This window comes from Amphibalanus amphitrite, unplaced genomic scaffold (assembly GCF_019059575.1).
Source record: "Amphibalanus amphitrite isolate SeventyFive unplaced genomic scaffold, NRLGWU_Aamphi_draft 000383F_arrow, whole genome shotgun sequence".
NCBI classification, from domain to species: Eukaryota; Metazoa; Arthropoda; class Thecostraca; order Balanomorpha; family Balanidae; genus Amphibalanus; species Amphibalanus amphitrite.
In genome coordinates, this window is record NW_024881877.1 from 397,976 (window position 1) to 469,243 (window position 71,268).

At 49.7% G+C, this 71,268-nt stretch overlaps 3 protein-coding genes across 4 annotated transcripts; 2 read left to right on the top strand and 1 right to left on the bottom strand.

Annotated features, from left to right (window-relative positions):
- The first annotated feature begins 7,719 nt into the window (after positions 1-7,719).
- LOC122390116 (intraflagellar transport protein 46 homolog) lies at positions 7,720-20,810 on the top strand. 2 transcript variants are annotated; one of them, XM_043382776.1, is made up of 11 exons: positions 7,842-8,261; positions 13,338-13,514; positions 13,883-14,008; positions 15,331-15,407; positions 15,751-16,146; positions 16,467-16,647; positions 17,016-17,131; positions 17,475-17,677; positions 18,119-18,332; positions 18,701-18,828; positions 19,939-20,810. In XM_043382776.1, exons 2-11 carry the CDS (start codon positions 13,482-13,484, stop codon positions 20,076-20,078), a joined length of 1,614 nt encoding a protein of 537 aa, XP_043238711.1. In that variant the 5' UTR covers positions 7,842-8,261; positions 13,338-13,481; the 3' UTR covers positions 20,079-20,810. The 2 variants fall into 2 exon arrangements, with proteins under 2 accessions (XP_043238712.1, XP_043238711.1); XM_043382777.1 differs by lacking the exon at positions 13,883-14,008 and having other exon boundaries at positions 7,720-8,261.
- A 3,345-nt stretch (positions 20,811-24,155) lies between these two features.
- LOC122390140 (sushi, nidogen and EGF-like domain-containing protein 1) lies at positions 24,156-31,232 on the top strand. The gene is made up of 4 exons (XM_043382817.1): positions 24,156-24,421; positions 29,029-29,138; positions 30,304-30,519; positions 30,824-31,232. Exons 2-4 carry the CDS (start codon positions 29,093-29,095, stop codon positions 31,033-31,035), a joined length of 474 nt encoding a protein of 157 aa, XP_043238752.1. The 5' UTR covers positions 24,156-24,421; positions 29,029-29,092; the 3' UTR covers positions 31,036-31,232.
- Positions 31,233-38,565: 7,333 nt separating this feature from the next.
- On the bottom strand, positions 38,566-57,109 carry LOC122390127 (beta-1,3-galactosyltransferase 5-like). The gene is made up of 2 exons (XM_043382798.1): positions 56,861-57,109; positions 38,566-40,763 (listed from the first exon to the last, which is right to left on the bottom strand). The coding sequence occupies exons 1-2, from the start codon at positions 56,906-56,908 to the stop codon at positions 39,525-39,527; spliced, it is 1,287 nt and encodes a 428-aa protein (XP_043238733.1). The 5' UTR covers positions 56,909-57,109; the 3' UTR covers positions 38,566-39,524.
- Between the last annotated feature and the right edge of the window lie 14,159 nt (positions 57,110-71,268).

Sequence of the window (71,268 nt, forward strand, 5' to 3'; positions counted from 1 at the left end):
CCATGGGGTAAGACGGTCACATGGGTAGGGCAAGACGGCCAGCTTCTTTCACCGACCAGCACAGCTCGCAGCAAATGCCCGAGATTAGCCGCATTGATACAGTCGCTCGTTGGTCTCAAGTGCTTCGGAAATGGCAGTATACGAGATTCGTGCAGAAGGCGTATACTCGTATATAGGCCCTAGTTCAGAAGCCATGTAGAGCCGTTTTTCACATTCATTATTCGAGAATAAACTGTGCCGAAGGAATATTGCTAACATGTCTGTGAGTATCGGAATCGAACATATTCTTATCAGAAATGCTTCTTTTTTCCTACAGCAACAAAAATATTTTTACCATTACAGACCCATCGGATTCATAGTTGCCCGTCTTACCCCAAACTCAATGTCAGAAGTTCAGCACGATTTTTCTCTGTGGACAATTTGATGCAGACAAAGCAAATCCGCGGTGAATGAACACTGGAGGCATATGAGTGTGCCACAAGTGATTGCCAGTTTTTAACTCTATAGTGCTGCACACAAAAGCTTGCACAATACATTATGAATGTTTTCAATGAAATGAGTGTTTTAAAGAAATCAAAATAAAAGATTATTGACCGAACACAAATTCACCAGACTTCAATGGCGGTGTGTAGTGGGAAAGGCTATTCTGGTCCTAATTTTTCTCGCTCGTAGCGCTATTGGTTTGGTCTGCAGAGGGGGTGCCCGTCTTACCTACCTTGACCGTCTTACCCCACTTTCCCCTAATGTGCAAACTTTCGTGTGCAGCACAATACAGTTAAAAACTTTAAATCACTCGTGGTACACTCATATACCACCAGTGCTCATCAGGGCCTCCTCTAAGGAATTTTCACTGGGGGGGGGGGGGGGGGGGCCAGAGGCTCAGAAGTCAAACCTAGGGTACCCCCAAATCCAGTTTTCTCATCGGATTTAGGCCACTTATTTTTCGTCACAGCCCTGATACCATGATTTTCATTTTTAATTTGAAAAAAAAAATCAAGAAATGGTAGGCTACGTCACCCTACTGGTGGATCCAGGCGGCAGGGTCACATTTTAGGTACCTAACGATCCCGGCAACGTCCGAAATCGACGAAAATTTCTGGCTTTTCGACTTTCGAGGATAAAACAAAATCCCTATATTATAGAAAAATTGTATTAAACGGCACGCAGTGCGTCAGAAATCTAACCAACCGCTAAAAGTGTGAGGGTCAATCTTTCCCACTAACACTGGAATCCATTAACCAACAGCTACCTGCCTGAAAACAGCTCACTATCCTAAAAAGCTACCTGCCTGAAAATGACTTAAGATTAGAAACAGGCCACAGGTCAATAGTAATGAAGGCTAGGGACCAGGGTCATTTCAGGAAATGTGCAGCCAATTGATAATCACAAGAATACTAAAAGTTTTGCCACGCTGGGCCACTTTTTACGTGAGTTATTTACGAAAACCCTAGGGGTGGGTCTATCTAACGGCTAACCCCTCAATAAGTGTGAGGGCTTATTGCTTCCAGTCCCAAACACCGGAAAATAAAAACTTTTCCCGTGCTCCGCCGCGTTCTCATTTGACCGTAGCAAGATTTCCTCTTCAAGAATGAACCCGTCTCCCGAATAAAATAGTCCTTCTCCGTGTAGAAGCGTGAGCGTTTGACTGATTGAGAGGGCGACCTTCCGGGACGCTTCCTTCTCAAAGGAATTCATCAATGGCCATGCCCCGTTCGGGCTTCAGTCGGTGTTCGATTATAAAAACTGCATTGTCTGACCTCATTCCGTGGCTCATCTTAGGCAACATGCGGATGTGAAATGTTCTTTGTAGATAAAAAACAACGGTAGGTATAAGAAAACTAAAATTAGTAACGTGGTGATCGTGGAGATAGTCTGGAATCTGGATTGTTTGTGTGGTACGCTTTAAGTGAAATTGCCTCATTTTTCTACATTATTGGTTTAACTGTGTGGCCCCCCCAGTGACGCGATTTCAGCTCCACTGAGGGGGCCAGCGGCATCACTGGGGGGGGGGCGCGGCCCCCCCCCCCAGTTAACATGTTAGAGGAGGCCCTGGTGCTCATTTAGGTACTGCGGATATGCTCTGCCTGCATCAAATTATCCAGTATCCACAGAAAAAAAATCGTGCTAAACTTCTGACATTGTGTTTGGGGTAAGACGGACGGGCAAGTATGGATCCAACGGGTCATGACCCGTTGGATCTATTCTTGCCCGTACTTGGATACTTGGATCCATACAGGCCGCCAGATGGTGTCCAACGGTGCCGCCATGTTGCGCAGACCAGGAAGCGGCCGCCGCCTGTGTTGGGGAATAGGGAATTCGGGACCTCGATTTACGTTTGCGGCCGCTGCATCCGTTACGTTCAAGCTATGTAGACACGGAAACCGGCATCCTACGCAGAATTGAGTGGAGAACAAGATGACATCTTTAAAAATCCTCAAATACAGGGAGCTTATACGTTTAACCCTTATAAAGTTATAAGTCAATGGGGAAATATGGAAGTTTTCCTGACCCCTGCAAAAGGCGCATTTAGGCACAGCATGCCCTAATTGCGGCACGTGAAATAATGCATTAAAGAACCATGCAAAGTTAGCCCTTTTACTGGCAAGGGCGATAATGTTCCCCTGAATGACTTAATCGGTCAGTAGGTACGACTACGGACCCCTCAGACCTTCAGGGGTCAAACTCCGGCTTCTAACACCAATTATTGAAAGACCACTTTTTATAACATTATGCGATAACATTGAAAGCCTCCATGTCTTGACATAGCCCTATAAAATATGTCCATGCCATGGCGCACCGTTGGATATCAAGTGCGCTGCTTATCATATACCGATGACGATGCCGTTTTCTGGTGCCAAGCCAGCTAGAACCTCTTTGTCACACTACCCGACCAGGTTTTTGCTGCTGAGGTCATTTCAGGTCAAGTTAGGTCAAGGTCAATTATATGTGTTTGTATGTCTGTGTGTGTCTGTGTGTATACTGATGTGTGCGCCGATTGTTTATGTGTCCATATTACATGAAATCATGATCTGAGCAGCTTTTACCAAAAATGCAGTCAAAAAACTTCACAAAAAGTAAATTCCGCTTGCCTAAAACGCAATTATCTTAGATGACCTAGGTTGACCTTGACCCTGACCTTGACATCTGTACATCGTCGAACAACATGTTCCATGATAGGTGGGAGGTAAGACTGGCAAAAAAGGCCGAAATCAAGGTGTCAAAAGCTCACAAGGCCCATAGCCAACGCAATATGTTGAAAATTGGCCATTTGGGTCATGACATGTCCTGAAAAACAAGGTCATATCTCCGAAACCAAAAATCACAGAAACTTGAAATTTTCAGTGGACATCAAGAAAGGATAGAGGAGCAGCTATACCAAAAATCAGCGTTGTAGCTCTAAAAATGTTGAGTGCAGAGCAGAAAGACTACCTGGGGGGTGGCAACCCCCCCCCCCTCCATGTACGGGCGAGGGTTAACCCTCGCCGGCACAAGGGGGGGGGGGTGATGCAATCCCCTATGGTTTTTCGCAAATGACTCGCGTAAAAAGCGGCCGATCGCGACGAAACTTTCAGTACCCTCGCATTGATCAATTTTACACCTACCCTGAAAATTTTATGACCCTGACCCCAATGACCTTTGACCTGTGACCTCTTTTCCGAGACCATGTTTGGCCGGAATCGCGATTCGGCGTATGTCGGTTCGCATTAGCCGCGCGTTTGCAAGCTTTCAGTGGTTTCAAACGTTCAAATATGTGATTTGATGTTGCTCCCATGCATTAGGGTGGGTGTCAAGGTCACCTGAAGGTCAGGTCAGGTCATTGACCTTTGGTGACCCCGGTTCTCTTTTTCGAGTTTTACATGTAGGTACCTAGGCTAGTTTTTGGAGCTGAATTCGAATATAGCACCCATTTGAACATTTACGAAGCAGTTTTGGTGCCTTCGTAACATGTTACGAAGCTGTCAGAGGCGGATGACAGGTAGGTACTACGAATACCCGTCACGACCCCTACCGGTTGACCTGACCTGACCTGACCCGACCGGGTCTAAACGCTTAACGACATCTGCCGCGCGTGGCACTGACGGTATATGCATCCGCATGTTAAAAGTATGCTTCCAAACTATTGGCGACATCATTTTACACATCATTAATGTCTCAATCACCCGTTCCGACATTCCTGACCCCTGGAAACACTCTATCGTTCAACCGATCTTCAAGTCTGGCAACCCATCTGACCCCAGCAATTTCAGACCGATCTCCCTAGTTCCCGTAATCATGAAAATCATCGAGCGTGTAATCCATCAGCAGCTCTATCACTATCTCACCCATAACCACCTTCTTTCGTCTACCCAACACGGATTCCGCCCCCGACACTCCACTGAGACTGCACTGCTGTCAGTCACAGATAGCATCCTTGCCGCCACCGATAGGGGTGAGATCTCAATGCTATGCCTCATAGACCTTAGCAAATGTTTTGACGTCATTGACCATGAACTCCTTGTCAAAAAGCTCCAAATCTACGGTATTGAGACCTCCTGGTTTTCCGCTTATCTTCAGGGACACACGCAGAGTGTATCCCTGAAAGACAAAACCGGCCGTAAGATAACCTCTCGACCGCTCCCAAACACCGTAGGAGTTTTCCAGGGTTCGGCTTTGGGTCCCCTCCTCTTCACTATATATTCTCCAACGACCTCTCACTATTTGCCGGAGACGCCACCGCTTATCAGTACGCAGACGACACCCAGATATTTGTGAGCGGCCCACGCAACGACATCAGTAGTCTCATCTCGCGCATGGAGGCATCGCTAGAGTCACTTAACGCATGGTTCTGCGCACACGCCCTGAAAGTCAACGCTTCTAAAACTCAACTGATGGTATTCGGTAGCCGACAAAACCTACGTAACCTGCCTCGCTTCAAAATCTCTTTCCGTGACGCTGAGCTCCTGCCGTGCGCGCAGGTGGGAAACCTGGGTGTTGTATTCGACGGCGCACTCACCTGGGAAGCACACGTGGCCGAGCTGAGCCGTCGCTGCATGGGCGTACTGATCGGCCTCTCCCACGCACGACACTGCCTCCCAGACGGTATCCTCAAAACGATCGTGACTGCACTCGTCATCTCGCGCGTCCAGTACTGCCTCACTGTATATGGAAATGGCTCCCAGAAAAACTTCGACCGACTCCAAAAAAATTCTAAACTTTGCAGCACGGGTCATATTCGGCCGCCGGAAATTCGATCACGTCTCCGGCCTCCGCGATTCACTCGGATGGATGCCTCCGAAAGCTATGGCCGATGTTAAAACCATGGTAACTGCGCAGAAAATAACAAGCAACGGCGAGCCCGAAGCACTAGCTGCCATCTTCACGAATAACAGTGACGCGCGAGAGAGATCCACTCGACAGGACCACCTTTTCCACCTTCCACGCTCGCGGCTCGAGACTGGCAAGCGACGATTCGGCTACCGGGCCGCGGCGCTACTCAACAGTCTGCCTCCCGGTGTCATCGAACAGCGCCCCGCCCAATTCGCCCGTGCGGCCAAGGCTGCAGCCTGTCCGTCGATGGCGACCGCCCGACGATGACCCGTGTCAGGGGAAGGAGGTGCGACATCCGTGTGCGGTGTGCTGTCTTGAATCGTCCGTTTGTATATAGAGAGAGCGAATGTCCAGCGATTGAATCTGTATGCCTGTGTTTCTTGTCCCCGCATGTTTTTGTTTGTGCCCGACTCAGACTCTGGACTGTAATCGCCACGCCCCGCGTGGATTGTCCATGAAGGTAATACAATACAATACAATACAATACAATACAATACATCTGTGATCAAAACTAATATGATATTCGTGATCAGCACCCCGAAAACCCCTAGCCACACTTTACGACGTTCTAACAGGTCCCGATTTCCCCGACTTTTGGGTCATTGACCTAACCTGGAAGGTCAACCGATGACCTAGGACCTTAAAATTGGGTATCATCGGCTTTGTCTTGTGACGGGCAATACGCTCGTTTTTTCTGCGAAGCTCTAGCTCGATCAGGGGCGAAACGCGAGGGGGGTCGTACTCGTAGGTACCAACCTACGTGCAGGGGCGCGGGAACTACTTTCCGACTGGGGGGGCACACCATAATAGAGATCAACCTAGGGTACCCCCAAATCTAGTTTTCTCACCGGTTTTAGGCCACTTGTTTTTCATCCCTCGGCTTTTTCAACAAAAAAGAAAACATTTGCAAAAAAAGTGTGGTATTCCGTCTCAAAGCTGTGGGGGCACCGCCCCCACGGCCCCAGAGTTGGGGGGCAAGCTGCCCCCACTGCCCCCCCGGCTCCCGCGCCTATGCCTACGTGCCCTTTGTGCCGTCGAAGGACGCGAAATGGCCTGTGCCAGCGAGGGTTAACGGTGCAAACTACCACCCCAAAGAGGTACATCTTCGGAATCAGCGCATTGAGGAGGCCCTATATATAGGTACCGATTTTGAGCCAAATCGAAAGACCCCGCCGTTTCCCCTTAAAATGTTAATTGGCCGTTAACTCGTTAACCCGCGCGGGGCTGGGGGGGGGGGGTAAATTTTACCCCCCCTCGCGAATTTTTGCGATATCTCAAAAACGGCGGCGCGCAGCGCCGCCAAACTTTCAGTACCTTTTCTTACATCAATTTGACACGTTCCCTGAAAATTTGAGCGAAATCCGTCGGAAATTTTTTTGAGAAATTGACGTTTTAGTGACGTCATGTTCGCCATTTTCGCCTCAAAAACGGCAAAAGTTCAAACGCCGCTAACATCTTCATTTTTAAAGGAATCAAGACGTAACAAAAAAGGTTATACGTAATTTTACTTTGTCTATCAAATGGCTATCTCGGTTTTTTGAAAATTTTGGATTTTGGCCTAAATTTTTTTCAAAAAACTGACTTTTTTGGGAAAATCATTATAAAATCCAAAATTTTGAGTCTATCGAAAAAACCGGAATATATGTCAGAGAAGTGGTCTATGTGCACCTACATACCAAATTTTAGAAGAATCGGTTCAAAAATGTGGGAGTTATTCAAAATTTTATGACGTCACGACACACAAATTTTTTGAAAAATGACTTTTTTGGAAGTTCTAGACCTCGTACGGAAACAAAAATAGCACCATTCGATTCGCCGTGAAAAACTGCATCAGATAGACACCTTTTTAGGCCTTAACAACCAACTTCAAAATTTGACCTCACTTGACCTGACCTTGACCTGACCTCGACCTGAAATTCATCCAGAGATGGTCCATATCACTTATTGAGTGTGCTTATTGAATTCTATGAGTAAAATGACCCATAAAACATGAGTCGCACATGCCCTTTTCTATATTTTGTTTTTTGGTGACCTGACCTGACCTGACCTGACCTTGACCTTGACCTCTGAATGATATTGTATGCAACGAATATTGTCTTGGTAGCCTAAGAACACGTTTTGGGCGATCAGTCTCAGTCCATGACTCCATTCTTCGGCAACTACGGTGCAAGGCCGATATAGAAACTTGCAATTTGTACCCTTGACCTGACCTTGACCTTGACCTCAAACTTTAAATTAAGTACATGTTTTTAGTAGTTCGTGATGAGAGCTTTCGATTGGCGTTTGAATTTTCCAAATCGGACCATTAGTTCGGGAGATAACAGGGGGGGTAAAATTTACCCCCCCAGCCCCGCGCGTTCGGCTGGAGACCCCAGCCCCGCGCGGGTTAACAGTGGAAAATACCACCTCAAAGAAGTACATTTTCGGAATCAGCGCATCGAGGAGGCCCTACATACCAATTTTGAGCGAAATTGAAACACCCCGAAATATGCTGCTGTGAGGTTGATATTCGTTGCTGCTGAATTGACAGACGTCATTTTGGTACACTTTGCTAGTCCTGCTTTTGAACAGAAATTGTCGGAAGTGCTTCATAATTGCAAACATTCCCTTGTTGTCTGCTGCGTCACCAACAACAGTATATACCCTGACTTATACGGCCTTGCAACAGTGGCCACCAAGCTCATCGACTTGTGAAAAGATTTCGGGATTTATGCGAATTGCAAGGCCCTATATAACGATTTATCACCGATTTTTGCGCTGAGTTTATTGGTCCATGCTCCAACTGGTATGCTTCGTTTTTCTCATTGTAAAATAAGAGGAAATTGAACTGGAATTGGAAGAGCGAAAGCCAAGGTCAAGGCGGATGTTGAGAGCTGACTTGGTTGAGACCAATAGTATAAATGAGCAATTGACATAATACATTGATCCTACTCCAAACTTCAACTTCAAGGAAGGTATGTACCAAGGCTATAGAACTCTATGTACCTTATTGCTATCATACACGGAAGTGTGACGCCTGCTTTACGACTACCTTGATGTCTTAGTAATTCAATCTGTAGAAAAAATGCTCCTTGGCCCTGTTTCAGGTTTCTTGTCCCAATGCTATAGTGCCCTATGCTGTGCTACTGTCTTGGTGCAGCAGCCAGCATTTGAGACAAAGTCACCTTGGCGCTCTGGCATTGTGAGCATCCGAGTTTGTTGATGTTTCCATGAAAACCCTATATGGGTGTCTATGCGCATAGCTCTCAGTAGCATTGTGCTGTGAAACAGGGCCCTTAATTGTGCAATGCAACCTGCTGCTAAGTGCTAGGTACCCAGTACCAGTAGTCAGTAGTTCGGTACCAGTGCAAGCTAATCAATTTGCTTGGAATCATATTTCATAAATAACTTGGCAAGTATGTGCATGTAGATCCAGGCAGTCTCAGATGCTGCTGATAGCATACTCCGCAAGGCGCAAGGACTTTCTCCAATAAAAATAAAAAACTCAGATTTAAATTTTAACTTCCTCACAGACTCCTGCGACCTGCACAGTACCTACAAAACTAACTTTTCCCAATAAAAGTTGATTTGTTTTCTTTCTATTCTTGATAAACTGTAAATTTTCATAGATGATGGGTGCCATGGGGGGGGGCAATTGCCCCAAACTCCGATCCCTGGATCTGCCAGTGAACTGAAGCACTAACACCTACTTGGTGCCAGCAAGAGGCATCGTACTGTTAGCAGTGCCAGGCTGCCACCCATCCTTCTTGAAATTGAAGTGCCTTTATTAGTTTATTCTGCCAGTAGGTACAGTTCAGATAGTAATGCATGACTGTGTGCCACAGCCTATAAGTGTAGTGTGTATATAGCTCAAAATAATGAATTAGATACTACTAATGAGAGTATACTCAGTTCCGAAATGTAATAAACGTAAACCTTATTCCAGACTTGAAAAAATTGATGTTAGGTACCGTTGACAATTGACATGTCCAGTGTAAAGGGCGGATTGCGTCGAAATTTCAGCACAGCGTTCAGCGTAACTCCGTTCACCGAAATTTCGAAATTTCGCCCGGGTGGATGGACGAGTTTTAACCTCAGCCAACTTCAATCGCTGCACCTTACATTCGAATCATACACCCGATTCGATGACGAGTATGTAATGTTTATCCAAGGCCACCCGGTCCCGAGCCCACTGGGCTGACTTTTGTGACAACACTCTGGACGATTGGGATGCGGACTAAGATGCGGACTGGGCTGGTTGATCTTCGGGCTCCTAACCGCTGAAGTTGTGTAGGTATGGAGTGGAACGTGCCCGAGTGAGGCGACTGGCGTTGCAGCCAGTCTTTAAATGGGGTTTCGAAGGACTCGAGAAGACTGATTAGACTGCTAGGCCTGAGAGTCTTGATCATGCCCTGTAATGTAGCGTGATCTAGCTAGTTTGTTCGCCGAGTCTTGTGAAGAGAAATACAGAAATTGTGCATGCAGCTCAGTATGATCAATGATCGAAGTTCAGTGCTCCAGAATCCTGGATGATTATCCAGTCCAATTGTCTAACAACCGGTGCTGACGCTATGTTGAGCGTTATTCCCGATATTGATATGCCCTTGAATTGAGTGGCGTAATGCCTAGGAATGCCCTCCCGCGCCTAGGATTGCAACATTCAGTCAAAACACTTTGATATTGAACTATGCTGCTGAGAAATACAGGAACTTTTGGTCAAGAAATTCGTAAAACTGTTTTGTGGAATGTTGTCGAGAAACACGTGGAATGCCGCCCATCGAACGCACCTTGTAACTAGTTACAATGACTGACCTATTGCATCGTCCTGTGTCTTGCTCTCCACACATTTAGTGTAAGGCGATGCGGCGACATACGCACTGAAAAGTACCTACCATATTTGTACATTAGCTCGTAGCTGGCTATGCTTATTATTATAACTCTCTTATTGACTTCTATTCGTTTTTACACCGCTGATGATTTGTTTTCTGTACAGGCCTGTAAAGATGTTTGCGGCAAAGCTGTTTAAACGTGGTTCAAAAAAGGTTTAGTATATAACCCGTCTTCTCTCAAAACTGCATGTCATGTTTGTGTTAGTACCTGTGTATAAACGCATCATATTTGTTGAAGATTGAATCATTGAATCGGCTGATCATTTAGTCAACGCTTACCCCTTCATCGTGTCCCGCAGCTAGAATCATAGATAAGCATAACAACTGAGGATTTGAAAACATACGGGCCTCTAGTTCGAGCTGTTGTAACTTTGTAAATAACCTTGTTATGGTCGAAATTTTACCTAATTAAACATTTTTTTTCAATGCAAGGTAAGGTTGCATAAGAATACTTTGAAGTAAGCCTTACGTAGTTCGCCGTGATGTGTCCCCGTTACTCGTTAGTGGACAGTCACTCGACTCTAAGCTGGAGCCCTGCCGGAGAACAGTCAATGGCCCCAAATACGTGAGAAAGGTAAATGCGTATTACAAACGGACTATGATGCTGAGCGAATAGGAAGACCCGTTTGTGATACACATTGACTTAATGATGTATTCGGGGTCAGTGATAGGAATCGTACTGAGCCGAATATCTCTCCGTCCACACCGTTCTCCGGTCACCATGCTGTCCATTCGCTGATTCAATCTTCATTGTGACAACTTTGGGGGTTTTTACATTGACGATTTTTTCTTTGATGATTGATGTTTTTTTTCGATAATTGATATTTTGCCTACTGATCTGATGAAATAGTAGCTGTTTTGACACGCATCATTGACGCTTCATTGAACATTTAACAGCATGCGCAAAATGTCATGATTGTTGCTATCGCTTTTTACAATAGGCTGTCCTTTCGTTATTTCCTTTCCCAACAAAGGTAGCAAAAGTGCGACGACATTGGCCACTGTATCGTTAGTAGGTAAGCTGTCAGCAAGGCGCGGATCAGAACGGAACTTACAAACACAAAAGCCAGTGTTGATTAACCCGCGCCCCACTGGGGTCTGCGTATAACACGCCCTACTGGGGGGGGGGGGGCTATTCATAGCCCCCCTCCTAACTCCGAAACTACTGGGCCGATCGTCAAAATTCAAACGGTGTCTGATAGCCCCGGAAAAACTGTCGAGCGAAACCTAATTTCATTGACCTCGAGGTCACCGATGACGTCACAGGTCAGGTCAAAGTAAAAATTATTAGCATTTTGGCTTCTTCACGTTTTGGGCTCTGGCCGCCGTCTTACAAGTCAGATCAGGCTCATTTTTGCTTCACACACTCGTGAACAGATGCCCTAGAATCTAGATACTCTGAGGGTACCAAACTTGTACTTTGATTTTCAGGTCAAGGTCAGGTCATCACAGGTCACGAAAATATTATATCATCCGTCGGTCACGTGACACATGTTTTATGGTCCATTTAGGCCAAACATTTCGAATTTGATGTCGTCTGTGTCATTCGAGGTCATTTTGAGTCAAATTTAGCTTAGGTCAGGTCACTTTCAGGTCAAAAAAGGTCAAATTTTGAAGTTAAAATTTTTCAACAAAAAAGGTGTCTATTGGATGCAGTTTGAGCTCAGGAACACGATGGTGCTATTTATATTGGCGTACGATGTCGAATTCGTGCTGAAAAATTGATTTGAAAAAATTAATAATTGTTAATTTTTTGCAATAATGCGTATAACTTGGCGATTTTTTAAGATATTTAGCTAAAACTTGCTAGGGTTAGTCATAATAATGCGTTCTATCACATATATTCCGGTTTTTTTCGAAAGGTCAAAACATTTTTGAAAAAAAAAATGTAAAAATATAAATTTTGAATATTATTATATAAAATTTTCGAAATTTTCAAAATTTCGAAAATCCGAGATAGCAGTTTGGTAGCGCAGTCTATTTTGAGTCCTCTCATGCAAAGAAATTGGATCTAGCTTAAAAACTGAGCTCTTGGGAGCGATTGCCGTGGTTCAATGTTTTGCGTCGAAATCGGCCGAACATGACGTCACTCTGACGTCATTTCCGGCCGACCTATGGTAGGTACGAAGTTCAAATTTTGACACAAGGTGTCAAATTGATGCAGCCGAAGGTACTGAAATTTTGGCGTCGATACGTCAAGCGGTTTGGAAGTTATTGCAGAAAAACGGGAGGGGGGCTATAAATAGCCCCCCCCCGTGGGGCGCGGGTTAAGCTTTTTTAAATGAACTTTGTATTAAATGAACTTGCATCTATTTTTAAACTCAATTGTTGGTCTATCCACAGTATCCAGTAAACATTCCTTGTTGTACTACACAATTAGGAATGCTTATTTTTGAGCGCTGACAACACCCTTCAATCTCAAATTTTAAGTCAATTAGGTAGGATTTGAAAGTATTTACGCCAGATTATACTTAGTGGTTGGTTGGTAGGAAAGGGATGCTTGCCGCAGATGGTGATGTTCCAAGGATAGGGAAAAACTTCAATAATATCAATTGGCTTGTACCTAATTGTTTTGGGGTGAAGATAATTGATTGGCTGCCCTACCAACCTAATCTCGCCAATATTTGATACTTTTCACTGTCTCCAGCAGACTCCTCTTTCTCTGGGTCTTATCTTTCCTATCTAGCTGTATCATGATTCCTTGATTGACTATCTGTGAAATCCTCGCCAAATTTGGCGCTCATTCTGTACGATTTATTTTATCCACAATAGCCGCTGAAGTAGACATTGCACGCTGCCTTCGCTGCACGCTTCAAAGTCAGTGGCGCTCGGCCCCGCACCAGAGCCTGCGCACGGGCTCGATTGTTGTATGTACATCCCGGCTTCAGTGCCGGCCCTCTTGTGTCATACTTTCTCAAGAACAAACTTTTATCTCTCTGCTGACCTTTCGCTATGCCTTTCAATCGACCGAATCGTTTAAGACAAAAGTCGGCGCTAAGCTGCATTGATGAAGCCAGTCTTCTTGCTGCCCTAGTTTTCCTGTCTCCAACGTAACCCACTGTTAACAATTGACTCCCCATTTCGCGTGGTGACTGATCATCGGCCGGCCGCTAGACCGCGCCGGTAAGACGGGCTCGTCCGGTGACACTTTTCTGTCATCAGGCGGACGATAAGGGCTCCCCGGAGCCGGAGGAGCAGCAGGATCAGGAGCAGGAACAGGAGCAGGATCAGGAGCCCGAGGAGGTAGAGCAGCCGCTGGGGGCGGAGGGACCTGCGCCAATTGAGCACGAGGCGGCCGCTGACATCATGTCAGACGAGGAGGCTGTCATGGAGGGAAAGGTACGGTGACGGGGCACGGCCACGGCGGCTGTGGGGCTGAAAACATTAACGGGAGCTGCTGTGTGTTACTGTTTACTCTGTACCCAATGGCAGGAGTAGCTGTGTGCTTGCTCTGCAGTTTTGTACCCATTGACTATTCTGTCTTATCTGCTGTTGTGACTGTATGTACCTGGTAACTGTACCTCTTGATCTGATTGTGCCTGTACAATTTACATACATATATTATGTTGTGTCTGTGCGTAATGACTGTGGTATCTGTCACCCACTTTGTACCATCTTTGTACCCGCTGTCTTCTGTGTCTGTATTCTGTTCGTGTCTATACTCAGTGACTCTTTATCGGTACTCTGTACCCACCCACTGACGACAGCTTCTGGCCGGCTCTGGGCCGACGGCCGAGGACGATGGTGCCGGTCGCGCCGACAGCAGCGGTGCTGAGGACACAGAGGAGGCGGCTAACGCGCCGCTGCGCCTCGACCAGCGCTCTGATACTGAGGTGGCTGGTTTGACGGCGCCGCCCGCTAGGCTCTCACTGCCAACTGGCCGTGGCGAACTGCCGTGTGCGGTCCACGTGTGATGCCTGTGTGCTGCCTGTGTGCGCTACCCTAGTGTGCTGCCTGTGTGTGCTGCCCCTTGCTGCTGACCAACCTCTGTAGATGTGTGCAGTAGTTGACCCTGCCGATCCGATTGGTGAAACAGCGCTTATTTCTTCTCGAATAACGCTGCTGTTAGCGTTGGTTTCGAGGTGGCCCTCTGATTGACTTGCCAACTGGTAAAGCTAAATAAGTATGGATTTGTGTGATTATAAATTCATGCCTGATCTGCATTGCGTGACTGCTATACCGCTTGCTTTGGTTTGTAAACATGGCGTTTTGAACTATGACCGTTAAGTATTTTACCGTGAAGTGTCATATGATATTTACACCCTTAGTCCTTACATTTCAATTTACTCCTGTAGAAGAGTTATAGATACAGCCGAAAAGTCATCTGTCATCTGTCATCTGTACATAACGCAATGATGTTTGTACTTAGCTGTAGCCTGGATTGCGGTGTGTGTGTGCCCCAGTTCCCTTTTGTACGTGTAACCCTTTGCCTGCATGCAGTGCGCGCCTGGTTACCTTCGCGGGCGTCGACTTTTATGTTGGTAGCTCCATGACCATACCTTTCTCAAACGCCCGCAAAATACGTGTTACCTGTAGAACTACATTGGTAATGTTCGTTGTTCATATTATCTATGAATCTATCTATTTAAAACCCATATTATTTATCCGTGAATGTGCGTCATTGGCGTCAAACCACGCATTCGTAAGATGATTTCATGTTAACTTTATTCTTACCGTGTAAAAAAAGATAAATTAGTCTAAAGGCTGAAACAGACTCTTTCCGCATTCAGAGAATCGCATGCGAGAGCCTATTCAAATTCATTATAATTCTGCCCGCATCAATTGCATGCGGGAGATGCGTGCGATTGCTGCGAACGTGCCTCCATGCATTTGAATAGGCTCTCGCATGCGATTTCCTGACTGCGGAAAGAGTCTGTTTCAGGCTTAAGTTTAGCTTTCAATTTTGCTTGGGGCGTATATCGGATGTGCTGCGTTATCCGATGTACTGTACTCCGTTGTACTGCACTGTTTGGTTCATACAATTTACGTGTATACGATTACCTGTGGCTCTCTCACCTGCACGACTGTCCTCTACCCGGACCCCAAGCTACCCCGTCGCTCTCCCCGGCTACCTCTGACACCCACCAACCTCTCGCTGACCCCCACCGACCCCCCGCTGACCCCACCGACCCCCCCCCCCCCCCGCTGACCCCAGGAGATGCCCGCTGATGAGGGGCCTCCGGCCGACGAAGACGAAGACGAGGATGACGTCCAGAGCGCGCGCATTGAGGGGTGAGATGGGCGATAGTTCGGTGAATCGGTCACAGAGGGGTGAGCGGGGTGATAGTTAGGTGAATCGGTCAAAGAAGGGTACGGGAGGTGGCGCTACGGTCAGTTCTCCTCGGAGGGTCAGAATTTCCCAGGAGAGTGAGCGACCATTCTTTCACCCAGTACCCATTACTCCAACAGCTATCTCATGTATCCTGTACTGTACTTCACCTTGTGTCCCCTACTCGGTTACGTGTCCTGTATCCCCGTATTCCTTATCATGTCATACCTACCTATGCCCTGTATCCGACACCAGATTGTCTGTCCTGACTCCTGTCTCCTCCCTTTTCTTCCCCTGCAACTAAAGAGCCGATGAAGTGGACACAATGACTCTCGAGGGCACCGCCGAGGTCCGGATGCCGCCAGCGTCCAGCGGGTCGCTCAAGCAGCCCTTCGACTCTGAGCGCACACGCGGCGCGCGCAGCATGACTCTAGCCCGGGACTCGGGCGCCGAGGTACTCGACGAAAACGGCACGCCAGCTCCGGAGGCGGTTCCCGAGGAGCTGCGAGACAACGTTTACGGCACGCTCAAGATCGCCGATGATGGAAATATGACGCTGGAGGCCTACGACCGGCCGGCTTCTGAGACCGAGACGGCTGAGGGAACTCCCAGTCAGCTGCGCGTGCAGGCCATGATGCGTGCCGAGGCGCCGCCGCAGGCCACACCGTCCTCGCTGCGGCCGCGCGGCATGTCCATTGAGAGGTGGGAGCGGCCTACGAGCTACCACTTGGCATTCCCAGTTTTGAATGCCAATTAATGTTTAATTGGAATGGACCGTCTGCAACCTTTGGTTTATTGATAATTTGGACAATTTATTTTAATCGAGCCTGATTTTTTTTTTTGTACATTTTACGTTTGCTCCATATCTCAATCAGTTTCCTTTATTATGCAATTGCCCTTGTCCTCACCTGTCCCAGTTTCATGTTATCATTGTCTGTTCTGTGTCGGAATCCGTCAGGCTCTATCCTACCCGTTCCCATGCCGTATCCCCTGACTGTGTTCGACACCGGCGGATTCATCAGGTCGCCAGAAATGGAGGTGAACATGCGCCAGCACCTGCCGCCCGGGCCGACCATCTCGCCCGACCAGCAAAAGCTGCTCGACGAGCTCGGCATGCAGGCGGGTCCCACCGGCTTCAGCAAGACCAAGGAGGTCCACATGCTGGCCTCGGACGTCATGATGGAGACGATGGAGGCCAAACTGGTGCGTGCCTTTCGGTTCTGGAGTCGTGGAGAAGGTCGTTCTCGCTGCCGATAGCAGCAGTCGGGTGGTTGTGTTGTCGACACTGGGCTCCCTGAGTCATTTTACTGGGAAGACGTGGAGGCGGCGTTTCGACTTGTTAAGCCTCGCTTGATATGTTATGTCCTGTTCTGTCAGATCTGAATCACTTAACACTGTTCTGGTAATTGACTCGTTCCCTTTCCTTGTCGTGCAATGTCATGTCTTGCAATGTCCTGTCCCGTCTTAACCCTGCCTTACCCTGCGGTGTGGAGCCCTGACCAACAGTTTTTATACAATATTGAACCTTGTCCTGAACCCCTTCCCGAATCCTCTCCCCTTCCTATCCCCAGGGTATCTCCTGGCGTCGTGACATGGACCGGGAGGAGGCCATCGACGAGGCTCGCGCCCAGTACTACGAGCATTTCGCCGGCCAGGCCATCTTCAAAGAAGTCGGCCTCAACGAGCCGTAATCATCCCCCTTCCCGTTTACCTGTTATCATAGACCTCTGTATACAGAGGTATATGCTGTTACCTAATGACATTTGGGTTACGCTGGTGGTGTGTCATACTGTCTAATCTGTGTTGTTGTCAGTGTCTATCTAATTCCATGCTTTTGACCAGGCCTTCCGTCTAATCGCTCTCTGTAAGCACCTGCCAAGTCTTTTTCTCACCTGATCATTTGCTGTGACTTATGCCTCTCTCACCAGAGCGTGCGTTCCAACAGACTACCAAGTGCGAGCACCATGTTTCATCTCTTTCTCCTTCCACTGTCTCTAGCATATTTGCCCCCCCCCCCCTTCTCCGATCAGGGCGTACGACCCGGCCGACTACGAGCACCTCACGGTTCCACCGGAGATCGCCCAGATGTTCCAGTTCATCACTAGCTACACGCCACAGACCATCGACCTTGAGCACAGACTGAAGCCGTTCATTCCCGACTTCATCCCGGCCATCGGAGACATCGACGCGTTCATCAAAGTGGAACGGCCCGACGGCAAGGCGGACTCGATTGGTGAGTAGTGGGATGGTGATGGGCTGAGACGGAGCAGGCTGCTCAGATGAAGTGCACTATGTGGGCTCGGTTGATCATGTTCTTTTTTATGCGGGACGTGACTGTGACGGTTTTTAGTTTTTTTATTGCGTCGGTTGTGTTTAACTTAGTAGCAGACTCTGCAAATTGTTTTGTATTGCCACTGAGCATGACAGAATGGCCAGAGCCAGCTATGGTAAAATTTTTATTATTTCACGATGTTCAGTTGCGTCACCCAGCCTCCCCCGCCTCTCGTCCCGTCTCCCGCCGTATCGACTACCTCTCTAATCTCAGTATCGGTCGATGAGCTCCGATCGGCTCGGCCCACGCCGGGAGATATCCTGTTCTCCGGGCGGACCGGACCCGTGAGTCGCCCCGGGACCAGTCTGTCGGACGATCTGACCCTCCCGCCCGCCATGCCAGGTCTGTCCGTGCTGGACGAGCCGCGCGCTCAGCAGAGCGATAAGAATGTGTTGGATCTCCAGCTGCGTGCTGTCGCCAAAACCACCACGCATAAACAGACGACTGTGGCCAGCGTGCCCAACGCCGACCGTAACCACAAGGCCGTGGAAAAGTGGATCAAAGACATCGGCGACCTGCACAGGTCCAAACCGGCTCCGTCCGTCCACTACAACAAGTGAGTTGGCTTCTTTGTATAAAAAACGACTTAGTAAGATTTAAGTCGTTTTTTCCCTCGAAATAGCATTTAGTTGTCTTGAAGCGACGTGAGCCATAATGCTTCTGAATGTTTCACATTGAAGGATAGTTGGCTAGTGTGTGTAGTCGTATCGCGTCTGCATGTCATAATTGCCATAATCGCCGCGTCTGCCTGTTTTGACACCTGCGCTTTACACTGCCTGTAAACGACAAGCTGAGATGTCCTCAGATCCTACGCAATCCTCCGTTTTTTTTTTTGTCATTTTCCTTTAATAGTTATTTTCTCGAAAATTTCCCAAACGACTGGCGAGTCTTGAATGAACAATTATTGTCTGTGTTTTGCCCCAGGCCGATGCCGGACATCGACTACCTGATGCAGGAGTGGCCGGCCGAGTTTGAGGAGGTCCTCTCCAGCACACATCTGCCGACAGCCGACCTCGACTGTGACCTGGCTACATATGTGGATATCATTTGCAGTGAGTTGGGGCAGAGGGGGTGTACTCGACTGTGACCTGGCCACCTATGTGGACATCATCTGCAGTGAGTTTCGGAGGGGGGGGGGGATAGGGAGGTGTTCTCGACTGTGACCTGGCTACCTAGGTGGACATCATCTGCAGTGAGTGTCGGGGGAGGGGTGTCGGTTCATCTAGTGTTTGTGTCTTGTCAATGATAATTCATGTTCCAGGCAAAAGTAAAACACCAATTATTGGGATTCTGTATTGTGCGAAATTACGATGCTTTGCTTTTTAGCTCCGGCTCTTTTGTCTAGCGAGACCATTGCAGAACCAAAAGGATGATAGGAGTTATGGTGAGACGCTGGTTTGGGCGGACAGCCTGATGCGCTGCCGAGGCTGAGCCCGTCACGAGGGAAAGGTCACTCATCCTTGCAAATGCCGGTCCCGTAGCTCACTCAGTCTGTAGAGCGTTGGACTCCGCGTGGTGAGAGCACGCGTTCCCGGTTACAACTGTCCGGGTTCGAAGGGCGACGGGCGCTTGACATTTATGGGCCTACTGACATGTATGGTTGCGGTTGGTGGCAGGCCGTAGCCAGACGAAGTCAGTGAGGGAACCGGCCGTGCGCGGCTATGTGCGCACGTTAAACTTTGTACTCTAAATTTTGCCATAGAGCCGGAATTGCGCAATCTGAGGGTAGAGGGTAGGCTCAACGCAACAAGCTTCGCTTAGCGCGGCTCTGTCCTTGTGAATCCTTCCATTCAAAATGTTAGGACTAAATTCAAAATAGTAAAGAAAATTGTCACCCCGCCGCACAGGAACATATTATGATGGGAACTACTGTAGTAGGATGAGCCTGACCGTCCATCCCGAGACAGGGCTGCGAGGCGTGAAGGAGCTGGATTTTACCGTGATAGTGGCTAAGAAGGATCGTGTATTTTCCTCTCCCTGCTTTAGCTTTCGTTGACCTGATCATTTTCAAATATGATGTAATGGTCGCCGATGACCATGACTGCAGTCTGGGTATTTTAAACCCCCAATAAGTTAAGTCATCAGTATCAATGTGTCTTCAAGACAGTCTTCAGTTGTCTGTTTTTCTTTGCTCAGTAGGTGACAATCCGCGTGTGTTGCAGGCATCATGGACATCCCGGTGTACAAGTCCAAGGTGCAGTCCCTGCACGTGCTGTTCACGCTCTACAGCGCCTTCAAGCAGTCGGGTCACTTCGGTCAGCAGCCGGAGGCCAACCCCAATTACCAGCAGATGACCCTGTGAGGTGCCCGACTACGCCGGCGGTAGGGAGCGCTGCTGATCAGCCGCCCGCGCGCTGCCGTCGCGGCCTGGCGAGGCACGCGCCTTGGGGTGTCTGTGCTCCACTGTATAATCCGTCCAACGCTGAGTCTGAGTTCGTTCTCGCGCTCAGACTTTTCACTGGCCGTATATCAATCACTACAGTACCAGTACCACTACTGTACCACTATTTCACTGGCCACCATATCAGTACAGGCCGTGTTTGCTGTTTACTGGTCTAGTCACCGTCCAAAGGAAGATACCATGTGATAGGAAGTGAAGCACTTTGATGCTGCTGTGGAAATGGCCAGATCTCGATGCGGGCTCAAGTGAACACAAACTCGTCATTCCGTCCGCTGTGTTCTACTATGCCGTTGCCCGTTTGTTTTGTTGCGACAGAGGTAGCTGTTTGCTTGCGTCAACTGTCTAGTCAATTCGCGACGAATTTTGTCAGTGCTAATGGAAAATCAATCGTATTTTATGCACCATTTATGACCATATTTGTTCACTGTGAGACTCTAACTCGTGTTCATCTTTGTTTTTGCGCTGCATTGTGCTCATCGCTTCAGTTCACCATTCGAGTAGCTTACTTGAACACTGCATTGTTGCACTGTGCATCCGTGGCTCGGGTGTACCGCCGGCGGTCAATCTGTGGTTGATCTCTCACTCTGACCGCATGTGTGTTCTCGGCCTCAATACAAGATGGTCAGTCGGTTATTAAAGGTCTTTGAATGGCGGTAGACCGTATCTCTGCACCGGTATAACTACATATGCCGGATGAAAACCACTGACCTGAACATCATGCAATGAGCGTTAGTTTTAATTGGTAAAGCGCCTACAATCGGCGAATAAGAATGGATGGTGGTATTATCTCATCCATGGAAATACAGTTTTATGGTATATTTATTAGCGGGTTTCATAATCCATTCTATTTATTCTTTTTGAATAAACGAATCTGTCTTTAATGCGTCTTGCATATCATTAATATCAATGCCTAAACAGACACAGTTTTTCTTTTTGCCATCATTGGCTGGATGATGAAGTACCGAGTATTGCTGGTCCATAGACCAAACCCTTTTTATAAACGACCGACATCATTTGTCACGGAGGGTCCCCGTGATATAATCACGCCTTGTGCGCGTTTTTCGCCCCACTTCCGACTGACAATTGGGACGCTGTCGTGACGCCGGCTGCGTCGTCAAATGCCACCGTGCCTGGCCTGCCAATTGCGTCTCGGAGGCAAAAAGTGGTTTGTCGGTGGGCGCGTGTCGCCGTGTCGTGTGGCGTGGCGTGGCTAACGGGTGTCGGTGGTGACAGGTGCTACCGGGCGGTGTGACCCGACCCGGTAGGCAGCTGACCTAGACAACGGCTGACGGTGTGACCCCAACCGGCAGGGTGACCCGACTCTGGCCGTTAGTTGTTATCTTACTGCGTGACCCGATCGGGTAGACCGCTCACCGGATAACGCTAATGCCGGCGACCACGCGGATAGCTGGTCCCGACCACAGCAGGCAGCTGCTGACCACGCTACATGACCAAAACCACATACGGCAGCTTGTAGACGGAAGCGTGACCCCGACACCGGCGGGCGACTATGGCGGCAGAGATAACGTGATCCCGAGTCTGACCGCAGACGCCAGCGTGACCCGATCACACACAGGGTCTGACCACGAGTACAGCCGTTAGCTCCGACTTTTGACACCGCATCTGACCCCAACACCGCACCGGTCGACATCTGGCGCCGCGGGTTTGAGAGTTCGTGGGTTCGCGGGGTTGCGGCGGCGACTCGACGTGCAGTTTTGGGAGTCATGGTAACGGCTTGACACCGGCTGCAGCAGAGCCTGACTGAGTCTTCAGTTAGGTGAGCAGGGTGCCGGGCAGTTGCCAGTTGTGTTTCTGGTTTATCATAGCAAAATAAACGCTAAATTCGCGTGACAATGGCGTCAGCGGATCAACGTCCTAGGATAGCCACGACAGAAAACGGCTCTCAGTGTAGCAAATAAATCTGTCGGTCAGTTAGGACCGTGACTACCTCACTCACGCTTGTGCCGATTCCGATTGTTGTTTGACAGTGCTTATCCCGACTTCGTCTTATCAGTTCCAAAGCTCTCGACAGGGTCGGGTTTATAGGCACAGTCGCAACACCACTCAACACATCGGCTATTGATCGATAAGGCGGGACACGTCGACACTTTTCTACGGTCCTGTCGCTAGAGGGAGGAATTGGGGAAATTGGCCATACTTGGGAACCTGAATCGAGCGCTACTCTCACGGTTTCCACGGATTTACAATACACACTTCATAGTTCATAGCTAGGTTATTCGGAAAACCGTTGGCGTTGCCGAGAAAACCGGCATTTGAAACTATAGTGACTGGCGTTTTTTTTTTCTTTCAGTACCTAAGTAAAGCTAACTTTGCGAAAAGTAATGACCTCATAACGTATCTTATGTAGGTCATTCGAAAGGATGACGATGACGTGTATATTCGAAAGGAATTGTACCGTTTATCTGCTAATTTCGTGCTATAAGGATCTGTACCTGTTAAGAATAAATGAAAGGTTAAAAAGATTAAAAAAATTGCTCTGAATTACACTAATATCCGTTTAACGGAATTAAATTCCTACCTTTACTTACGAGCGACGACACCTACGAGCAGGTTATGCCTGCGATGGAAAAAAGGATGAATTAGATGACACCTGAGAGAGATAATAACAGGAGTAACATCAGCATGCATGAATATTTTCGCGCGGTAGTTATGTTTGCATGAGCTGGTTAGTTATGTATAAGTAAGTTGTGATGTGTTCATGTTCGCCTGCGTTTGTTCCAGCCGGCTAACTCTCCATGGTCCATAATGTTCGACGCCACGCTCCGGCGCCCCGTGCGTAAGCGCCGTCACCGCCTCAGTGGCGATGGCCCACTGACCCCCACTGGATCGGACAAAACTGTACTGTTGCCCGGTACAATTGGGAGCTCACGCGCAGTGACGCCCGACGTAGTGGCTGCCGGAACAGCGGCCCCGCGTCACACCTCGAATAGACGGACTGTCAGGGTAGCAAACACCCTGAACATACGGAGTGCCGAAAGTAGGTAACACACTAAACTTATGGGTTTTCTTCTTATGGATATAGACTGTGACAGACGTATCTCGCAAGTCGCACTGTTGAGCTGGCAGAAGGAGAGCTCCTTGATAGCTCTATCAATGATCTAATGATGGTAAAGCTCTAGGCATGCATTAGTTCACATCCCATCATCTATCCATTGCAGCACCACGAACGTCGAGTGAATCCCAAAGTATGCAGAAACTAAGTTGTTTTGATTTAGCCTCTTCCTAGAAGTGAGCCATTTTCCTCGTCAGTACAACTACCCACGAGTACCTTTCAGATGGATGCTGTACGACGTCCAACCTTACCAAATGTTTGGTCTGTGGCGGGCCTGAAACCGAGTACATCGCTCACCTATCGATTCGTTGTCTACCTGCATAGGTATGCTATTAGTGAGTAGTCACCAATCCAATCACCATGACACTATTTATCCAGACCACTATACCATTAGCCCATCCCTTATAAATTAAAAACTGCGATGTCAAAAAGAAATCCGAACAAACAAGCTCCGTAAATCATAGGCGGCGGAACGGGGAGGGCACTGGGGCACCGTGCCCGCCTTTGATTTCGGCATTTTAACATTAGCGCTATGGACATTGCATGGAAAGAATGGGATCAAAAGACGGCAGTGCCCCCCCCCCCTTAATTGAAGGTTTTCCGCCGCTACTGCCGTAAATAAAATACAAAAACGAACTAAAGTGGTTAAATGCCTCAAGCTCGATCAAACTCGAGATCTCCCAAAGGAGCCAGTTATAGCCAGTTGCTGTCCGAGGCCCTTCGAGCTGGATCGGGACTCGGCCATCCCCACTTCGGTGAGAGGGCGGGAGAGGCCGTCTACCCACCCTCTCTCCCGGTGAACGAGGGTGACCTGACCTCGCCAGCTGATGGGTCATGTAGTGGTGGGCTAAGCATTGCGAGTACCTACTCAATACTCGTTTAGAGCATGCTTCTCAGCTTTGGCTACTCTTTGTTGCGACTTTTAAACGCTTGTGCAACTTTTTTACACCGTCATTTGCTAAGGTTCGACAGCAGACCGTGTTTTGAAATCATAATGTTTTTAATGTCATAGCCCTTCGATACTCAAATGTCAGTCACTCGGTGTACTTGTCAAAGGCAGAGCAGCTCTGACAGCTGAGCCGGACGAGGCGCTTTTATTCCGCGGCTGGCGGCGGCTGAGTGTACTGCGGGCTGCTACAGGCGACGCTTCTGGGACTAGGCAAACTAGGCGGTAAGAATTATGTTAACCCTCGCATGTGGGGCGTTCCACGACAAATCGACAAGTGCCCTGCACCCTCATATTTTATTTTTTGCTTAAAATTGGTCTAATGGGTTGTGATGGGCGGGGAAGCCAGCTGTGGCAAGGATTTTTTTCTTCGAACAACGGTTTCCGAGATATAGCCTAGGGCAATTCTTGGAGTTCGCGCTGCAGCCCTATGTTTGGCGGCCTATAACTCAGAAACTATTGGTTTTTTGCGATAAAAACTTCATATGGTTCAACTCACAATCAACCAACAAACATTTTGGCTATCTTGGATTTTCAATTTTTGAAAATTTTGATCACGTGACCTTTTGTCCTATTTTTCGAAGAGTGACCTTGATATTTTCCCCACTGAAAGTTGCAATTTAGTCTGATGACGATTAAAGCCTTATCAATGGTCATTCATATACGATAATAAAAAAAAGTGGTTATCGCCCTGCGTTGACCTCAGGTCAGGTCATTTTTATGACCTGTCCATTTTTACGAGCGGGAGCGACAGCGAGATTTCGAGAATAAAGCAAGATAGCGACAAGCGGTAAACGGTAAAGGGTACACACGGATAAGGTCTATAATTTTTACTGAGGTCATTTTCAGGTCAGGTCAAAGATGACGTCACAGGAGCTAAAAGGAAGTCAAAATAGCGGCACTATACATATATATGAAGTTTTTCTCGAATAACTTTCAAGGTATCCCAGCTAGGAACAAACTAATAGCACCATCGTGATCCTCTCGTCGATCCGCATCGAAACATATGTATGTTGACCTCGAAAGGTCGAAAGGTCAAAAGTTGACCTTAGGTCACGTGATCTAAGGTAAACTTTTGACCTTTCGACCTTTCGAGGTCAACATACATATGTTTCGATGCGGATCGACGAGAGGAGCACGATGGTGCTATTAGTTTGTTCCTAGCTGGGATACCTTGAAAGTTATTCGAGAAAAACTTCATATATATGTATAGTGCCGCTATTTTGACTTCCTTTTAGCTCCTGTGACGTCATCTTTGACCTGACCTGAAAATGACCTCAGTAAAAATTATAGACCTTATCCGTGTGTACCCTTTAACGTTTACCGCTTGTCGCTATCTTGCTTTATTCTCGAGATCTCGCTGTCGCTCCCGCTCGTAATAATGGACAGGTCATAAAAATGACCTTACCTGAGGTCAACGCAGGGCGATAACCACTTTTTTTATTATCGCATATGAATGACAATTGATAAGGCTTTAATCGTCATCAGACAAAATTGCAACTTTCAGTGGGGAAAATATCAAGGTCACTCTTCAAAAAATAGGACAAAAGGTTAGGTGATCAAAATTTTCAAAAATTGAAAATCCGAGATAGCCAAAATGTTTGTTGGTTGATTGTGAGTTGAACCATATAAAGTTTTTATCGTAAAAAACCAATAGTTTCTGAGTTATAGGCCGCCAAACATAGGGCTGCAGCGCGAACTCCAGGAATTGCCCGAGGCTATATCTCGGAAACCGTTGTTCGAAGAAAAAAATCCTTGCCACAGCTGGCTTCCCCGCCCATCACAACCCCTTACACCAGTTTTCAACGATGAATAAAATATGAGGGTGCAAATTTAATTTTTTATTTGTCGATTTGTCGTGGAACGCCCCATGTGTAGGGGGGTCGGATGGACCCCCCCATGGTTTTTCGCGAATAACTCGCGTAAAAAGTGGCCGATGGCGACGAAACTTTCAGTACCCTCGCATTGATCAATTTTACACCTACCCTGAAAATTTCATGACCCTGACCCAAATGACCTTTGACCTGTGACCTCTTTTCCGAGACCATGTTTGGCCGGAATCGCGATTTCGCGTATGTCGGCTCGCACTAGCCGCGTGTTTGCAAGCTTTTCGTGGTTTCAAACGTTCAAACATGTGATTTGATGTTACTCCCGTGTGTGTCAAGGTCACCTGAAGGTCAGGTCAGGCTGAGCTCCTGGTCGGCCACATGGGGTCTGTCTCTAAACCCAGCCAAATGTAAAGCATTCAGTGTGACTCTGCGGCGCGCTCCCGTTCGGACCACCTACCGTATTGGCAGCGCTGTTCTGGAGAGCGTAGACGAGATCAAAGATCTTGGCGTCACAATTGACAGCAAGCTGTCATTTTCGGCGCACGTGTCCCGGATTGTATGCCAGGCAAACAGGGCCCTAGGCCTGATGATCAGAACCTTTCAGGCCGGGACTAAGAGATCGAAATTTAACAAACATACGTTACTCGTTACTTACTATGCCAATGTTCGTTCAATTTTGGAATACGGTTGCGTGGTCTGGGCGGGAGCGGCCAAATCCCGCACAGAGCGGGTTGATCGTGTGCAGCACAAATTCTTGTTGTGGTTGAATAGCCGCACATCCTCGCCATGTTCCTCTCTGTCCTATCCTTCTCTTCTGCATCATTTTGGTATTACATCACTGTCTGTCCGTAGAAACCAACACGACCTGCTCTTCCTGAGGAATATCCTGGCCGGTAAAATCCGTTCTTCTAACCTCCTTGGTAGATTTCCGCTCCATGTGCCGCCGCGATCAACCCGCTCACAGCGGCTCTTCGCCGAGCTTCCCTGGCGCGTACGGACCGTCGGGGATGGTTTTCTGCGCCGACTACCGAGGGCCATGAACGTGTTTTTAACTAGAAGTCCCGCTGATGTTTTTAGCGATAGTTTCTACACTTTTAGAGGACACGTTTTAAACTATGTGAAAGGGCTGGAAGCGGCGTGATCGCATCCGCTGTGCTTTTAGTGTTTCTTGTTTACTAGGCTTTTTAGGCTATTATTTATTTATTTACATCTCCTGTGTTTATAACCCTACGTGTTTTTATCTTCAGTGTGTGTGTGTGTATGTAGGTGTGTGTGTGTTGTGTGTGTGGGTGTGTGTTGTTTTACTGTCTCTTTGACTTCGCCTTTTAAGTGGACTTATTGTCTGTTGGCGATTTTAAATATACAAATACAAATACAAATACAAATACAAATTGACCTTTGGTGACCTCGGGTGACCTCGGTTCACTTTTTCGAGTTTTACATGTTTCTAGGCTAGTTTTTGGAGCTGAATTCGAATTTAGCAACCATTTGAACATTTACGAAGCAGTTTTGGTGACTTCGTAACATGTTACGAAGCTGTCAGAGGCGGTTGACACGTACTACGAATACCCGTCACGACGCCTACTGGTTGACCTGACCTGACCTGACCCGACCTGGTCTAAATGCTTCAAGACATCATCTGTGATCAAAACTAACACGATATTCGTGATCAGCACCCCGAAAAACCCCTCAGCAGCCACACTTTACGACTTTCTAACAGGTCCCGATTTTCCCGACTTTGGGTCATTGACCTGACCTGGAAGGTCAACCAATGACCTAGGACCTTAAAATTGGGTATCATCGGCTTCCTCTCGTCACGGGCAACACGCTCGTTTTTTTTCGCGAAGCTCTAGCTCAATCAGGGGCCAAACGGCAAGGGGGGGTCCAACCGACCCCCCCCCCCTACACATTAGAAGCTGGCAAACGCCGCACACATGCGAGGGTTAAAAGATTCCATTTGTATAACCATTCAGTCAATTGTGAGCCTTTATGTTGTGTATTGGACAAAAACATTCGGCAAAGTACGAGGTCCATTGGATAACATTAATTAAACCTCATTCAGTTACAATTTTATTCGACCACAAAAGCCTGACATACCTACCTCTAAAACACTTTTTGTGAAATCTTTCGAGTGCTTATGATGTATTTAGCTGATAGGAAATGCGAAAACTTCCCCTTACCTAATTGTTTTTTATTGTTGTTTTTTATAGTCCCTTTGACATAGCACTGAAAATAGCTCAGTTGGTAGAGTGTTGGGCTCCGCGTGGTGAGAGCACGCGTTCGCGGTTATGACAGTCCGGGTTCAAAGCGCGACGGACGCTTGACATTTATGGGCCTCCTGACTGGTATGGTGGCGGTTGGTAATGGTGGCAGGCCGTAGCCAGGCGAAGTCAGTGAGGGGACCGGCCGTGCGCGGCTATGTGCGCACATTAAAATTTGGACTCTAAATTCTGCCATAGAACTGGAGTTGCGCGATCGGAGGGTAGAGGACAGGGTCACCGCAACAAGCTTAGCTTAGCGGTGGCTCTGTCCTTGTGAATCCTTCCCATCAAAAGGTTCGGACTAAATTTACAATAAAAAAACGTAATAAGGAATACAATATCAATTATTGAATATCAACGTTGTCCTTTTTTCCTTTCCTAGAAAGCTACCTATAACATTATTTGAATTTCCCATAAACAAACGGCTGATATTCCACTGCTATGGCACAGCCGGACACCATATGCTACGAACGTTCGTTTCCTTTCATTCATAATTTACAAAGTGCGGATGTTTGCACCGTCAGATTTTTACATTTTTGCTAATCCTTTGTCTCTCGTTTCGATGTTCTGCACGATTCTCAAAAGCATTAGGTAATATGTCACGGTTGCAACGGTGACCTTTAAATCAGGGTACGGCTTAAAACTGCGCAAAACTAGTGCGTCACCGGCTGCAGCGTGTCGGTCGGACGGACGGCTGCGGTGGGGGCGTGACAGCCCCCCCCCCCCTCCCCCTGCTGCACAGGTTATAAAGCGCCTGTCTGCTGCGAACAGGACAGACAGCCGATAGCCAGAGCACAGTGATAACCATGCTGCTGTGGACCGTACTGGGTGTCTTTGCTGCCTGCGGATTATGTAAGTCAACGTTTTCATTGCTGCAGCGTATTATCCATGCCGGACTATTATGATAGCATAGTTTAACCCTCGCCCATATAGGGGGGGGTTGGTGCAACCCCCCCCCCCCTGAGGCTTTTCGGAAATAGTGCAAAAACGGCGGCGCGCAGCGCCGCCAAATTTTGGGTACCTTATGGGGCAAATCTTGCGCATCTTTTGATAAAAAAAAAATTGACCGGGTCATGTCAGGTCACGGAGTTATGACGTCACAAAGGGAACAGCCTCCGGCCGGATTTTCACAAACTGAGTGCCAACGCCCGAGGTTTCCTGCCGGTGGTACGGACATCGGTTGATGGATCGTGATGAAACTTCCCATGCATGTTGGGGCAAGTATTGGCTATCATATGGTATAAGAAACTTGACCGGGTCAGGTCAGGTCACGGAGCTATGACGTCACAAGAGGAACAGCGTCCGGTACTATTTTTGAAAAGCGCCCGAACCACTATTTTGCTAATTCTTGTCACCTCAATGGGAATATGCAGCAATATTAGCTTCTATAGGGAGCAAATGGACCTCCCAAATCCAAAAATACAATCAGATTTCAAAAATTTAAATTTTGATTTTTCGAATTTCTGCCGCCGACTGTGACCTTGCCGACTTCCGGCGCTCCCAACGCGCCATTTTTAGAGCTAGGGAAACGAAATACATACCAAACGATAGAAAATTGATCAAGGAACACGATAGTGAAGGTTTAAAGTCGATATCTTCCACCGTTTTGCCGCAATCGCCGCGGAAAGTTGAAGAAAGTCTATTTCTCCGAAAAATTTGACCTTTGACCGGTCAAAAGTAGGTCAAATGTTGACCTAGGACCAAAAAATATACCACCAATCGCGAGATCTCGGCGAGAGCAATCCGTTGGTCTTTTCCGCTAAGCTCTACGACGTTCCGTTTTCAAACGCCAAAGGGGGGTCGCACCAACCCCCCCCCCCCTGCATGGGCGAAGGTGGCAGATCGCCGTTTACGGGCGAGGGTTAACTTAGTAATGATGAAATGGTAAAGTCTCTGCTGACGATGTAATCCAGCTGTATCTTGCACTGCTCCCCGCCCCTGTGCCCCGCACACTGGTCACTGACTGTGTCACTGACACTGACTCCGTGCCACTGACCCCTCCCCGCCGCCCCGGCAGCCGCGGCACGCTCTCCGGCGCTGTGCGTGAACCAGCCGTGCCACCCGCCAAACCGCTGCGAGGACCGAGGGCAGGGAGTGTCCGTGTGTGTGCTGCCCAGCCCGCCCACCTGCGCCGCCACGTCGTGTTTCGTCGGCTTCGATTGTGTTCTTCAGCAGCAGACGTGTCGGTTCCGGCCCTGCAAGCCGCAGCCGACCTGTATAAAACAGGGCACCAGTAAGCTTAACCTGTAAAGCTGACTAAGATACGAGCGAGGTGTGGCTAAAAAGAAACCGATACGAATATTCGTATATTTGTCAATTTATCATTTGAATTATTGTGCTATATTTTATCTGACTGATATTTTTTGCTTTCCTTTTGGAGCACAATTATTCGGAAAACCGGCGTAAAACCTGTTTTGTTATACTTATGCAGAAGTAATCATTTGGTCAATCTAATTAATCCCTCCACCATTCCGCCGAGTCCGCCTGAAGTCGCTTTGTGTGCTGCACTCAGTGACGCTGATATGCTCCGATTGCAGACCCGTGCGGCCTATGCATCGCTCCTAACGAGTTTTGCGAGCTGCAGCCGGCCGACGGCTCGCCTCCCACCTGCCGATTTGTGGTGGAGCCTCGCTGCGACAACAAGCGCTGTCGCTACGGCGAACAGTGCGAGGAGGAGCCGCTGGTTTGTATCCGCGCTCCGTGCGCGCTGGACCTCCAGTGTCGCCGCCCGTGCGGTCAGCGCGGTTAGGGCGGGACGGTACTGCCAGCGGCAGCAGAGGAGGGCCACGGTGGCAGCGGATTTTAGTAGACGGGAGGGAGATGGGAAAATGTAGGCGATAAGAATCGGCGATGATGAGGCATGCTGCCACGAACTATGGCTGTTGCTGGGCATACTGATGTAACGGCGCTTTTATGAATGCGAATGAATAAAGTTGTTTCATCTAACGCGTTTTCATCAAAATAGTGCATTCAAACTGGTAGCTCGTGGGCAGATACGAAGTCTGGTATGTGTAAAAAAGCCCAGCGGCAGCGTTGTGATGAGTGTAAATCACTAGCATTGCCGCCGGTCCTCTATCCCTCCAGGTCAATCAAACCGAGTGCACCTATCACTGAAAACGTTACTCCCCAGCCCGCCCGTGGCTACCGCCCCGCTCCGATGCAGAGCCGCGCCGTCGGCTGCGTCCGTGTGCCATTTTCAGGTGCGCCGTTTGCGACGCACCAGTGACGCCGGTGACGCGCGCGCTGCTCCCACAACTGGGCCGTGACCATACCGTGGAGCGGTGCTCACGGTTACATCGCCACCGCCCGAGGAGCAAGGAGGTCGTTCGGGAAGGGCGGGCGCCGATGACGGTATGCTATCGGCGAGGGCAAGTTTAGGTACAGCCCACCGCTAAAGTAATGCGCGGTTTTACCAATCTCAACGGATGACTTTGACTGACGCTTTTTAAATACGAAATGGTCCAGGAGTGGACAGAAAAAGATAAACGTGCAGCTGCAAGGATGACTTCACATGCAAGCCACATTCCAAGTTGCATTGTAGTCTGGCAAGTCGTTCCTAAAATACAGATGCAAATTTCATGCATGAAAGCATAACCGAAACTGAAACTTCTGCGGTGAACTGTACATATAGATAGTGGCGCTACTCAGGCTGCCGCTGCTGTCAAACACTTACACTTCAATGAAGATCGACTGATTGTGCATCCTCCCCAAAGCTCTGGTGTCGATTTGAATAATAGAACCGATAAGGTCAGCTGCTCAGTTATGGGTCATGATAACCAAGTAAAGACATTACTTGCATTTACTGGCTGCTTATTTCCTGAGAGATTTGAGCTACAACTATGCAACTGCAGCTTTGCAAACAAGCTGCCTATACATGTACTTGATGGTCGCAAGCATTGAAAAACGGCCTGAATTTATAGTCCGGAATGAGACGCTGCATGCACTGAAGGTTCCATACGAGGTCAGATGCATTGCATTGCTCACTGCCGTGTAGATCACTGACCCCGGTCACGTCACAGGTCGCGTCGCTTGGTGACCCGCCGGTGTTTGAGGTGTTACACCGCAGGTGTTACACCATTATATCAAGTTCAATGTCTGTATCGCACCACGTCCCGTAATTAACCCGCGCCCCGTTGGGCCCTGCCGAGCAACGCGCCCGGTTGGGGGGGGGGGGCATTTTGGCCCCCCCTAAGATCTCGAGAACCACGCAACATAGCGACAAGCGGTAAACGGCGTTGGATAGCCCCAACGGGGAACTACCTTGTGACCCAATTTTATTGACCTAGGTCAAACCGATGACGTCACAGGTCAGGTCAAAGGTCCAATTTTCACCGTTTACAGGCACTTCAAGAAATGCGTTGTAAAATCGAGTAAAATGCATTTCATTGAAAATCATCGATGGGGAAATGTTCTTCAAACACATATTTTGCTATTTGAGGTCACTGATACCAGGTCAGGTCACAGAGGTCAGGTCACGGGGGGGTCACAATATGAAAGTGTCGTATGATACATGTTTTATGGTCCATTTTACATGACAAATGCGATTATATGGGTCAGGCAGCCTTTGGGGCCAGCTTAGATCACGTTTTGGTCAAGGTCAGGTCAAGGTCAAGTCAAGGTCAGGTCAACTTAGGTCAAATTTCAAAGTTAATATTTTTGCATAAAATGGGTATCGAATCGATGCAGCTCGTCACGGGGAGTTCAATGGTGGTCTTTGTTTTGCGGTACATGGTCTAGAATTGCAAAAAAATTGAGTTCAAAAATTTGACGTCATCATTTTTGAACAGTTTTTTCGCTATAACTTGGCCAAAAAACGAGATATCGATCTGAAATTTGGTATGTATATAGAAGAGCGCTGGGACTATCACATATATTCCGTTTTTTTTCGAAATTCGGAAAAATTTTGGATTTTTTCAAAGTTTTTCTAAAAAAATCAATTTTTTGATTTTTTTTGGTCAAAAACTAAAACTTTTGAAAATCCGAGACAGCAGTTTTGTAGCGCCATTTTTTATCTACTAGACCATATAAAGAACTTTGAAATTGCTTGAAAACTGTAGATTTGGTGAGCGTTTCAAGATTGCATGTTTTTTGCTCATTGTTGCTCGAACATGACCTCACTTTGACCTCAATAACTCCTGACCTAAGGTGAGCTAAGACTTGAAATTTGGTGTGAAGGTGTCAAATTAATGCCCGAGAAGGTACTGAAAATTTGGCGGCGCTGCGCGCCGCCGTTTTCTTGCTATTCAAGAAAAACCACAGGGGGGGCCAAAATGCCCCCCCCCCCAACGGGGCGAGAGTTAAATGAATATAAATGTGTTGTAGGGGAAATATAACCAATGATTCACTGTTGGAAGACCGTGACCAGACGCCTCATAACGAGACGTTGGATGGGTTCGTTGTAAAGGATAGGATAGGTGCATAATTGTTGTTCGCACTGCGCAGGCAGTGTGTTCCAAAAACACCTTGCATGTCGCGAGAGCCGAACTGTGAACGTGGCACTCGCGGCCACCTGGTATACAGTTCCTCTCCTCTGGAGCCAATAAAAGGCCTAAGGCAACGATGTGGGCGAACTATAACAGCCGTCGAACGCGCTCAATATAAAAAACGTATTCTGACAGTAAGGAGCAGCTTGCATCACCACTTTCAATCACTCATGGTACCATTATACGCATCCAGTAGGTTTCCAGGACTTCCTATGTCTCTTCTTCTTCGGCAGTGATTGCGGAGACCAATAATTATCTGACTAGCTTAGGACATCGCGGGCTTTAGGGATTAGGGTATCAAATATCAGGAACAAATATGCGAACTATAATAGTATAGTAATTATTATAGTTACATAATTCTCAAACTACCCATCATAACGGATAGGTAGGTAGGTATGGGCTGCGCTGACCGTAAATACACATATCGCTTGAAACTAACTGAAAGTGAGCGGTGAATATCATTAGAATAGCATAGTGGATTCCGATTCATAATTCTCATTCAATTCTCACCGACATTCATGACCATGGGGAATCCATTTCCATAAGTCATCGGCGGCGCATTCAGCTGTGTTCCGGCCGCCTCTCGGCTCCCGCCCGGTCCGCCAGTGAATCCGTCCCAGTCCCTATTCACGGGCACCCTCCCGTCTTCGTATCTCTCGGCAGGGAGTGTGTAGTCTGCCGGCTGGAGGTCCCAGCTAATGTTTATGGTGTCGCGGGGTCGGCGGCCATTCAGGTTGATGGCACCAAGTTTTTGCTGGTTAGGAATTCGGTCGCAAACCTGGAAGGGTAGCTGTTTGTCTAGAGTTGGAAGAACATGCATGGTGATCTAAGAACAAAGTTTTGTTGGAATTCAGGAAGCAGTGGCGGCTTACATACCAGACTACGAGAAATCATCGAGTTGTTATTGGCGAGTTCCATTATTTTTCGAGCCTTCCTAAATGACAACGCTGCTTCCTGTCTTTTGTCTCGATCGCATGATTGATGACTCTCCTAAAAAGTCGTACATGTCTTCGTAAATAACTCAATAGGCCATGGCCAAGACCACAAACAATAAAATCAAAAACATTTATCCTGTTCTATACTGCCGTTTTGCCATTTTATTAATGACGCGGGCGAATAGGTAGCGCATGTGCTGTTTGATTTTGGCCCGTTATGAAACTGAACTTCCCAGAACCACCGATTTAGATCAAGCATAACGTTACGAGTACCTATGCATGTTTTCAAAGGTCAGTAGCACAGCATAACAAAACTTTGGAGAATTTATACTGTGCATGAAAATGTTGGTTAATTGTCATGATCACAACTGACTGGCTAAGCGTTTGAGGTGAATTCATCAAAACTCTGAGAAATGGCCACATCGACCCCCTAGCGCTGGTGTGGGTTATCACTTGGTATCCATTCCACCCATTCATTAAATCCTCCCGAAATAGAAAGGTCAGTTTCCCAACCATCAGAATAATCGATCCGCGCTTATGATAACCGATCGGCGGGGGCTGATTGGCGGGTGTGGACCGGCTGCCTGGGGAGCCACTGTGGAGCTCCGTTCGTGCGTGTCGACTCCTCACGGTCGGCAACCCGCTCGGAATTTGGCGATCGAGGAGCACACGCCCCGGCCTTCCTGGCGTGCGGCGCCCATTCATAGCGATCACGCCTGGCAGAGGCGGAATGCGGAACGCAGTCCCGAGACACCCTGTCAGCTGCCGACACCGACGGGTCGGCATTGGGACAACTATTCTTCTCATTTCCATGAAAATCTATGTAGTCATGAGCGTCGTGAGCGAGATCTACATCTGTATGTATCTGTCCCGTATTTTGGCTATTTCAATCGTCACAATATTTAGGTAAGCGGCCATCCTCCCAGTTGCGCCTGTCATATATGGAGCGACGCTCGTTCTTACCTTATCGTAGTCGTCGTATGGATGGCGCCCTCTCATCCTGTGAGTAAGAATAATAATGCTAGAACTTGTAAGAATACATGAGAGAAGTGTGAAAGAATCGTGATAAAACTTTGTGATGAGATTGCTGTGAGGGGAGTGCGAGACAGGCTGTAAGAGGCCTGTGAGGTGGTTGGTAGCTGCTAGGACTGTGAGAAAGAGTGTAAGAGAGCGGTGACACAGGCGCAAATTGTGAGAGCACTTTGTGACACGGACTGTGAGACGGGATGTGAGAGCTATCATAGAAGAGCGGTGACAGCCTGACAGGGCTGTGAGACGAGCAGTGACATGATTGTAAGAGCTCTGTCACAGGACTGTGAGAGGATAGTAAGAAGATATGGGAGGACTGTGAGACGGGCGGTGAGAGGAGTGAGAGGACTGTGGGACGGGACCGTCACAGGACGGTGAGCCGGGTCGTGACCGGCGGCGGCACTGATCCCGGCCGCGTGACGGCTGTCACCGGCCGTGACACGGAGCGCGTGTCAGCGTCACGATACGCCGTCACAGCGGCGTCACGACCGCCGCGGCGCTGTGCGTTACCATCACGGTGCGACCGGACACGTTCCCAGGAAGGTGTCAGTGGTGGTCATCGGGCCTCATGAGACGGTCCGGTCTGAGTAGCCGGATATGCCGTGCGATCATTCCCCATCCCTGATCGGTTTGCATGCACCTGCTTTTATTTTGTAACCTAGCATATATCAATCACAATGTAAAGCGATAAAAGCATTGATTAGATTTGGTGCATGGACATTGCACAATGCACAATGCACAGTGTTTGCTAACGTACTGAAAGCCCAGATGATCTTTTATCCAGGTATGTCCCATTGTCCGGACCGGATTGGAAGATTGATTGATGGCTGACCTGACAAATCCCCAAACCTGACCTGCCGCTCACCTGGCAGACAAAGAGCCGGTCATTGACCAGAGGAAGATGATGCGGTCCGAGGTCCAGGGCAAAACCGCGGCATGTGTCTTTGAGTAAGCCGGCTGCAGATTTGCACAACCGGTTAGAGCTTCTGTGCAGTGCTTCAAAAACTGCAGTGTGATCTTGAAAATGCAATGCATGGAGATGTTCCTGAAAATATCCGCGACTTCGGGAACTGACAATACGGATAAAAAACCTCATTTGCTCATACACGACCAACGATCTACGAGACTACAAGTAACCGCGCGCAAGTTGGCTTGGGAGACTGCATCTGCGCATAGAAAGCCAGCACTATATGAGACTGCATCTACACATAGAAAGCCAACACTATAGAGACTGCATCTGCGCATAAAAAGCAGGCACGGCAGTCCACAACACAACACCACTGGAGACTGCGGCTTCTCACAGCACACCAACACCTAAGCACAGGCTTCGAGGAGTCTGGGATGTCACTCAAAACAGAAACGGCAGATATTCAAAACGGGCCTAGTACGGGAGCGTTTCAGATGTCGATCGCTGGACTTTCCCATGACTGGTGTGATGCAGCAGTCACCACGCTGGTATATGTGTGTGTTGGGGTGTGTTGGGGTGGGGTGGGGGGGGGGGGGGGTGGGGGGTGGGCAGTCAGTGGTCACCATACCTACTGATGTGATAAGACTGTCAGCCTTCACCATATTGTACCGTACCTATATATAGGGAAGCGATGCGGCCAGCCGTCACCCAGCAGGCGGCCATTCGCAGGAACTCCCATGCACTGATAACCCGAGACGACATTTCTTCGCTATCTGTAACGAGCGGCAGTTTTAGCGATATTGTAACAAGGAGTGTTCACGACTGCGCACTTATCCACCGATGCTGTAACGGAGAGCAGCCACAGCTTTATAGCATGGTTACTCATTTTACCGGTGCTGGCTTCGTTCCTGCCACCGTTTCTCTCGCCCCGCCAGTCACGCTGTCGACCTTTTGACACGACCTCCGCGTTCGCGTTCGCGAACGGTTCACTTATTCACAGGTGGTTACGGAAAATTATTATCCATTTTATCACACACCAAGCATGCAACTCAACAACCAGCGACAGCCGTTGGATTCGGGACAGTAATCATGATCGTGACTACCTACCTGACAGTTGATTTGATAAGATGAAGTCCGATGTATGTCGGGTCAAAAATGGCTAACCGAGCGTGGATGCAGGATCAGTGCTAAACAAATATGAGGTTTACCATTCTTACACTAATGTGTACGATACGCAAACATTCAGCTCTCATGGCTCCAGCCAACGTGGCGTCCGCGAACGACGCGCAGCTATAATCGAAATTCCATTCCATATTTATACCTGTCAGCCTATAATGCCACGGTTCCTAGGCGGCTGCGGCACACCACCTGATTATCTCGCCGGTGCGAGCCATCAATGCTCGCTTCACGCGCGCCCGACGCATGTCATTATCCTCTCGGAGGAGGCACGCACAGTTGGCCGCCCGCGGAGCTGGGATGGCTCTGATCGCCGGTGGCTGGGTCGGCCCGGCGGCGGCACTCTCCTGCCGGACCCATTACACCAGATAATCTGCTCCGGAGCAGCCCGCAGAGGCGGCTAACGGTACTGGGGGCGCGGCGTTTTTGTACCCCCGCCCGAGGCCCGACCGGAGCGGCGACACTCCTGTTTACACGGCACCGAACATAGATGGTGGTGGACGCTGGGCAGTGAAAAGGCAAGGATTGAGGCGTAAATGGCTGGGACAGTTGGCACAATGTTCACAAGAATGGAAAGTAAATGAAAAACGGTATGGCGTAACCATGGCGTAAGCATCGGTTTCATTCTCCGGGAGAAGAGATCGCAAGTAATTCATCACTGATATTGCGAAACAAATAATGCTTCACATTTTGCGGATTTCAGCAGTAGTGAAACCCAGGAAATGTTCAGACACCACATAAAAACCCTCTTAGTTGGTTACATATATTTGACGTCATGTATGTGTCTTGTTTTGTTAGTCACTCAACAGTTAATGGTAAATAACAACCAAACAACACGCACTCCTTCCCGTTACACTTCATCAATTACCAATGCCACATAAACAATCCCCACCTTTCGGTGCAATGCTTTACGCTCAATGTTGATCACATGGTAGCATCCTATCGATGCTATCGTGAAGGTCGCCTGTGCGATCTCAGCCCCTCGGCACCCGTGAAGCCGTATACGGTCAGCAGGCCCTGATTCACTCATCAGGTGCCTCCGGACAGCGCAGACACTGAGCCTTTGTGGCCGGTCATTAGGTGACAGAGCGCAAAGGTGGTACTGGGACGGCCCCGCGCGCGCACAATAGCCACTATCGGCCCATCATGGTCGGTACCGGTCGCCAATCACTGTGCGAACATTGCGTGCAATCATTCGTGCAGGTCAGAGTTGGCAGTCATCTAAAGGATACTGTGAATTTGCATCGTGCAGGCCCTCACGTCATGGTGAAACAGTTAACGCGCTTTTGATCAGTCATCAGACGCTCGACAAAGGGCGAAAATTTGTATGCGTTTGGTGCTATAAAACCTGTTGAATAGTTTTGAAGTGGTAAACGGGGCAGTTGTCGGGGCAGCGCATTCTATGAGATCTCTGTTGCGCTCGTCGCATCTGCTGTCGTCACTGCACCGAACAATGCGAAAACATACACTGATCTAATGGCCTATGAGCATCGCTCCATGGTGCCTTATCATAGCACTATTAGTGCGCATTAATTGGCACTATCTTCTCTCTATTATCTTCCTTAATAGCACCACTGTCACTCCCCAGCGCATCAATCACTATCACCTCGAGTTTTCACGGGCCCAGCAGTGGCCACTGGCATTGTTCGGAGCCCACCACTGACCTCGAGTGACCTTCAGCACGCAGCGGGCGCCTCCGGTCACTTCATCACGCCTTCTGACTGGTGCGCAGCGTCTTCTGCCACACTCGGAGTGCCAGCTCGGCCCACCCGGGCGCCGCCGTGTCCATGTGGGCCACCATGTAGGGAAGCGGGCCGACCCTCTCCGGCTCCAGCCACTGATGTAGCTCGTCTGGCTCGTATGTGTACCGCAGGTTCATGAAAAAGTGCCGCACGCCCGCCCGCTCGGCCGCCAGACCGGTGACGAACGCATCGTCCACCCAGAGAGGGTGCGGGTGGGTGCGTGCCGCCGAGTATAGTCTTCTCGCCGTCTCTGGAGCCGCCAGGTACAGAATACCGCCGCAGAACCGCGGGTACTCGTCGGCGGCCAGCTCTGAGCGCGAGACAGCCCACTTGCCGCGCCGCAGCACCGGTGTGCCAGCCGGCAGTACGTTACACACCAGCGTGGATGGCGCAGTCGAGCCGTGCGTACGCTTCATGAAACGCACTAGCTGATACACGTCCACGAACGCATCATCGTCTGCCTTGACGAAGAAGTTGGCAGCACCGCAGTGCTTCAACATCCAGCGCTGACCGAGAAGATGTTTGATCGTCAGGTTTCGGTACGTGTCGATGAAATCCGCCTGTACGATGTCGCCAAACTGGCGCGCCTCTGCGTCGATGAGTGACTGGGTGCCAGAGTCGTCATCTGATGACGGCCGTCCGAGCACGAACACGACGCGCACGCCAGCGCCGTCCACGTCGCGCACGGCGCCCCACGTGCGGCGCACCACGGCTCGGTGCCTCGCGTGACTCGGCGCCGAGTGGACGAACGCCGCCAGGTAAGGTGGCCGACCCGAGCACGCTTCACTCGGACTGTGCATCAGTTCGAGCCTCTCAATGTCCACCGTGCCGCTGGTCCACGGCGCGACATCTGCCTCCTCGGCGGTGTTCTCCAGTACGTCAGCGCCGCGCCGCCCAGAACGACTCGAGGAGGCTGCCAGTGCGTCCATCGATCCCGTGGCGTACAGGATGGTCAACAGAAGCACTACATAGAAGACGAGGAGGGCCGTCACCGCTGCGGCGATTTGACAGCAGGAGAGTCGACGCGGTCGGAGCTCGCAGGCTGGCGGCGAGCTGTGAGCGGCCAGCAGCAGCCGGCGGGGCCGCGGCTCCTCACTGGGTCGACCCCAGGTCATGAGTACCACCGGTGGAGGGGGAGGTGCCGCCTCCGGCTCACTGACAGAGTACCGGCCGCGCTCCCGGCCGTCACACACCAGACGACACACCTGTGAACGGAAAACGGGCAGAGGTCAGTACAAAGGCAGACAAAAGTCAGTACGAGAACGGACACTGGTCAGCGCTGAAACAGACACTGGTCAGCGCTGAAACAGACAGCGGTCAGCGCTGAATACAAGGGTCAGCGAGGAAACTGGCAGCGGTCAGTACAGAAACGGATAGAGGTCAGTAGAAAAACGGGCATCAGTCAGCGCCGAAACAGGATGACACCAAACGGGCAGCGGTCAGTACAGGAACCGGCCGATGTTAGAATCGAAATAGACAGTGCGTGGGTTCAGAGACGGCCACTGGAAAAAGAGAGCCCACTAAAAAACGGTCAGCGTCCAGTGCAAGCATAAAAATGTGACAAAATCTCAAGGATTTTGATATTTGAGAATCCCTGCGAACGTACATTTCACATGGATTCAGTATATGTTGCTCTATACAAAATCATCAGTCTCGGGTCTTATGGATGTGCCCTGTGCAGTCTGCACGTCATGGTCTGACGCCCTCACAGTGATGATCACTGATCAGCCCGGCTGAGTGTACCGTTTTCCCTCTGAGATGCGACTCTGACGCCGGTGCGCTGCAGTCGCGCTCGGTTGGGCGGACCGTTTGCCCTCTGAGGCGCGGGTCCGTCGCCCGTGCGGGGACGCGCCTCTGGCGCCATCCCGACCGCAGATCGGCAGCGGTGGCCGTGTCCCCATCAGCGTTGCGTGTCGGGGCTAATTGGAGCCCCGCCGACCGGGCGCCTGGAATCCATCAGTGGTAGGTTGGCGGCTGCCCGCGGCGGCCGGCGGCGGTCCGTTTATTGCCGGCCGCCCACCGGCCACCTCTGCCTTCAGACGAGCGGCGCCGACCGCGAGGCCGCCTCCAAGGCCGGCTGGACGCGCTCAGCGCTAACCGCTACCGGCCGCCAGAGGCGACAGTCACCGGACGACCGAAACAGCTGCGTGCCGACGACGTCGACACCTTTACAGCGTGACGGATTTGCTGCGAGCGCCGCCCTGCGCCCGGCGCCGGCCGCGCCGCGAGCTCAGGAAACCCTGACGTCAGCTCGCACGTGACCTGCAGCTCGGATTGAGTTGACGCACGATGAAAGCCGATCTGCTCGGCATCGTGACGCGGGTGTCCATATTCGTCACGGTTCATTACTCGCGATGCTTAGCGCGTCTGCTGATCTCACGCTGCCGCCGTCAGCAGAGCTGGCACGGCTGCGGCTCCGGCTGCGGCTCCGGCCGCGGCAGATCGAGCCAGTCATGGCGGTGACGGCCACCCCGGTGCACCGGATGTGCTCCTGGGGCGCCGCCGGACGCGCCGGGTCGGTCAGGAGCCGCCGGCCGGCCGCCCCGGCCGCTCGCCAGTCTTCTGTCAGCGGGGGTGAGGAGTGACATCCGGCCTCCGCGCACACCTGGCCGCACCGCGTCACTCAGCGACGGCGCGCCGTCAGGGAGGTCTGGTGGTTCCCACACTGACAGGGTCTGCCACTCTTCGCAGCGGTGGGGAAGGAAGGCGTCTTGACACCAACACCGACAGAATCGCCAATCCTTGGCGCAGTCTGATAGTGATATCACTGATGTGTAAAACCGTTCGCTGTTTTGAGCCACGTTATTTCGATTCTAGATAGCTCTCATTACACGGCCAGTATTTCTCCATACGGAGAATGGTTGCAAATCAATCGAGAAGCAAGACGCCATCGCGCTACTTCAGTCAACTTCTATGTATGGTGCAGCATTGAGCAATGAGCGTGATCCCAACTAATTCAGCCGGTCTTGTGTACTCATCAAGCACGCCAATTGAATTCGGCGTCCCGGTGTGTATTCTGTTTACCTGTCGATTTCGTCACGGTTCGTCACAGTCGGGCGTCACGGAGCCATGTCCACGTCACTCCGCGGAACGGTTGTTTATGCAGTCAGTGCCGGGAGACGGAGGGGAAGAGTCACACTCCGTGGGAGAAGGGACGGCGAACGGGCTGATAGCTGGCCTGTCCCTGCCCGAACACACTACAGGGCAACGGGGCGTGGAGCGGAGGCGTCTCCAAAGGATACGACCGTGGAATTAAGTGTGATGGTTGTTTTTCTTTCTTCCTTCAATCAAATCAGTTTCTGTCATACCTAGAGAATCCAATACTCTTGCCAAAGCCGGTAGGTGGGGTAGGTGTGTGGTGTGGAGAAGAGGCTCACCACCGTATCAAGAATCACTGCAGTGCCGTTCCGAGGCAAATTTCTATGATAGTACCGTTCGGGAGCTGGATAGTACGGCAATGCCGTTCCGTGTGACCGCGCGATACGGCTGCCGTTCCGCCTGACCGGTCTCTCCGGCGTGTAATGTATGCACAGCCGCCCCTGCACGGCCCCGAGTGGCCTCGGCCCCGGTGCCGGGCCGTGCTGACCGCCGTGCCGAGTACGTCACCAGCCCAAACAAGGCGCAGTGCCTCCGCCCCGGCCGGCTGCAGCTCAGCCAATACGCGACTCAGAGCGGCGGGAAGGTGCGGGGTGAGCTGCTGGGCCGCCAAGGGTACGGGAGCCGGTGGCAGATGACTCTAAGGTTTCGCTTATTTTTAGGCTTTAGGAATCTGACGCTTCAACTATGCTTGGATTTACGTAAGGTTTTGGGGGAAAATCATCCTTGTTGCTGGTTTTTATTCCTACCCCCACCGCTTTTCCTCCTTTCAGAATTGATTGATCGTTTTCAGCATCGTTGTTTCGCCTGGTGTATCAAATGCTGTACTCTTTAAACCAAACATGTATGAAATAATAATGGCCATCTTTCATCATTTCCACATGCAGAGCATAGCTATATAAATTCCACATTTCTGTGCATCAACGAGGTCAACAACTCAACGCGTACACACATGCTATCATTCACTGAAGCTGAGGTAAAGCCGAGTTTCTTTTCCCATCTTCCCGCGATACCGACAGGTCAACTACTCTACTCGTTCCACCTCCACTTCCCGTGACAGCAGGTCAACAACTCAACTCCCCGCCGCTTCCCCTGCACCCTCAGCGGCAAATTACCATATGAACTTGATGAGCGCATGTTTCGTGATTCCCAGCAATTAGCTCACGCTCTATAAAAGTGGCGGTGAATCATCAAACAGACGTGGGCTTCCAGCCCTGCGTCGCCGAGTAATGACTTTACAGGGCGGGCGGGCGCACAGCCTTATTATGCTAATAGACCCCATGAGAGCACTGGCAACGACCCTGCAGGGTGCACACTCCGCACGCAGCCGCGCAGCGGCGGTCGGTCGTGGTCGACCGAGAGCCCTTCAGCAGTCAACGTCGCAAAGTCATTTGTATGTCTCTAAGGATAACGTTTCTCTAATTGCTTCCAATCTTCAGGCCTGGTTATGGCCTGGCAGATCGTTAAGACATCCACTGGCGAAATGACGCTCTTCAACCTCGTGGGAAGGCCCACACGAACTCTGATTGCAGAGCGGATATGAAACACAAAGTCTCGCTATACATATGCGCAGTTTGTTTCATGAAACGCTAGTCACTTCTCAAGCTATTCATCTAAAAAAGGCGCAAGCTCTCAGCTGCTTAGGGTGGGCACGGCTTAAACTTGGATTCTACCGACTCCCTCCTTGACTCAGCCTGCAAGCTTTTGATCCTCCGAGGGCCGGCCGGGACCTCGGGCGGTTCCTGGCGTCCCACCGCTCGGTGACCCGGCGACCGCGGCTCCCACCGACCCAACTGTGGGACCGGAGCGGCGGGCAATCAGACCCGATTACACACATTAGCGGTCAGCCGCAGCGCCTGAGCGGTCGACAGGTGAGCGAGTCACTGACGCGACTGTTTCCTGGTGAGTGAGTGGAACAAATTATTTACCAAAGTTTCAACGATATATGATAAGGATTTCTTAGTGGCGTAGATAACTTTTCTACGACCTCCGATGGTTAAGTAGCTTTGCCCAATCATGGGAGGACATGATACTAATTACCAGCCAATTAGAGCAGGCAATGATACAAAACAAATTTAGTATGATGAAAATAGTATATAACTAAAATACCTACTTGTCAAACACACGGAGCTGTATCCAAGTGAACTTCTGAGTACCGGAGAGGACACGAGTGGCACTGCACAGTGATGGCGCATACACAGATGACACTGCAGAGGAGCGGCCTGTGGCACGTGTGACCGGGGCCAGCGACGGGCCGCGACTGGGAGCGCCCCGGTCACCACGGCTGCAGACGGCGGATCCTAGCTCTAATCTGGTCCCCGGATCAGCGAGGGGGCGTCCTCTGCGACCGCGGGGACACGACAAGGCTAAACCGGTCTCCTGAGTTACACAATCCACAGACACGAATAGGTAGATGTCTGGTATATTAGAGGATACCACTGGACCAGCAGCGGTGGATAAATATAGAGCGTGCTCTGTTCGCGGTGCAGGATATTGAGGGTGAGCTTCGCAAATGCAGATGGGAAACTTAAATAATTGTGAAATCGAGCAAAATAAAACTTAATAAGAAGCTGGAAGAAAAAAATACGAAAAATGAAACATCTGCCTTAAGTCTAGCTCTTCTTGCTTGTAGAATTAACCGTTCAACATCCATTCCAATTAAATGGAAAGTAAGCTTGCACTATGTGGAATTATAGACCATGACCAGCCCAGCTGTACTTCAAATATTTATCGCACCCACATTACAGCCAACCCACAAGGCACAAGTCATCGCGGAAACGCCGAACTATGGTGTTTCTTCGTTGTTTATTTCTGTGTTCGAGCGGGGATGTGCCAAGTCATTGAGTTTGGCCCTGAAAGACGATTTTATCACATCCCTCGTTGACAACCATGTCCAATCTGTGTGACAATTGATAAAGCGATTTGCCTTCGGCCCTCAGTTTTGCCGAATAACCCAAGCACAATGGACGTAACGGCATGAATTAAGCGATTTCCGGATGCCTATTGAAATGACGTTTGGCTGGCCCTACCAATGAAACGTCTTGCTGATAGGCCTGAGGTAGTTATGGTAATTCGTGCACAAATTCTTCGCAGTTCACACGGATAGCCTAATCGAGTATTCATTCGAAACAGATCATGTTCAGGAGAAGCTATACTTGGTCGGTGGTTTATGGGATGGTTCATTAGTTTTTGGCCTCAGCCGTCCTTGTGAGCGGCCACGAGAGGCCCGGCTGATTCCCACGAAAGTCAGTAAAACACACCGCGGGTGATGCAGCGTGTGAGCCATCGGTGGCGGGCTGGATACTCTCACTAGTCACTACATACACCAGCTGGGTCGCGCACCACTCGGCTCACTGTCCTCACGGCGTCAGGTCGGGTCGGGTCGAGACGGGTCGGGTCGGGTCAGTTTAGATCGGTGCAAGATACCAGGTCGATCGAGATGAGTGGATCAGTGTCAGATCTGATCGAGCCAGGTCCGATCAGCCTGATCTAGAGCTTTGTAAGTTACTACATTGCCTAACATATTCTCAGATCCAAACTTTTATCTAATTTCTCCTCTGGTCTTCAAAAAGGTAGGCATTTTACGGACAAAACGCAAATGTCATGAGACCACGGTTCAAAGACAAGCATATCTTGTTAGAGCTGTTCACAGCCATCCAATGCTATAGCCTCTTTTTTATTGTGAAGCCAGCACCTTTTTCTTTACAAAAAGTTATGCCTCTGTCGTCCGAATCATGAATTATGAGTTCATCCTTCGAAAAAAGATTTTGTCAATCAACTTAGAAATAAATCATTTTATGTAATTGTATGCACGATATTTTCTTTAATCAGATAACGTCTGCTCCTGAGTAACGAAGGACTTTGAAATGCCTCCACTCAGTAAAGAATGTTTCTCTAAGTGGCTGTGAATTAGTCGGCGTAATCGGACGGACGACAGCCTTATCTTCGAAGGAATGTGTATCACCGAAGATAATTATTCAGGATTCTGCTTTAGAACAAATGGGGGAAGAGTAGGTCGAGTGACTGGAATCATTTTCAGGTTTAGCACAAGATTTAACTCTTCGGAGAGCACTTATTGTCGACAACTGCATTTTTATTATTTAGAACCTTTGAAGGAAATTCATCTAAACAAAACAGCCAATTCATCAGTGACTCCTCGCCCGAACTATCCACAGAGCTCTGATCCCTCGTATTATTGGATGGAGAATGGCGCCTTACCAGTGTCACCGGAGTCCACACCATCGCCGGCTCTCTGAACATCAGCACGTGGTCTCGTCTGGTCATCTCAGTCCGTTCGGTCGGCGGCTGATGTAACAGTCATGTGTCCAGTTACTCAGTTAAACTTCATATTGGAAGGCGATGGAAGGGTCGCAGTCTCGGCACAACACAAAACATCCAGCCGTCCACTACAGTCTTCAAAGTTACGGGTTAATTGGATGGTTTTTCTGCAGTCTTTGTCGGGTTTGAGGGTCAGTTTCATTGAAGCTTAGTCGTCGAAAATTGTCCACTGTCCGTCTCAGTCAAATCAATGTCATATGGCGATTACTTGCGACACACAGCGTCTGACCTTTGTGCCGATCCAATCCCAGGGCCGCATGGCTGTTGTGAAGCTCACGTCACTTCTGACTTCGCTGACTGTCCAATATTGTTTTGTGGATTCTCAGTAGCATCTCGTAGCTCCAGAACACATCCGCAAACGGCATAGGTTCTCTTCAAATGCCTCACTACTTTCAATGACAATCTGCGTCTTGATCTAAGTTTGGTAATACGAGGTCATTGCTACATTCAGTAGTAATAAGATAGCACAAATGCTCTGATCCAGCCGAGTGAGACTGTTTTGCTTAGTCCACTCCCGTCACTTTTCAGTGTTCGTACATCCTGCAAAGATCGGACGCAGTGCTGAAAGCTATTTCGATCACGCAATCTTCATTGTCTGATAGGTCACGCTTCTGAAAGCCTGAGATATTACACTCAGCTGTGGATTATGTCACCTGCCCGAGATCAGCAACATCTCGCCACAGAAGCAGCCGCCACCTGCAGCGGCCGGCGCCGAGCCGCGCCGGGGTGACACTGGCGCCTCCTCGTGTCGCCGAGACGTCGTGACGCTGCCGTGACCGCCTTCCGCGCGTCACTGTGACGGGCGCACCGTGACGCGGCGCCCCGGTGCCGTCTCGGGGCGCGCGGCTCTGTGCCGGAGGTTTCGGAGCGTGCCGTCAGCCGCAGAGCCAGCCACGCGACAAACTCAGACATTACCGCGAGTCGCGCCTGCTCACGGTCGAGTCGGGACCGCGCGCCGTGTCAGCCGTGTGTCAGGCAAGGCGCGGGGTTACTCGTGTCACCCGTGTCACGGTGCCAGCCGCGGACCCCCAGTCGGAGACCGGTCAGTGGACCTGTCACCGTCGATTTGCCGGTACCGCCGCCAATGAAGATCCATCGGTTTGGAAGGTAATCGTACGGCGACCGAGGGCGACGGCCTTGCGAAGCGCGGGCGTCTTTGTGGACGGCGCGTTTTACGCCGTGGAAACAATGCGCCGCGGCGGCCCGGGTCGACTGCGGCTGGCTCTTGGCGCCGTAGTGGTACCGCTTGGCACCCAGGCCGCGCTGGTCGGGCCGGCCGGATGGGCGACCCAGAGCGCCCTCCCACGCGGTCACGCCTATTGTGAGCCAGGGTCGACAATCTTCGGCGAGTCAGCGGTCCGCACTCATCCATTATACCGGCCGTCCGCATACGGGGGTCAGAGGGCACCTCCGACCTGAGACCAGCGTGACCTCACCTCGGCCGCTGGACTGGATGGAGGACACCAGAGCGGTCAGCTGGCCAGCTGTGGCCAGCTTCACCAGCTGGGTACACAGCTATCATAGATCACTGAGCCCGGTCAACTAATCAGCTGTAGGTAAGTGCTCCCTGCACCAAAGTCAGTGACAGTACTTACAACATTCCTTATCAGTGACCAGAGGCTGTCAACAGCGGAACTATCATAGCCATCATTACCATCCATTTCCATGCTTTCATTCTCATCCATTCATTCATGCAGAGAGAAATTAGCCATTTCATAGCCCACCACTTTCAATTCGTTTATTGCTTCTTGGATTCCGAGTGCATTTTTACTTGTTTTCATTTTATATTGGAATGCGTTTTGATTTCTTGACGGTACAATACATGACCGCTGAGGTATGTTATTAGTTTATGTGTCACCATGGGATCAGCGTCCTCAGCAAGTATACAACCTGTAATGCACTTCACAAGTATCACACCGCAGTCTCGTTAGCCATTGTGTATCGTCTATAGTTGGTCAGTTAACGCCACCGCAAACAATGCCCTGCTGTCAGTAGACATATGACCACTCCTGGCTCATTTGTCACCATCGGGCCACATGCCGTTTCAGCTGCGGCTGAGTTCTCTGGGCAGTCGCACGCCGCTATTTGTAAGTACCCTCTGCTGGTGTTGCTCGATCAATCACAGGTGTTTGCCAGTCGGTCCAGCCGTCAGCGCGTTCTAAGGTCAGGTCTGGTGTGACCTGAGGCTGCTGTCGGGCGGGCGGCATCGCCGCGCGCACCAAGTCGAGCGACGGTGGTACTCCTCCCTTTCCTCCAGCCATCAGCCATAACAGAAGGACGGAAACAGTCGCCAACAGCCCGATGTCCCGGCGATAACCGAACCGATCCGTCAGATCTGTCAGCGAAGGAAACAGCCTATAGCGTGATCCGCTCTCACGCGCGCGCGCACATGCACGCACGGTATACGGGACACAACCATTGCTTCACCAATCGCCTTCACCAATGGCTTGGCTTTATCTTACCCTGGATTCTATACCCGACCTTTTTCATTTTCTTTTCTTTTTTATTATTTCCTCATCTTGCAATCGGAAACTCGAAAATTTAGTAACCGCGTTGTCCTGAACAAACATGACATTTGACATATTTTAAAAAGCCGGCGGCTTTAAAACGCACGCAATGATGGAAATAATTTTTAAAGACTGTCGTAAACTTATACGGATTACAATAATGCTGAGAAGGCGTGAACTTAAAAGCAATCTAAAACGACTCAATAACTCACATATCCGCGTAAGTATTCACTATTATCTATGTACGGCTTTGTATGACTGGCGTCCGGCACGGGCCCGCTTGGCTTCACTAATGACTCGGCTCCCTAATGGGCACACATGCCGGGCTTTTTGTCTCTGGCGTCATAAAATGTGACGAATGTAGCGAGGCGACAGCCCGCGGAGGTGGCGTCCGAACAAGGCCGGTCCCAAACCGGTCAGGGCACTGATGGCGACAATATTGGGTGAAATGGGGCAGGTCAGAAGCGTTGGACAGGATGGAACATTCAGGAGTTTCGAGTGAGGTTGGGACAGTCTGAGTCAGGAGTGTCGGATGATGTGGGACAGACAGGAGTGTTGGGTAAGGTGGGGGCAGATCAGGACTCAGGAGTGCTGGACGAGGTGAGGCAGTCAGGAACGCTGGACGAGGTGGGATAATCAGGAGTGTTGGGTGGGGAGGGACAGTCAGGAGTGTTGGCTGGGGAGGGACAGTCAGGATCTTGTCAGGGAGGAGGTGAGATGTCTGGATGAGCACTGGTCATGACGTCTTCTTTCCTGACAGTTGCAGACAGCAGGTGACCTGTGCACAGGTGTTGGCAGCAACGCTGACCTCTCCTCTCAGCCATGTCACGACGTTGACGGCGAGTGTTGCCGGCGGCGGGCCGCTTTAGTACGGACGCTGCAGCGGACACAGTACGGACACTGACGGCTCCTTCACATATCTGCGTACCATCAGTCGGACGAACGGTGGACGTTAATGCAGCCCCGGCCGCCGGCAAAAGGCTTAGATGGGACAGATAGTTCGGCGGCTCGCTCCAGTTTTTGTCCCCAAACAAAGACTGGCGGTATATCAGTCCCGGTACAGAGCGCAGTGTCTCTAACAGTGTCTTCGCTGTCCGACAGCCTGTAAAGGGTTGAAGACACTGGTGCAGGGTGCTGGAGCCCCCTCCCCCTCCTCACCATAGAGATCTTATCTCTATGCTCCTCACCCCCGCCGCTTTCGAGTACGATGAAGAAGCTGTGTATAATCCAGCACACACAGCCTGCCAAGGCTTACTCTTATAGCCCATTTTCCGAATATTTTAGGTTAGAATGTTGGATTGAATGATTAGAAACTCTTGGTTAGATATTCTGCTGGATCAGGCTTCGTATGACCTTGTTCTGCGAAGGTCAGATAAAAACGACACGCCTCTGCTAAGAATGTGCTATTAGCACACACCTCGTTCGCTCACAGATGACGCGAATATCCCCTTAATTTACATAAGCGTGTGTATTATCGCTACATGGCTAGAATGTCTAACCATTTCTCTGAAGTTACTTACGAGCTAAAAGGGAATGGCAAAGCATGGTCCTGTTGACCACAAGCTGAGTCAGACTGACCAGGTGTCGGCCTGGCCGTCACGTAGTCGCGTCCAGCCGTCACGTCGTCGCGTCCAGCCGTCACGTCGAGCGCGGTGGTCGGTTCAGACAGGAGGACACCAGTGGCGCGGCGCAGCGGGCCCGGTGGGAGTGCCTAATGAACCCACCGGGCGGCGACCACTGGCTATTAGAGCGACCCCGCGCCGCCCACAGCGCTTTTTACCGCCGGCTGCAGCAGGTGGCTCAAACTCGGTCCACAGCTAGTAGCTGGTCCGTATGGCCTCGGGGACAGCGGCTGACTGACTTGATCTCAGAGATAGGGGCTGGCTGACCCAACCTTAGTCCAGCGGCTGGCTGACCTGACCTCAGGGACGGGGCTGGCTGACCCGACCTCAGGGATGGCGGCTGACTGACCCGACCTTAGTCCAGCGGCTGGCTGACTGCTGATCTCAGGGACGGGGCTGGCTGACCCGACCTTAGAGACAGTAGCCGGCTAACCCAGTATCAGAGCATGGCTGCTGGCTGACCCGAACTCTCAATATGGCGACAGCTGGCTGGCCCAACCTTGCACAGACAGTGATGGAACGATTCATCGCTACAGGCACTGGCCCTTTTCTGCCTTTGGCTCTAGAAGTGACTTCTACTCGAACCACGGGTCCCTGGATCCAGCACTGCTGAGGGATTCAGGTTCCAGCACTGTTCCCCGGGACTCCTTGTTCAGCAATGCCCCGGGCCGCGCTCATTCCCTAGACAGAGGCGGACATCCTGTATGTCCGCTCCCACGGCGAACCTACGCTAATGTTAATCAGACTGCGCAGTGAACGAGTGGTGGTTACAGGGCATCCAGAGACAGTGAGCCGAGGGTGTCTGGTCTGTCCACCCATCCGGCACAGTAGTGCGCGTTTGAATTGCCATGATCATGAATCAATGAACTTGTCATTGCTTATAAAAATGACTCCACGGAAAGATACAGAAAAGACGCATGTCTAAGGTTGCCCCCCCCCCCAAAAAAAAAAAAAACGGAGAGAACGATTACCGAAGCCACCACATGTGGTTTCAGGCAGACCCCTCGGTGGTGGGTTCATGAATTTATCGCCTTCGAATGTGGCGCATCTGTGACGAACCAGCAAACAACGGACTCGCCATTGTTGTCGGTGGGCCGTGGCATAGCGCGTTTTTAGCGCGTGGACTGGCCACTGCAGTAGAAAGCGGCGATAAGAGCCAGGAGAGGAATGGGTGAAGGGCTAGATCCCGCTAGCCATTGTCAAACAATTTTTAATGTTGTTTGTTTCTTCCCTTGTCTGGCGAAGTTAACTTGATGTACCGGAGGTAGGTATTCGGCGTTGTGTGATACTGGCTGTATGCTAGTGAACGGTTATGGTCGGTACGAAGTAAACATCAATCATTGCGAACTAATTAATGATGAAGTCTAAAATACATACAGATCAATTTACAGTACAGTAGATTATTGAAAAGGCAGACCCCTACAAAAGTGTGATAAACAGCAATAAACAGCATAGGTACGTGCACGTATGTACCTATGTATGTACATTGTACATGCGTGCATGCAGTTGTACTTACTATTAGGTATAGCACGAGAACAGTTGGGCCGACTGCGCTCAAAATTGGTCAGACGTTGAGCCCTAAAGGAACCGTTGAGCTTAACCCTCGCCCGCACATGGGGGGAGGGGGGGGGGGGGTTGCCACCCCCCCAGGCAGTCTTTCTGCTCTGCACTCAACATTTTTAGAGCTAGAAGGCTGATTTTTCGTATAGCTGCTCGTCTATCCTTTCTTGATGTCCACTAAAAATTTCAAGTTTCTGTGATTTTTGGTTTCGGAGATATGACCTTATTTTTCAGGTCATGTCATGACCCAAATGGCCAATTCTCAACATCTTGCGTTTGCCATGGGCCTTGTGAGCTTTTGACACCCTGATTTCGGCCTTTTTTGCCAGTCTTACCTCCCACCTATCATGGAACATGTTGTTCGACGATGTACAGGGGTCAAGGTCAGGGTCAAGGTCAACCTAGGTCATCTAAGATAATTGCGTTTTAGGCAAGCTGAATTTACTTTTTGTGAAGTTTTTTGACTGCATTTTTGGTAAAAGCTTCACAGATCATGATTTCATGTGATATGGACCCAAAAGCAATCGGTGCACACATCAGTATACACACAGACACACACAGACATACAAACACATGTAATTGACCTTGACCTAACCTGACCTGAAATGACCTCAGCAGCAAAATTCTGGTCGGATAGTGTGACAAAGAGGTTCTAGCTGGCTTGGCACCAGAAAACAGCATCGTCATCGGTATTTGATAAGCACTAAGCAGCGCACTTGATATCCAACGGTGACCCAAAACAGCAACATTTTTTAGTTTGACCTGACCTGGAAGGTCAATGACTGACCTGAGAAGGTAAAACTGGGTATCATTGGATTCGTCTCTTCCCAAAGAATCTTTTTGGTCTTTACTGCTAAGCTCTATCTCCAACAGGAACGAAATGGCGCGGGGGGGTGGCAACCACACCCCCCCCCCCCCCATGTGCGTTCTAGGATGGGAAAATGGCATGTGCGGGCGAGGGTTAAACAATTTCAAAGATAAGATAATAAATGCCTGCAGGGCGCTCGGAGTGGTAAGTTCTGCGGTCTGCACGTGCGCACGTATAAAATGTGATAGGTAATGACTGGCTTGAACGAGGCAACCTTCCAAACAGAATAGCAGTAGTACCTACCCGGCAGGTTTATGAATTCATGTGTTTTTAGCAGTGTTCAGTGGTTCACTGCTCATGAGATCTGCTTAACCTATCTTTTCAAAACATTCAACACATTAGCGGTTAGTTCTACATAAGTCAGGCATTTGACAGTGCTCAGTGCAAAAATAAACTGATCTCTGAGCTGACTGCCATTCACATTTGTACGCTACATTGTACATTTACAAATTACAATAGGTATGTACCAGTATAACGCCTTTTGGGGCGACTAACGGAGCGAGCGGGAGGGTGAGCCTTGCACGTGCGAAATTTCGACGAGGTACCTCCAGCTGACTTGTGCACGGCACCCTACTAACCGGTCTCTAGCGATGTGCCAAATTTGAGCACAATCGGCCCAGCCGTTCTCGAGATCTGGAAGCGGCACCCTGCACGTGCGCACGTGCAAAATGGGTCCCAACTGAGTTTTGCACGGCACCCTACTAACCGGTCCCTAACCATGTACCAAATTTGAGCGCCATCGGTCCAGCCGTTCTCGGGATCTGGAATCGACCCCTGCACGTGCGCACGTGCAGCAGCACCCCAATTCTGGCACATGAATATACATTGCCTAGTGGGTGCCTACCTTCATGCCAACTCTCAGCGCAATCGGCCCAGTAGTTACCGAGATATTGCAACAATTACAAAAGTGACACCTCTTCGTTTTGCACGTGGCACATGCATAAGGGGTCACCCACATGCATCGGGAATAGTGCAATACTTGGTAGAAGGAATGAAGCTACCCTACAAAAATTACCGCATGTAAATCGGTCAAGTGGTTGCTGAGATATAAGCCTCGCAAAAGCGTGACCACGGCCGGCCGGCCGGCCGGCCGGCCGCTCATACTCAGAAATTTCCGTTAATCTAAGGAAAGACTACGCTCGCTTCGCTCGCTCCGTAACAATGCAAATACCAGTATAACGCCTTATGGGGCGACTAACGGAGCGAGCGAGAGGGTGGGCCTTGCAAGTTGCACGTGCGAAATTTCGAGGGGGTACCTCCAACTGACTTGTGCACGGCACCCTACTAACCGGTCTCTAGCGATGTGCCAAATTTGAGCACAATCGGCCCAGCCGTTCTCGAGATCTGGAAGCGGCACCCTGCACGTGCGCACGTGCAAAATGGGTCCCAACTGACTTGTGCACGGCACCCTATTAACTGGTCCCTAACCGTGTACCAAATTTGAGCGCCATCGGTCCAGCCGTTCTCGAGATCTGGAAACGACCCCTGCACGTGCGCACGTGCAGCAGCACCCCTACCTTAACACATGCAGATGAATTATCTGATGGAGACCTAACTGTGTACCGAGTTTCAATTCAATCGGCCCAACCGTTGTGCCGTTATTGAGGTTGCAATTTTGGGGGTTCTTAAAAAATGTCCAACCTTACCACGCGCCACGTGCGGTGGTTGGCAAGAACGCATGGTGGCCATCACACCACAGAACTTTTACGTCCAAGTGACATTCAGTAAAGAAGACCGCTTGTCAATCGGATGTCCCGTTCCTAAGATATTAGCTTTTGAAGAGCGTCCCCACGGCCGGCCGGCCGGCCGGCCGCTCATACTCAGAAATTTCCGTTAATCTAAGGAAAGACTCCGCTCGCTTCGCTCGCTCCGTAATCATACCACAATTCAAGCACATGCCGTATAAAACCAGTATAGCGCCTTTTGGGGCGACTAACGGAGCGAGCGAGAGGGTGAGCCTTGCACGTGCGAAATTTCGAGGGGGTACCTCCAGCTGACTTGTGCACGGCACCCTACTAACCGGTCTCTAGCGATGTGCCAAATTTGAGCACAATCGGCCCAGCCGTTCTCGAGATCTGGAAGCGGCACCCTGCACGTGCGCACGTGCAAAATGGGTCCCAACTGACTTTTGCACGGCACCCTACTAACCGGTCCCTAACCATGTACCAAATTTGAGCGCCATCGGTCCAGCCGTTCTCGAGATCTGGAAACGACCCCTGCACGTGCGCACGTGCAGCAGCACCCCAACTCTGGCACATGGATATGCAGTGCCTAGTGGGTGCCTACCTACATGCCAACTTTCAGCGCAATCGGCCAAGTAGTTACCGAGATATTGCAACAATTACAAAAGTGACACCTCTTCGTTTTGCACGTGGCACGTGCATAAGGGGTCACCCACATGCATCGGGAATAGTCCAATGCTTGGTAGAAGGAATGAAGCTACCCTACAAAAATTACCGCATGTAAATCGGTCAAGTGGTTGCTGAGATATAAGCCTCGCAAAAGCGTGACCACGGCCGGCCGGCCGGCCGGCCGCTCATACTCAGAAATTTCCGTTAATCTAAAGGAAAGACTACGCTCGCTTCGCTCGCTCCGTAATGACCAGTATAGCGCCTTATGGGGCGACTAACGGAGCGAGCGAGAGGGTGGGCCTTGCACGTGCGAAATTGCGAGGGGGTACCTCCAACTGACTTGTGCACGGCACCCTACTAACCGGTCTCTAGCGATGTGCCGAATTTGAGCACAATCGGCCCAGCCGTTCTCGAGATCTGGAAGCGGCACCCTGCACGTGCGCACGTGCAAAATGGGTCCCAACTGACTTGTGCACGGCACCCTACTAACTGCTCCGTAACCGTGTACCAAATTTGAGCGCAATCGGTCCAGCCGTTCTCGAGATCTGGAATCGACCCCTGCACGTGCGCACGTGCAGCAGCACCCCAACTCTGGCACATGGATATGCATTGCCTAGTGGGTGCCTACCATGCCAACTTTCAGCGCAATCGGCCAGGTAGTTACCGAGATAACGCAACAATTACAAAAGTGACACCTCTCCGTTTTGCACGTGGCACGTGCATAAGGGGTCACCTACATGCATCGGGAATAGTCCAATACTTGGTACAAGGAATGAAGCTACCCTACAAAAATTACCGCGTGTAAATCGGTCAAGTGGTTGCTGAGATATAAGCGTCGCAAAACCGTGACCATGGCCGGCCGGCCGGCCGGCCGGCCGGCCGGCCGCTCATACTCAGAAATTTCCGTTAATCTAAGGAAAGACTCCGCTCGCTTCGCTCGCTCCGTAATGAACCACATACCTGGCTGGAGCGGTTGCCGTAGAACCGCTGACCGTTGACGTTGATCATCGGCTCACGAGCAGGCTACATGTCCGTCCGAGTGGGAGCCCTTCTCAACCAGCAGCTGCGCCAGACCAGGCGACTAGCCGGTCCCTGAGCGAAGCGTCACTAAGTCCCTCAGCCGTCACACGGTGTCACAGGCGTCACGGGCGTCACTCGGCACGGCCGGTCAGTGCGTCCGGCCCCGACGCCTGGACCCGACTGGCTCCCGGCCGGCCGCCGTCGCCGCTCGGGCCGCCGCGCCGTGCCGGTCAGCCCGCCGACCGCAGAGGTCAGGTCAGTGAGTCGCCCAGTCGGGCAGCCAGGCCGACCGGACACGGGGACAGCGTGTGACACCCTTTGACCTCCTGTGACCTCATAATCGATGACAATGTTTGTTTGAACTCTGAAGATGGTTCCTAATCTGGGTAAACTTGTTTTAACCCTCGCCCGCACATGCCATTTTTCCATCCTAGAACGCACATGGGGGGGGTGGTTGCCACCCCCCCCCGCGCCATTTCGTTCCTGTTGGAGATAGAGCTTAGCAGTAAAGACCAAAAAGATTCTTTGGGAAGAGACGAATCCAATGATACCCAGTTTTACCTTCTCAGGTCAGTCATTGACCTTCCAGGTCAGGTCAAACTAAAAAATGTTGCTGTTTTGGGTCACCGTTGGATATCAAGTGCGCTGCTTATCAAATACCGATGACGATGCTGTTTTCTGGTGCCAAGCCAGCTAGAACCTCTTTGTCACACTATCCGACCAGAATTTTGCTGCTGAGGTCACTTCAGGTCAAGTTAGGTCAAGGTCAATTATATGTGTTTGTATGTCTGTGTGTGCCTGTGTGTATACTGATGTGTGCACCGATTGTTTTTGGGTCCATATCACATGAAATCATGATCTGAGAAGCTTTTACCAAAAATGCAGTCAAAAAACTTCACAAAAAGTAAATTTGGCTTGCCTAAAACGCAATTATCTTAGATGACCTAGGTTGACCTTGACCCTGACCTTGACACCTGTACATCGTCGAACAACATGTTCCATGATAGGTGGGAGGTAAGACTGGCAAAAAAGGCCGAAATCAGGGTGTCAAAAGCTCACAAGGCCCATGGCAAACGCAAGATGTTGAGAATTGGCCATTTGGGTCATGACATGACCTGAAAAACAAGGTCATATCTCTGAAACCAAAAATCACAGAAACTTGAAATTTTCAGTGGACATCAAGAAAGGATAGACGAGCAGCTATACGAAAAATCAGCCTTCTAGCTCTAAAAATGTTGAGTGCAGAGCAGAAAGACTGCCTGGGGGGGGTGGCAACCACCCCCCCCCATGTGCGGGCGAGGGTTAAGAAAAGGTCTCAAATGATTATCTTGCAATGTGAGAAAAGAAAAATAACTGATGTTATTTTTCGGACCTTAAGGATTTTTATTTTAGTTATCTTTTAAAAGATAGATACCTACTTTAAATATTTAATAATTTTCGATTATTTTTTTAATTTTAATCATTTAATATAGTTTTTTCTATAAAGGAATGTCATTTACTTAACAACAGCGAGCTGAGGCTTGGAAGGTAGTCTAACTAGTCATGCGGCCGGTGACTGCCGGGTGCCGTCGCCTGCTTCCCGGCCGGCAGAGAGCAGCAAACACAGTCATTAGGCGCCCGGACGACGACGTACCGGCTAACGGCCTAGTACCCACTGAAGGACAGACGGACAGACGGACAGACGGACAGACGGACAGACGGACAGACGGACAGACGGACAGACGGACAGACGGACAGACGGACAGACGGACAGACGGACAAACAAACAAACAAAATGGTGCCTTCCATCGGGACACACCAGCACCAGTCGGACATTTTAGAAAGCTTTAGGTAGGGGAGAGTGGGGCAAAGCGGCCACCCGGGGCAAAGCGGCCACCCATCGTTTTAGCCCTTCGTAGCTGGCGTCAGTTCCAATTTATGGTTTCCAATTATACTTCTCTTCACGGTCGTTCGAATGAGCTAGACCGGGGTTTCAGGCCCATCACCATTGTTCTGTGAAACACGGAAAAGCATTTCTTGCCATGTTACCAACTATGTTTACAATTTTCAAATGTTATGTTATTTCATAACCGTTTGGAATTTTTTATAAGCGTTCTTGTCCATGCATTGCATGGTTATCGTACATGCATTCTACCAATTTTAATGTTTTTTACCCCACTAAAAGCTAAGCTGGAATATTTTTGTCTCGGACGGTATGCGCGGGGCAAAGTGGCCGGGGCAAAGTGGCCACCCCCCTATTGGCCATAAGTTGTTTCCATCTGGATAAAAAACATTATTTATATTCAAATGTGTCGTCATGCATTCATCTTGGCCACTTTTCAGTTGCATGAGTTACCAAATAATGCAATTAAATGTTTTTTCATGAAAATCCTTTCTTTGTTTACCTACAGGTGGAAGATAATAACGTAAACATCCATCCTCGCTTAAACCTTGTCACCATCAAATACCCTAGTCGTACATGAGGCAACTATGTTGTTTCTCATATCGGGACTTGAGAAGACGCCGGTGGCCGCTTTGCCCCAGGGTATGGGGCAAAGTGGCCAATATGCATAGGTTTAAAGTTTTGTCGATATCTTTTATATGTGAACGCCTTTGGAAATAAAACGCAGTTGAAATGAAAGGCAACTTAATAGGGATCACATTGGTATAGAAAGAATCTTTCCAAGTTTAAAAATCAAGCGTTGGCATCGTGAGAAGCGTTAGGGTGGCCGCTTTGCCCCACTCTCCCCTATAGGTTACTTTCTGATCAGGATGTCTCTTGCGACGAATGCGATTCATCGTAGGTATGCATCTCACCCTACCACACCGTCAACATCTTCATCTTATAAACCATCGCTGTCGACATCTTGATCACGCGTTCTCGTCTTGCCATGCTAAGCAAGTGAAGTGACGCATCAGTGAAGCAAAAACGAGCCGCCTTGACCGGCAGCCGGCGCGGCGGGGCGGATTGGACTATATACTCCGGATAAGGCCGCCTCCAGCCCTGTCGTATGGTGCCGGTATCAGTCAGCAAATTAGGGTGATCCGACTGTAGGGTGGCGCCGTGGATGGTCAGGCCGACGGTTGGGTCATCAATGATACGACGTTGGTGGCGGTCGGAATTCGTAAGCCTGTTCTGCTTTTTGTATTGTTGGGAGAAAGCTCTTTCGAACTAAAAAGACTGTTGCTGAGCCATGGGATGCTATGATAGGGCGTAGACATTGGGCTGTACGGGACACCGACGTGAGCCGACAGTTCTAGCCGGAGTCGGAGTCGGAATAGGAGTCGATTTTGGAAGCCGAAGCCGGAGTCGGAGTCGGAGTTACCAAAAATCCATTGACTCCGCACCCCTGCCAGCTCTGCGGTGCGGTGTTGGAGCCGGAGTTGGAGTCGGTCGAAGTCGACAATTCTGCCCGGAGTCTGAGTCGGAGTCACCGAAAATCCATCAACTCCGCAGCCCTGGTGATACCTATGGCTGATGTACCTAAAATACCTGCCATATCAAAACGAGCTAGAACGTATCGTACTGAAGAGTGTCGGGTGTGCAGCCATCCACAGCGGGCCGGCGATCCCGCCCACCGTCCGCCACCGCGCTGCCCCTCGAAGCATGTACCAGAACTACAGCTTCTTGACCCAGCCCCACAGAGGGCAGCACACTGTTGTCAGGTCCGAGCCCGAGGATCTGGGAACGCCGCATTGCACAGTCGCCACGCTATACATTTATGTCAACTTTACAGCGGTATGCTTAGTGTTATATCCTTTTGCTAGACTGAAGATGTCACTTACGTTAACACGTTATCACTGATTCCTTTCCTATATGACCTGGGGTTAGGTCAGATCCATAACATAATCATATTAACCCTCGCCGGACGGACCTTTTGTTTTGTTTTTTTCATACGCGCCGTCCGAAGGGGGGAAGGGTTGGTACGACCCCCTCGCCGTTTCGCTATGGTGGTAGAGCGTCGCGAAAAAAACGAGCCTGTGCGTCGTTACGAGACGCAGCGACTAATAGTTCGCTTTTTAAGTTCGACCCTCACTGTGATCGTCTCTTTGAACACAGTACGAGAATTGCTAGCCGAATTACTGAGAAAACTGACTGGGCACATTGATTTCACAGACGATTAACTTTGCTCAAAATCATTTCTCCTTGGCTCCTATTTCCCAGACTCGTAGATGGTATTTGCCTATATATACCAGTATAGCGCCTTTTGGGGCGACTAACGGAGCGAGCGAGGGGGTGAGTCTTGCACGTGCGAAATTTCGAGGGGGTACCTCCAACTGACTTGTGCACGGCACCTTACTGACCGGTTTCTAGCGATGTGCCAAATTTGAGCACAATCGGCCCAGCCGTTCTCGAGATCTGGGAGCGGCACCCTGCACGTGCGCACGTGCAAAATGGGTCCCAACTGACTTGTGCACGGCACCCTACTAACTGGTCCCTCGCCGTGTACCAAATTTGAGCGCCATCGGTCTAGCCGTTCTCGAGATCTGGAAACGACCCCTGCACGTGCGCACGTGCAGCAGCACCCCAACTCTGGTACATGGATATGCAGTGCCTAGTGGGTGCCTACCTACATGCCAACTTTCAGCGCAATCGGCCAAGTAGTTACCGAAATATTGCAACAATTACAAAACTGACACCTCTTCGTTTTGCACGTGGCACGTGCATAAGGGGTCACCCACATGCATCGGGAATAGTCCAATACTTGGTAGAAGGAATGAAGCTACCCTACAAAAATTACCGCGTGTAAATCGGTCAAGTGGTTGCTGAGATATAACCCTCGCCGGCCGAGGGGGGGGGGGCGGGTGCCGCCCCCCCCCCCATAGGGTTTTTTCGCGATAGCTCCAAACACGCTGGCGATAGAGAGCTGAAACTTGGCATACCTGACCTTTGATCCAAGCCGGATCTTTTGACACCAACCGCATTTTTGGGTCAGGTCAGGTCACTGACCTATGACGTCATAAGTGAACCTCTGCACGGTCTTCAGATGTCGCAACTTCGCAACGCCCTCACTGCCAGAGGAGATGTCACAGGGAAATGAAACTTGCAGGATCTAGTATCCATTATGAGTCCCACAACTTGTATATCTCGGATTTTTCCTAAAGGTCAAATGAGGTCAGGTCATTTTCGTGACCTCACCATTATAAGTCAATGGGGAAAAATTCAAACTGCTATTCTGGCGCCGGGAACGATCTCCAACTATCTCAAGCACACAGAATCGTGATTTTATGCACTCCTTGCAAGGTTAGATGCGTCACTTTTGCAATGTTGACCTTGCGTGACGTCATTTATGACGTCATCAAGGTCATATTAGTTTTTCGTCAATAACTCTTGATCAAATTGAGCTAGCGAGTCGGGAAAGCCACCAATGGACTCAGGAAGACCTGCCAAATCGAATGATATGCGACATGACCTCTTTCGACCAACTTCGTGACCTGGGGGTGCTGACCTGACCTTGACCTGAGGTCAACACCCCAAGTTGACCTGACCCGGACAAAAAGTATATCATTCGACGCGCCTGAGCGAGACGAATACGATGCTGCCAAAATCGGCGCTCTGCGGCCGTTTTTTGCGAAGTTATTCACCAAAAACTGAACCGTACCTTGGGGCACTTGACCTGACCTCAGAGGTCACCGGTTGACCTAGGACCTTAAAATTGGGTGCCAATCTCTGCGTCTCGTAACGGCGCACACGCTCGTTTTTTTCCGCGACGCGCTAGCTCCACCAGGGGCGAAACGGCGAGGGGGGGGTCGTACCCGCCCCCCCCCCCCTCGGCCGGCGCGTATGTAGAAAACCAATAGGTCCGGCGAGGGATAAGCCTCGCAAAAGCGTCCGCACGGCCGGCCGGCCGGCCGGCCGCTCATACTCAGAAATTTCCGTTAATCTAAGTAAAGACTCCGCTCGCTTCGCTCGCTCCGTAACAAACCTACAGGGATAGACGACTTGTCAGAAATTATAACTGAACTGAACTAATCAATAAATCGCGCTTCGTTTACAGAAAGGTAGTATCATCGGTGTTAAACACTTTTTTGGGAAAATATTATTCATATCTCCAATACAAGGTGCGCTAATCAGTCTTCTAAGTAATTCAGCAAGCAATTCTCGTAATTTGTTCAAAAAGATGTTTACAGTAAGGGCCGAGTTTAGAAAAAAACGAACATAGTATCCGATTTTAAGGTCTCAGGTCAGCCGGTGAACTCTGAGGTCAGGTCAAGTGTAACAAAGTTTAAATTAACCCTATCATTTAGCCTCCTTGCCCGACCGCCTCGCCTTCGTTCCTTATATTTGTTTTTGTTTTGTTGGGTTAGGCCCTTTCGGTCAAATGAGACCATTTCAGGGCCGGGAGGATGATAGGATGTAGGGGGAGACATTGGTCTGGGCAGGCACCCTAGTGAGTCGCCGGGGCTGAGCCCGTCCAGAGGACAGGCCACCCAGCCCCAAGGCACTCACTGCACCCGGCTACGGGGTGCGCTCCCTCGGGAGCAGCGGTGCCGCTCCAAGGGAGCAGCCCGCATGAGATAAAGTTGCCTGTCCAGCCCGGAGGGGGTTGCGGCGTGGAGGAGAAGGATTTCAGTATCCTGAGGATAGAAGCACGGAACGGTGAGCGTTCCTTATATGGTTATTCTCCTCCTATTGGTCCGTGATATGACGTACGTACATATGTGACGTATGTGTGTGACGCGTGCCGAGCCGCAGTGGGCACAGCCCCCGGCCGAGTGAGAGAGTTCCGAACCATCTGGCCAACCCATCGCACCCGCAGGAGCCGTTCTCCCGTCGGGCTACTTCTAACTCTCCAGTCAATTCTTGTCTTGGCTCATTTCTGGACAATATAATGTGAAAAGTTGAAGTGTCATATTTGAGGAAGGACTAGACTACCACCGAACAGTATTACATCAAGTGACTCAGGGCACGGGTTCAGTTTTTCATAAATAACTTCGCAAACAATGTCGCAGAGCCGCGATTTTCGCATAATCGTGTTTGCCTCGCTCAGGCACGTCGACTGGTTGATACGTGTTGTTGGGGTGAGGTCAACTTAAAGTGCTGACCTCGGGTCAAGGTCAGGTCAGCGCTCCCAGGTTACCAACCTGGTCTATGGAGGTTATGTCGCATATCATTCGCTCCGGCAGGTCTTTCTGAGTCCATTGGTGGCATTCCCGACTCGCTAGCTCAGCGTGATCGGGAGTTATTGACGACAAACTCTTATGACCCAAGTGACGTCATAAATGACGTCACGCAAGGTCAACAATGCAAAAGTGAAGCATCGGACCTTGCAAGGTGTGCAGGAAATCACGATTTCCTGTGATTGAGATAGTTTGAGATCGTTCCCGGCACTAGAACATCAGTTTTCATTTTTCCCCATTGACTTGTAATGGTCAAGTCACGTGACCCACCTGACCTCATGTGGCCTTTCGGAGAAAATAGAAATCCGAGATAGGCAAGTTGTGAGACCTCTGGAGGATACTACATCCTGTAAGTTTCATCTCCCTGTGAAAGTTCCTCTGTCGCTAAGGGCGTTGAGAAGTTGCGACATCTGAAGACCGTGGAGAGGTACACTTATGAAGTCATGGGTCAGTGACCTGACCTGACCTGAAAATATGGTTGGTGTCACAAGATCTGACTTGAATGAAAGATCAGTTATGCTAAGTTTCAGCTGTCTATCTCCGGCGTGTTCGGAGTTACCGCGAGAAAAAAAAAACAATGAGGGGGCGGTACCCCCCTCGCCCGGCGAGGGTTAGCCCGCGCCCCACTGGGGGTGTGTTCTGTAACGCGTCCGATTGGTGGCCTTTTTAGTCCCCCTCCCCCCCCCCTGCTCCTAACCCCGAAACCGACTGGCCGATTGTCAAAATTCAAACAGCGTCTGATAGTCCTGGAATAACTGTCGAGCGAAGCCTAATTTTATTGACCTCAAGGTCACCGATGACGTCACAGGTCAGGTCAAAGTAAAAATTATCAACGTTTTGGTCAATAACTTTTAACCCGTATCCTTCAGATTGATAGTTGTACCCAGCTGCTATAGCGATTCGGTAACTTGGTTATATTGCTGTTGCTGACTGCGTTCACATGCGCATTGCAACAGTATTCCGATTAGTTTTGCGCATATGAGAACACTAACAGCGGTGCTGTCTGGCTGAGGGAAACCCGGGAGCTCCCCCTGCATCCCCGTGGTCTGATCCCCGGTTGTTTGCAAGTGAAATGATGGGTAGCCTCACGGGCTCCTCGTTCTCGCCATGGCTGATGAGTCATCCTAGTCAGCTACAAGGCTATATAATCCCTGTCAGCTGGCTTTCCAGGCCAGTCAGTACTGAAGAGGCGCAGGAGGCCACCACTAGTCAGTAGAAGAGTAACACGAGTGAAACTGTAATGACAGTGGCCAGGGCAGTTGTCAGTGACTGTGGCGGGGCCGTAGCAAAAGTCGGCTATTCACCAGCGCCGTGACCGACGGTCGTCGTCAATGGCGAGCTGTGAGTGTAGAACAGTGACGAGAGACGATTTATCTGCCAAGGCGAGAGTTCTGTCAGATGATAAACGCAATCGCGATACGGTACCTTGTGCCCTTTGCAGTGGCATTGGTTTTGGCGGCCATTGCCATCATTCTGTGGTGTTTGAATGAAAGGCGATATTGCTGCCTCCGGAAGAAAAAGGCGCTTCCACGTCTGCCTGGTCCTGCATTAGATAGGCAGTTACAGGAGCATCAGCGCAGGCAGCAGTGGCAGCATCAGAGGCAGCAGTGTTGGCATCTAAATCATCTGCACCATCATCATCTGCAACAGCAACAACCACAACAACAGCGACAAGGACGACATCAGAGTGATGGGTACCATCAAAGTGAGATATACAGCGTGCAAGCGCAACTGCTCTTGACACCTGGAGCGGCAGGGCATCCTCATAGATCGCACAGCCTGTGGATAAGGCGTCAGTGGCCTTCTCCACGGCCGCAACCTGCTGGAGAAACGCTGCCAGGCTACCGGAGTCGGCATCCTCCGACCGTTCAGTCAATGCGTCGCTTACAGAGCACTGGTGGGTGGGAATGCCTCAGAACAAATATGCGTCAGATACGTCTGCCAACATTGCTTGCAGGGAACCAGCAGCCACAGTATATTTCCGAGTGGCAGGAACGCAGGGTAAATCTGCATCTACATCTGTATCTGCCAGTAGCCCCTGCCAATGACCGGCACTCACAGTTCAGTCCTGATATGCGGGAGCTCGGGATAAATATGCCGCAGATATATCTACCATCAGCGCCTGCAGATGACCGGCAGGGACAGCTCGAATGGCAGGAAATTATAGAAAAACCACTACCTCGTCTCACCACTACGCGGAATTTCAACCGTCAGGGACAGAACGTGGCAGAACCTGAGCAAGTCTGGGCTCAACGACAGCTTCAGTGACGGAACGGCCAGACATCCGCCAAAACGACCCGCTGCCACCGCGTGAGGAGAGCGCGTGCCCTCCCTCTCACGAGGCCATCGTTTGGCGACTTCAGCCTCAGATCCAACACACTGAGAGGTCATGAGTAGCTCCAGCATCATCTTCAGCTACGATGCTGAGCGAGGGTGACGCTCCACCGTCCTACGACGCCATTATGCAGTGACGTCGGCCACTCAGTTAAGACATCGAGACATCGACGTCACCAGCTTCCCCAGCGGGAAATGGAGCTGTGACGCCGTCAAAGAGGAGAGACAGTGACCCGTCGCCATATTACGAGACCGTCTAACAGACTGGGTTACGAATTTATTTTCTAACGCCTTAGCTGCGGCAAGAAGAGCCTGACCCACGCAGGTGTACGTACCTATGTCTGCTGTGCTGTAACATCTTGTTTTCTGTAATTTTTTTTGTCTCCATACATTTTTAAATGTTGTAGTTCATCCCTATGACCACTCGAAGAATCAATACACCACGTAAGTCCTTCACGAGTGGATGGTATTATAACCAGATTTGTTATGTTGTGGTACATAACAGAATGCATGGACATAGCCAAGACAGTTACGCAAGGAATAAAGGACATCGCCAGTTATGCGTGCGTCTTGACGATTCGATATGCTGTACCTATACCAAAAAAACGTTTAACTAAATAATGGCCTTGACTCTCAAGACTCTTGAGACGCTATCTCGTAACTTCAAGCATTGATCATGATAGTGTGCTAAAAAGACAACTTAAGTCTGAACTAACAAGTAGGGGAGACCCGGGAGGTATGGGCCGGTTTTGTGAAAGGACAATTTTCTTCCAGTGGGCAGTGGCTAGCCCTGGTCGTTTTTCACTCTATATGTACTTGAAATTGCCTTTCGCCTGTAAAGTGTGCCTGATATTAGGCATCTGGATCACCTATTTTAACTCGATATAACTTTTAACCCTCGCCCTGGCAGGGCATTTTTCATAACACGGCCTGGCAGGGGGGGTCGATGCGACCCCCCCCCCCTCGCCATTGGCTCCTATGGCACCTAGAAACACCAAATTTGGTAGGTAGGTGAACCCTCTGGAGTTCTCGCCCCTGTGCAAATTTGGTTGCTCTAGGTCAATATTTAGGGGATTTTGGGGGATATAAATGTAAAAATTTCGCTAAAAACAGGTCAAAAGTTTTTCGCTTATAACTTTTGATCTAATTAAAATAGAGCAAAAAGAAAAGCACCAGTGAACTCAGCACGTCAAGGCGCGTCGAATGATATACTTTTTAGCTTGCTTGAGTGTACTTAAAGTTTTTCTTAATTTTTAAGTAAACTTTAATTAATCAATTAAGTTAACGTTAACCAAATTGCATTATATTGCATATCATTCGATTTGGCTGATCACCAGGAACACAATGACACTATTTTTTAAGCCCTAGCGTCATTATGGGCAAAGTTATTGGTAAAAACGTCATTTGACCTCAGTTGACCTCATTTGACCTGACCCATGGATAATTACGCCAAACAAAGAAGCACCAAGTGACCTGCTGTTAAGTAATGTGGTTTCAAAGCACAAAATTGATAGAACGAAGCGGATATCTCCAGTATTTTCCGAATTTAGTATTTTCCCATAGGCTTAACATTACGACGTAATGACCTCTAACTGACTTCAGGTCAGTGACCTCAAAAAACCCGAACTGTATGTTATACAACTCGGTGATCTTATCACACCCTGAAATTTTGAAGGAAATCAGTCAAAAACTGTGAGTTGGACTGGTGCAAAAGGAAAATTGAAATTTGACCATAACCTTGTATCGGTTTTTCTGACCTGGTGACCTGACCCAAGGTTACCCGGACCTGAAATTTATAGGTCATATGTAAAAAGGTTGCCCCATAGGCTGTGCCAAATTTGGCGGCGCTGCGCGCCGCCGTTTTTACGCTATCTTCAAAAAAGCTTAGGGGGGTCGCATCGACCCCCCACCCCTTGCCAGGGCGAGGGTTAATAAATCATGCGCTTTTTCGATCCATAAAAATACACCGGGAGGTATGGGCCATGGCCCGGGAGGTATGGGCCGCTGTCATGTTTCACATTCTTTTCTCGACATTGAGCACAATACTCGTAGCTGGGATCTACCTTGAGCTCTCTTAGAGCCCAGGAACCGCATAAGCAGCCCACAGCTTACTTCATGGAGGTTACTTGGGCACATATCTATTTTGGTAAACTCAATCATGTTCCATAAAATAAGACAAATAATATTGGTCCGTTCGAATGCAGTTTGTATTTACATTTTCCACCCTCCGCGACCAAAATAAAACATATTGAAGAGGACATTTAATGAAAGCATCATTTTATTGATTTAGGATCACCGGGGGTGGGTGGCCCGAACCTCCCGGTTAGGAGGCCAGAATGCGTGTAGCATCTCAGCTCTTCATTTTGCAAGGAAACTTCAAATTGTCTACCCTGTTTTAATTTACATGTTTGAAACTTTTGTTAGCGATGGTCTGACATGATAAAACGAGCCTGGTTCACATTAATCACGAATTTCTTGTATGTACCGTATTTTACTCGAACAGGGCCAAACGCCTTATCAACGCTCATTGCCAAAGGAGACTGAGGAATATTTTGCAAATCACGTGGTTTGTCTAACGAAATTATTGCTACCAGCTTACGCGGTCAAAAGTGTAAAAAATACGCATTACTTCTTCAAAACTGCGATGGCCTATACCTCCCGGGGCCCATACCTCCCGGGTCTCCCCTTCCATTTTCTACCAAGGTATACCTGCATACTCTACTTTTACAATGTGATGTTCAGTTCAAAGCATGTATTCGGCCCAGATACAGGTCTGCCGGGGAAGGATAACACGCAGTCACAACACGCACAGGACACATTCGTCACATTCCTCCCCGCCATACACCGCCATGTAACATCGTGCGTAGGAACACATGAAGTTAACTAAACAGCCATTCTCCATAAAGCTTTGGGGCGGATCTTTTTCTTTTACTTCGTCTGACAGCGTTAGTCCCAGTATCCCCATCACCTCCTGTCGTCAGCCTGTCGTCAGCCTGTCATCACCATCAGCCACACTATCCGTGACAACAACGCAAGCACCGTCCCTCGAGTCTACATCGGGCACAGTTCCTCCATCAGCGCAGTGCAGCACACTCGTATCCCCCTCGGCACCAACAGAAGCTTCCTGATCCGTAGCATCTGCGACTGTAGGTACTAGAGGATAGCATCGGTGCTTCTACGTTAGCATGCTCCGGACCACTTAGGACGTCCGCTCTGTGATCGATACACACATCGGGTGCGCGATGTTGAGACAGATATGGCACATAGTCATCATCGTCTTCCTCTACCACTTCACCAGCATCAACAGACTCAGACTGAGATCCATGATCATCCTCATCCTGCTCATCCTGGCTACCTTTGCGCGCATACTCCTCACGTTCTACATACGGTTTCAGGTGATCATGATGTACTACCACCTTCCTACCGTTCTTTAACCTCAAGCGATAGTTCTGCGGCGACAGCACCTCAATGATATCAAAGGGGCCCGACCAGGGACTCTGCAGCTTGGGGGAAAGTCCCCTTCGCCCGACCGCTCTGTGCAGCCACACCCGGTCACCCACGTGATGCTGCATCTGGTTCACAACCTGACGCTGACGCCGTTTGGCAGCTGCTTCCTCGATAGCAGCAGCCACCTTCCGACGGACCTCCTCAAGCTCTCGAGGGGAGCAGATCCTGTCTGCCGGACAGTCACCACCACCACAAGTGACGTCGAGAGGGAGTCTGGCCGGGCGACCATGAAATAACTCGAAAGGAGAAACACCGGTAGTCTCATGCTTGCTCGTGTTGTAAGAAAAAACAACTTTTGGGACCAGCGTGTCCCAATCCCTTTGATTGTCTGAAACGAAAGCAGCCATCATGGAGCACAGGGTTTTGTTGAAACGTTCCACCTGTCCGTTTCCGGATGGATGGTAACACGTCGTGCGTGTTTTGTCGATATCCAGATGTCGACAGACTTCCTTAACCCTCGCCCTGGCAGGGGGGGGGGGTCGATGCGACCCCCCCCCCCCCTAAGGTTTTTCGAAGATAGCGTAAAAACGGCGGCGCGCAGCGCCGCCAAGTTTGGCACAGCCTATGGGGCAACCTTTTTACATATGACCTGAAAATTTCAGGTCCGGGTGACCTTGGGTCAGGTCACCAGGTCAGAAAAACCGGTACAAGGTCATGGTCAAATTTCAATTTTCTTTTTGCACCTGTCCAACTCACAGTTTTGCACTGATTTCCTTCAAACTTTCTGGATGTGCTAAGGTCACCGAGTTGTATAACATATAGTTCGGGTTTTTTGAGGTCACTGACCTGAGGTCAGTTAGAGGTCATTACGTCGTAATGTTAAGCTTATGGGAAAATACTAAATTCGGAAAATACTGGAGATATCCGCTTCGTTCTATCACTTTTGTGCTTTGAAACCACAGTACTTAACAGCAGGTCACTTGGTGCTTCTTTGTTTGGTGTACTTATCCATGGGTCAGGTCAAATGAGGTCAACTGAGGTCAAATGACGTTTTTGCCAATAACTTGGCTTATAATGACGCTAGAGCTTAAAAAATGGTATCATTGTGTTTCTGGTGATCAGCCGAATCGAATGATATGCGATATGATGCAATTTGGATACCTTTAACTTAATTTATTAATTTAAGTTTACTTAAAATTTAAGAAAAACTTTAAGTACACTTAATCAATCTAAAAAGTATAGCATTCGACGCGCCTTGACGTGCTGAGTTCACTGGTGCTTTTCTTTTTTCTCTATCTTAATTAGATCAAAAGTTATAAGCGAAAAACTTTTGACCTGTTTTTAGCGAAATTTTTACATTTATACCCCCCAAAACCCCCCTAAATATTGACCTAGAGCAACCAAATTTGCACAGGGGCGAGAACTCTAGGGGGCCCACCTACCTACCAAATTTGGTGTTTCTAGGT

Bases quoted from the DNA above. Each gene is read 5' to 3' on its own strand.
- LOC122390116 (XM_043382776.1), top strand. From the start codon at position 13,482: ATGTCAGACGAGGAGGCTGTCATGGAGGGAAAG. The intron at 16,147-16,466 runs GTGGGAGCGGCC...CGGATTCATCAG, and splicing joins CGCGGCATGTCCATTGAGAG to GTCGCCAGAAATGGAGGTGA. The intron at 17,678-18,118 runs GTGAGTAGTGGG...CCGCCATGCCAG, and splicing joins CGGCAAGGCGGACTCGATTG to GTCTGTCCGTGCTGGACGAG.
- LOC122390140 (XM_043382817.1), top strand. From the start codon at position 29,093: ATGCTGCTGTGGACCGTACTGGGTGTCTTTGCTGCCTGCGGATTAT. The intron at 29,139-30,303 runs GTAAGTCAACGT...CCGCCCCGGCAG, and splicing joins CTTTGCTGCCTGCGGATTAT to CCGCGGCACGCTCTCCGGCG. The intron at 30,520-30,823 runs GTAAGCTTAACC...CTCCGATTGCAG, and splicing joins CTGTATAAAACAGGGCACCA to ACCCGTGCGGCCTATGCATC.
- LOC122390127 (XM_043382798.1), bottom strand. From the start codon at position 56,908: ATGATCAACGTCAACGGTCAGCGGTTCTACGGCAACCGCTCCAGCCAG. The intron at 40,764-56,860 runs GTATGTGGTTCA...TTCCGTTCACAG, and splicing joins ACGGCAACCGCTCCAGCCAG to GTGTGTCGTCTGGTGTGTGA.